This window comes from Melopsittacus undulatus, chromosome 2 (genome assembly GCF_012275295.1).
Source record: "Melopsittacus undulatus isolate bMelUnd1 chromosome 2, bMelUnd1.mat.Z, whole genome shotgun sequence".
In the NCBI taxonomy this organism is placed as follows: Eukaryota; Metazoa; Chordata; class Aves; order Psittaciformes; family Psittaculidae; genus Melopsittacus; species Melopsittacus undulatus.
Window position 1 is genome coordinate 94,954,782 of NC_047528.1, and position 72,089 is coordinate 95,026,870.

At 38.8% G+C, this 72,089-nt stretch overlaps 1 protein-coding gene across 2 annotated transcripts; it reads right to left on the minus strand.

The window, feature by feature from the left end:
- Positions 1 to 25,514: 25,514 nt before the first annotated feature.
- Positions 25,515 to 57,382, minus strand: MAP3K7CL (MAP3K7 C-terminal like). Of its 2 annotated transcripts, none has more exons than XM_034059933.1 (6): positions 57,014 to 57,382; positions 54,733 to 54,877; positions 54,107 to 54,215; positions 44,910 to 44,968; positions 34,758 to 34,873; positions 25,515 to 26,664 (listed from the first exon to the last, which is right to left on the minus strand). In XM_034059933.1, exons 3-6 carry the CDS (start codon positions 54,174 to 54,176, stop codon positions 26,484 to 26,486), a joined length of 426 nt encoding a protein of 141 aa, XP_033915824.1. In that variant the 5' UTR covers positions 54,177 to 54,215; positions 54,733 to 54,877; positions 57,014 to 57,382; the 3' UTR covers positions 25,515 to 26,483. The 2 variants fall into 2 exon arrangements, with proteins under 2 accessions (XP_033915824.1, XP_033915823.1); XM_034059932.1 differs by lacking the exons at positions 54,733 to 54,877; positions 57,014 to 57,382 and adding exons at positions 54,470 to 54,530; positions 54,654 to 54,664.
- Between the last annotated feature and the right edge of the window lie 14,707 nt (positions 57,383 to 72,089).

Sequence of the window (72,089 nt, forward strand, 5' to 3'; positions counted from 1 at the left end):
ATTCTGCTGAAAACAACTAGAGGGCAGCTTGTTCTCCCCAGTACCATCTTGAAGGCAATGCAAAGGAAAAGAATGATTGACAGACGGGAAAAAACCCTCTCCTCTTTCATACCATTAAAAGGGAAAAAAATCTCTGTTGCCCAGGTCAGAGGGGATAAGCCCCAGATACCTGTTGATTCAAGAACACCACTGATGGCAACCTCCTTCCAGAAGCTGCATATCCTGAGTAAAATATTAATGATGGCAAAAGATGCACTGCCAAGAATACTAATGGGAATTTCATTGTTATGAAATTTTAACAAAGTTTAACAATTTCATTTACATTTTAATTATGACTGCATTATGCCTCATAAAATAAAACGGAAAAGAAAATCAGTCTTATCTGTATTTAAGTATCATGTGACTAGTTTGGGCTGTTTTTAACAGTAGATATGCTAAACTTCATTTTACCCTTGCTCAGAATTTTTGGGGAAGGTGTGAGCAAAGATGTTACTGGTAATATTTAGTAATGATAGGTGTATATAAAAGATGAGGGAGTTCCCCTCATGTTTGGGTGTAATGACTGACCTTACATAATTCAGAAAGAGGTGAAACCATGGGGAGTAATGCCTATGTTTGAAAAGCATGGAGTGTCATTCTCAGAAGCATGTTTACATATTATTTTACTCCTACATTTATACTCTCTTCTTTACTCCTGCATTAATACTCTTTTTCTACAGAGTTACTACCATTACAATGGTAATGCTAGTGAAACTCTTGTTTTATTTACTTCCAGTGGCAAGCTGGTTAGAAGTCCCAGAGGTAGGAGGTTTGAGGGATATATAACTGATTTCACCTCCATGCAGTGAACCCAACAGTTTCACTTTCACAGAAAATTAGAAAGGAAATTTTCAGTAGCTTTCTTCAAAAGTCATTATACCAGATTAAACTGATAACAGACAGGAAATCTCTGCCCTTTTATTAGTATGTTTGCTAACTGAAAAGGCATTTCTGAATTGGATTTTTTTTTTTTAAGTAGGGGGTGGCTTCATTTCACAGGCAGGCTTCACTTTTCCCTGGATCATTTCTAAGTCTTTTAGGCTTAGTTTTGTAAGGTACATTTTGTTACTATTTTTTTGTCTCAATTTCTTTCATCAGATATATTCATTAGCATCCAGAATTAAAATGACAACCTGGAGCACTGTAAAAGCGGATGTGGAACCATAAGCCAAGTAGCAGTTCCAGATTACTTACTTGAAGGTTCCCAATTGCTCTGGGCTCTGAGAATTCATAGTATTTAAAAACTAAAAGCTGTCGTTTCCTCCATCAACAGCATTAAAGATAGATGTTAATGCCTTTTCTGGATGTGCACCAGGTAAGTCTTGTCTTTTTGTCAGACCTGTGGTAAACCTGGCACATCAACTGTAGCCGTCTTCCAGAGCCACACACCTTTTGTTTTAGTTTTACATGCTCCTGGATTCTTAGTGTTTATTGTGGGCTAATACAGCTAAGTCTTTTGTAACTGACAACCATAAAAACAAATAAAAGCAACATCAATCAAGTAAACCATCTACTGGGTTGGCTGTACTTGAGGTTAGTCTAGCATTGCATTCTCTGAAAGACCTGCAATAAATGGGTTTGTATACTCATATGATCATCCACACTTACAGCCAGGACAAACACATTGCACATATGCCATGCTGCAGCTGATGAAGCAAAGTGGCTATCAAATCATAAGAGGTGCTGAAAGGATATAAAGAACAGCAGCAGTGTAAAGGACAGGACTAGGCCAGGAATGAAAAAATAGCTGTTGAATTAAGAGCAAATCTGGATATTTGGTAACTAACTTAAATGTGCGTAAACTTGTGGTGTTTGCGTGTTGGTTTTACATACTGCTCTTGTGAGCATTTTCTGAAGGAGGTATGATGCCTTTGAGGTGAGAAGAATCTCCCGATAGGAGAGAGAGTTCCTCTCCACTCTACCCCTTTTCTTTGGAATTCTCTGGTCTATCTATGCATGTGTATTCCTGCTAAAGGAACAAGTTATATCCAGTACTTTATAAATCAAAATAACCCTTCAGACTGTTCTCTTTGTATGTAACACAACTGTTACTGATTTATTTATACAACTCCCATATTTTGATTAAATGAGAAATTATTGGTGGCTCTAATTTGGTAAATACAGTTCTATAAAATGAGTGTCTGAGATAGTTTTAATCTCACACAGGATTTAGCAAAATCACACATGGTAGAGGGAGGGTGTGGTTGTCTCTGCCATTCCTCTGAAGTGTCTTGAACAAAACTCTTGAGTCTTGCAGTTTTGACAGAGGCTAATACGTATTTTCCTTCAATGACTGTTTAACAGCTGTCTTTCACCTTCATCATTCATTTTGTAATGAAAAAAAGCAACTTGTTGGCAAATAAATTTAAGCATGGCTATTTGAAAATGATATGTAAATAGTGCCTTTTTGCTTGAGGTTTGAGTACTACCAGTTCTTAATGTATTCTGAATCCAAGTTTTTACAGTTACTCTTTGTATTTTCTGTGAGTTGTAGTTCTCATGCTCTTACACATGTTGTTAATTCCCAATCCCCTGGGGAATTTAGATGGGAAGAAAGCAGCTTTAAGACAACTGGTAAGAACTGATGGTTGCAGAAATACAGAATGTTCTCAGTGTTTAAGCATAAGCAGAAAACTTAAAAATACCTACCAACAGACTAAAAAGTTTGAAGGTTTTTCTATGGTTTTACACTTGAGATTTTTGTGGGGAATAGGAGGGAATAGAAGAGAAATCAAAACAAAAGGAGCTCTTACATTGGTTTGAAGATTGGCTACCAAATTTCAGACCACACCCACCGAGAAATGATCTTCATCTCTTGTACTCAATCCTAGGGATGATGCAATGCTGACTTCCCACACAATAGGGAATAAAGTTATGGCGTAATAGCTTGCTTCTCACTCATAGGCAAAGTGCAGAACTGAATAAGTACTTTCCTCATTGAAATTAGACACAACTGGAGAGTGGAAAAAATAAAAAAGAATTAGTCAATTTTTTTCCCTAAAAAGGAGAAGTAAAACCAGTAAAAAGGAGATCTGGAAGATAAGCTGAAAAACAAGGAAGTATGTCTTCCTGCAGATGAATAATGAATGTCTTAAAGATAAAACAAGATAAAAATTGAGATGATACATGCTGAGAGAATTATTGAGCATGATAAGAAATAGCAACAAAAAAAAATAGAAAAAGGAAAATGTCCATTTTTCTTTTTTTTTTCAGATACATTGACAACATTAATGGGATTTTAAGTCCTATTACATTAAATGCTGTTATTTCCCTATGAAGCTTGGCTATAGCTGTCTTCTTGCTAGCATTGTTTACTGCTTCTCATCCACTAGATGCACCAGCCTCAGCTAGCATTTGTTTGGGGCTTGATTTTACTGAGTTCTGGCTAGTCTTTGGATGGGCAATGGCCCAGAGAGGAGAAAGTGGTCTAATCTGTGGAGGTTAGTTGTGTTGACTACTGGGTACAGACTAAAATAGGGAACCTTTAGGCCATCTTTAATATTGTGTGTGATCTTTTCTGCCCTTGTCTTCTTGTATAGTGGGACTGGTTTCATACCATAGAAACTTGGCTAATAAATTCTCCAAAGGTAAATTTTAACGCATCCCAATGTTATATACGAGATTCATCTTGCTTCTCTTTATCCATCAAAAATTTAGTGTCTCGTCTAAGCTGTTTATCTAGGCTCCCAGATAGTCAATGAAAGTAGATAGGAATCTCCACAGGGTAATTCCTCCCTTCCTATGGTAGGTGTCTAAGGTACGATGAAACTCCTTTTGGAGATGCCTGTCCCACACATTTTTCTGTGATAGGAATGTGAATAAGTAGGTTAGACTAGATACGTAACTGTCAAGAGGACTACACATTTACTGAACCTGTGCCCCCATACTTTTGCAGGATGCTGGGATTGGAATACCCTAGAGCAAATGTGTTGTGGAATTGTTGAGAAAAATAGGTGCTATAGGCCCATCTTCTTTTCATTATGAAATGTCCAGTTTTCTGGATGAGCAGGACACTTACCTCAGAAGAAAATTTCTGTCTTTGATTACTTTAGCTACAGTATACCAGATTGACATACATAATGAATCCAACATTTCTGGTGTAAGCCAAATGAGCATACAGATCACTACAGTAAATCAGGTGTAACAGACATGCTGTTGGCCTAGATGCACCAGGTTTACATAGACAGATGGAATGCACTGCATATATGGAGTATGTCGATGCCTTCTTGGAAGCATCAGCCATAGTGTTGTAAGCAGTACATTGCATTCATGCATGTGCAGCAATTCCAGTATTTCCCCGGAGCTGCAGATTTTCCTTGTGTATATAGAACAGCTGTGTTGTACATCTGCAAAACGTGTGTAAAGATCCCAGCTGAGACTAGTCTGGTCTCTCTGGAATGATCAGTTTTGCTCGTGGCCTGCTTTTGGTGTACTTCTGTACACCATGAGCTGCATCAGGAGTCACCTGGTGGGACCTGCCACCCTGGCTTCAGGGGGCAGAGGCTGAAGACCCTGTTGTATGCACATCCATGTCCAGTATTACTTCTGTAGGCATCACACGGAAGGCTTGTCCATTTACACTCCTGTAAATGAAAACCTAACCGCTCCCTCCTGTGAACTTGCAAACACTAAAGCTGTTTTTTAATCTACACTTAGATAACATTTTCTGACTGTAAATTGAGCTATCAAGGAGCTACTATGGTATGTATCTAAGTGCCTGAAACCTCAGGGCTATGTCAATATTTACAAGCGAAAATCTGACTCTTATTTCAAAATGGCTTTTGAAGTCTTTACATACGTCCTTTTAGAATTTATTTCCATACTGTCTTTTGCTGTATGTGTGTAGCACAGTTCTAAGTCTTAGGAACATACATGTGTATTTTTAATGGTTTCTTGATTACAGAAGTCTTGTTCATTCTGAGAAAACATACTGCTAATCACAGGAAAAGATTTTTAAATTCCATGTTATTAGAAAAGAGGAAACATTGCATTTCATCTACAAGAAAATCCTATTCTAGTAAAAGGTCTTTTAAAAGACAATTGTGAAAGTATCTTAAATCTAAAGCTAATTTGTTCCAAATCTCATCAGAGCTTCCTAAACTGAAAATCAGCCTCTCAGTTAAAACTTCCCCCCCCCCTTATTATTTTGAAAAGCAGCAACCTTAAATCATATTATTTCAATGGGGGAAAAAAATAGAATCTTTTTCCTTTAAAAGAAAGAGGGGGTTTTTGGTTTGTTTGGGTTTTTTTTTTCAGTAAGAAGGGCTATAAACCATGTGTAAGCAGTGGCAAAAGGGTGGGAAACATTTAAAAGTGTCTAGCTGTGAAAAATAAGAGGTCTGCTTAGGCTGAGAAAGGTGTGTGAGAAGACTAAAGAATGAAAACTGCAGCAAGACAGGTAGAGGAGCCCCATCTGGGTACTTAGCTTGAAAGAGGAAAATGATTTATTCATGAAAATTGGATTTGCTTTCCTGGAAACCTCTCGTGAAGCTGTTAAGGGCTGAAATCTTGTCAGATGTCAATGGCTGATCTGGGGGGTCTCAGAAAAAAACAAGGAATGTTGAGGAGGCAAAGTGAAATTCCTGCAGCCGGACTGTCCAGACCAGGCATTATCACACAGTGACTCTTCTGAAGCCCGGGAAGGCACCTTGGTATATGTGGGAAAGCTAGTGTATGTCATCTGGGGCTCAATGAGTATTTGCAGTCTCAAGTAATGCTGTGGGATTGCAGCTGTGCAGGCTTTAGATGAATTAGCTCCCTGCAGCAGAAAAGCACTAAGCCTGAAAACAGCAGAAGCTGAGTTTTCAGCCAGATGCATATCTTCACGTAGATTCATGGAAGCATTGAGGTTTTGGGAAGCTGTAGGGAGACCTGGTGAAACACCTCATGCTTGGGAGACTGACAATGAAGCTAAATGCATGGCAGACCCGACCATTTCCGTGTGCCCTTACCCTGTGAAAGGGTCATGCTGGGGAAGAGAGTCATCTCTTCAGAAAATAGCCTGTGTGGTACTAGGGAAAGAAGAGTCCATTTGCTTAATTTATAATAGAGCCTATTGACAGTCTCCTGAACTAGCAAGTTAGAATGCCTCCCCCCCCCCACACCCCTGCACACCCTTAGTTTAGGAGAAGTAAGGGCTGATAGTGAGCTGGCAGTGCATTATTCCCATGTGTGGCTGGTTTGGGACTCTTCTCTTGGTTTCACTCTAAACTGCTCTGAGGAATCTGCTCGTTAGTTCTACATTATCAGGGCTATCTGGAGAACTGTCTTGTTGCTCTTAAAGTAAAATGCAAACCCTCCCCACCCTGGATGAAAACTCAGGGAACGTTCATTTTATGGAAGGAGATACCCTGAGTTTTCTTACATGACAAAAGTATTTGTGGGTGAGACCCTTTAAAGTAGTTAAGAAGTGGCTTCTCTCTCACACACATGCAGCTTCATAAATCTCTGTAACACTTGAAACATTGAAACTTTGGACTGGTTCCCTGAGAACTGTAGTCATACCCCTGAGAGGAGAAGGATGTTGAGTCATAGCAAAGAAAGGAAAGAAAAGCTGAATGTTTTTTCTATTACAGTCGTCCCAGAGGTCAGACGCAACCAAGACAGACAGATGAACAACAAAAACACTGGTTAAATGATTCAAAAGGCTAGGCTTTCTGGCATTAGACAAAAACATTTCAAGTGCTCTGAAAGAAAATGTGGAAATGAATTGTCATCCCAGTGTATCTCAGTATATTTGCCTTTTAAGTTTAATGCTTGAAGAAGGATTAATTTTAAAATGTTTTGGTAGAAAGCTTTTGAAGGTCTTACACTTCAACTGCCTGAAGGCTGTTGTAAGTATACCAAGACCAGAATGGTGAACAATGAAATTACATTTTCCTTTGGAGATTTCTAGCAGTGACATAAAGAAAAGTTATTTGGTTTAGGGACATTTTTGAAACATGGCATGACATAATTTTTAAAGTACCTGATTAAACTAATCTTACGCTTAACTAAGTTCTTTATGATCACCCAGCTTGCTCTTGCTACACAGGATGATTGCAAAAGTGTATTTGAAGACCTGGCTAAGACTGGAAAGCACACCAAAATCGAGGAAAAATGGCATACATTCAAACACTTGGCTAGGTTCTAATTTTACAACGTATTCTTACTGTAACCTACTACTTTGGTATTGATCACACAATGACTTGCCAGGAAGATGGTTTGACTGTTGAAGCTTTCTGAAAAAGATATTTGTTTTTTTGAGGTTGTACATTTTCCCATTTGTCATAAGAGAAAAATCAATTCAGTGCCTGCTTCTGTTTAGAGCTGCATGTTAAATGCCCCACAACAGAAGCTGTTCAGTTTCTGGGACTCATTATCAAGTTGGAGTGTCAATTGAGAAACCAGAGTGATTACTAGTTTGTTTGTCACTGCGGTGATCCAGTAAGAGGAGGGAGCCAATCTTCACCCATCTGCCGCGTCTATCTGGATTTCTTCCTGTTCTCAAGCTGCTGGCCAGTCAGCTCATCGTGCACTTGGGTGTGACTGCAAGCCATGGTGAGTCATGGTTTATGTGCACAACTCATACCGAAAGGAAAATGAGGCCAGTTTTAACCCTACTTTTGATTTCATCTCTAGCTTTGTTCTGTGAAGGTCACAAAAAGCCAAAATTACTACACATAGCAAAAGATAACCTGGTGCAAATAAGACACAGGAGGAGGTGTCACCATTTTTTAAAAAATGAAGAGTTAAATATACCTGCAGTTCTCTGTACTGGGTCTTATTGTGGTAGTGTCCTCTCAGTAACACAGCATTAGATGATGCACAAACTAGTGATCATCTCTTGTCAGAGGATAAAAGTGCTGAAAACAGCAAGTTGACAATTGGAAAGTTTACTTAAAAATCTGGAACTTGTTATAGAAAAGTTGGAAGTGATTACATAGTGTCATTTCCTGATAACTTGGTTCTTTGTAAATTTTTTGTCTTATGAGGTATTGCCTCAGACACAATAGTCAGACAGTTTCCAACTGTTCCTGCTTTTCCTCTCCCTTCTTCGCAGCTGATGATCCACACCTGTGGAGACTGCTTCTGCCAGCACTGGAGGAGACTCACAAGATTTTTTAGGAACCTTTCAGAGTTTGTTTTCTCACGGTGCAAGGTGGGAGCTTCTTGAAACCCGTTTCACAGATGTCTCAGGAGCACGCTGTTTCTTTTCCCCTTTCGCTTCACAGAATCTCAGCCTGGTTGATGTTGGAAGGCAGCTCTGAAGGGCATCTGGTCCAACCCCCTTGTTCAAGCAGGCCCACCTAGAGCTGGTTGCCCACAGCCATGTTGAGACGGCTCTTGAGTACCTTGAGGGATGGAGACTCCACCTCTCTGGGCAACCTGTGCCAGTGCTCAGTCACCCTCACAGAGAAAAGGTGTTTCCAGATATTCAGATGGACCCTTCTCTGTTTCACTTTGTGTTCATTGACTGTCACTGGATACTCCTGAAAAGAGCCTGTCTCCTTCAACTTTATACACTTCCTTCAGATATTTGTACCCTCAGCCATCCCTTGACAGGGATGAAGAAATAAAGGGGGCTGAAACAGGGCAATCTGCCTCATCAGGGACTAAGCTGACATATCTATTCAGCAAAAACCTCTGGTGCTGTTCTTGCTACAGTGAAATTATTGTCAAAACACATTTTGAGACTTGCTTTTTCTGAGTCAAAGGTGTAAATGTTGTACTTAATGACAGTGCAGGTCTTGGAACCCAGATGCTGTTACACCCAGAGCTTACCTGGCCTGGAAACTTTTCAAAACACTCTGCAGAAGACACCTGAAAAAGTCAGTTAAGACATATTTAAACACCTGGACCATGCAGCAGCCTACCACTACCTTATGCATTGTGACAAATGTAATATCCAAATTGGACAAAAGTATCTTAGACTTGAGCATAGGTGTGAAAAGCAGCCTGTGAGTAGTTGGTTATAGCTGCTGTTGAATGTTTTGTATCTGTCCTGAAATGAGACTTTTTCTCTTGTTTGCAGGCCTCACACAGGGGTCTTCAGTCCCCAGAAGTGACCAATTGGGTTACATGTTGGCTGCTTTACCTCTCAACAAACATTTGGAGGGTTGATGAAGAGAAGGGAAGGCAGAGGGAGTGAAGGGCTGCTGCTCTGCCAGAAGGGCGGGAGAGAATCAGATTCTTATGGGTACTTCTTTTCACACAGACTTATTTCCTGATAAGGAGAATCACAAGCATGACCTTGAATTCCCTGTGAGGTGTTTTACAACTGTTGTTTAGCTTAGGAGATTAATTTTCTCATATTATTTCATGTGTCACTATGATCTCTTTTTTTTTTTTCCTGTACAAAACATTCCACTTTTTATCTACCTAGCAAATTCTGGCTATATTGACTCAGAAACTATCCCAGTACATAGATGACTGTGGTGGGACTTTATGCAAGACTGTTGCCTGTGGTTGGGTGTAGTCCATAGGAGTTTAAGACCCTTACAGACTTTCTAAGGGATGTGACCGTTTCTAGGATCTCCAGAGCAATATCTTCTCTACCTGCTGTTGCCAAGCACACTGCTCCTATTGGGGCTTCAAGAGGGGGCACTCAGCAGAGTGGTCTCCTGTTGACTAACCTCTCAAAACACCCACGGTCTGTTTAGTGTTTGTGAGTAGCTCATGGGAGCAAGGTTCTCTGGGATGTGTTGTACCTGTATATATTACCTACTTCTCTTCACATCCCTCCACCTCAGAATGACTTGTAAAATTTGAGATTCTGGGGTTTGGGTGGAGTTTTGCAAGTCACGGTCAAACAGTTTACATATCTACGTGCAGCCATGGCTGAGCACAGGCACGTCTAGTCCTGATAAGATACAAGCCTTCAGCTCTGAGTGCTTGTTTGTATGCCTTTCACCACTTGAAAGCAAGTTGCTGCCTAAGAAAATGCACATTCTTTGTGTTTTCTAACAAATGCTGTAAATCAGAAATTGTGGTAATTATCTCACATGAAGTCTCTGTAATAAAGAATTAAATACCAATGTTCTAGTTAAATGCTTATGAATCACTTCCCAGTAAAAAATGACACCACCTGTCATGTTTCACATATGGAAAACTGGGAGAATGAGCTAAACTGAGGCAGCTAGTGACTGTGCTGTACAGTGGTTACTGCATGACACAAGGAGGTGTATTATACTGCACATTCCTTTCAGGCAGAGAAACAGCAGAAGCTGCACAGCTGACAGTGCTAAGAGCAGAAATCTTAGAATGACAGTTTAATTAACAAAGGTATGCAATTTTTTTGCATGCAGAGAGCAAAACATGAATTAGGTACTTTTCTCTATGAACTTACTAAATACATGCAGGTATTGCATGTAGATACACAGTCGTGACTGTTGCCTTATTAATAGATTGTAAGGTGTAGGAAAGGAGGAACAATCCAAGGGCATGTTTTAACAATGTTTCTAGAACAAAGCACTAGATGAAACAAGCATTCAGGAAGGCAGATGAGCTGACACTGCAGCTGGGAGCACAGGCTTTCGGATTGGCATTTATAGCCTATGTAAGTAATGTTTATACAAAATCACACAACTCTAGTGTTGTAAGCTAAATGCTTCAGAGAGAATAAAGTAAAATATTGTATATTCTGAGTCCCTTGTCTGCTAGGACATTTAGCAGAGTACATGTTAATAAGCAGAGTAGTCCCACTAAGATCTGAATGAGCAACTCTTTAAACATGTATTCAAAACATATCCTGTTCTGTTCCACTTTGGGATACATTGGAGACCTTTTTTTCTCCATCATTTTGATTTGTGTTATTTTACTACCACTTGGCAGTTTCATTGGTGGCACAATATGATTTGGAAGACTGAAATAATGTAGCAGAATGGGAAGGAAACTCCCAAACACCATTCTTAAAAAACAAGGAATAACAGGTAGCCTGTATAAAAACAGTTTTGAGAAAATGCTCTTGTATAATAATCAATTACTGTCTTTGAAAAATTACCTTTTATTCCCAACTGGTTCCTGCTGAGGCTTCTAAACCTCCATGTCAAAGTTCATTCAAATCAGCTAAAACTGTAAACTGATAAATAAACAAAACACAGTTTGAGGTTATACCAGTTCTGTCTCTCATGCAACTCTTGTCCCTTTGATTGAGAGAGGTCATGTGTCAGTAGAGTCATGTTTATTTGGATTACTGGCTGTTCTACCAACAAGAAAGTTGTAACTGCTTTCATGTTGTTTGCAGTTGTATTTGTAAAGGCATGATGACTAAGTTTCATATGTTTCTATTAATACAAAGATGGTTGTCATTGATATCAATACTTGCTGTTGCATAAAGCAAGAAATACCTTAGATACCTCTTAGAAAATAGTAGAAACTTCTCAAATGCACATTGCAATATAAATTTGGTTTTGAAAGTTCTCGGTTGTACAGTGCCAAGGAAGCCTTGTTTCTGTCAGGACATGAAGAATTTACTTGTTTTTTTTTGTTATGTGCCAATTGCAGTGGAAATGATGCAGCACAAAAAACTGCTGACTGAAGAGTCAGTTGTATTTTCTAGGTATTTTCTTGTTTTGAAAGAACACTGTCGATTATCTCAAGTCCTGCAGTTGTTTAAATTTAACATCTGCCAAGTTATTATGCTGCTAATGCTGGTAAGAATAGAGAAACCTGCCTTAGCAGCTACCTCCTAAGTCATATCTTATTATTTTCAATATTAAATATAAAATGGTATGTCTCATCTTACTTGTCATGATGTTCCTTAAATTACATTGTATCCTAACAATTATATAAAGAATAATATTGCATATTGTAGAGCAGCCATCTGCTCCTGCAGGTAGGGGTGATTTACTACAACAGGGGAAGGACCAGAGGGATGTGATGTGCACTGGTGCAAGGTGACACAATGCCATGGGTACTATAAATCAGTATACCCCAATAAACAATAATAAAAATTAATCAATCAAGGAAGACATTTTTGCCAGATGAGGCATGTGATGGGGCCCTCTGACAGGTAAAGCACGATCTTACAGGCCCTCAGCCCTAATCTGAAAGCAAGTGCCCCTGTGGAGACCTGAGCAGACTCACAGCCAGAAACTTTCCAGTGGTTTGCACAGCCCAGACTTGAGGGGATCTGCTGCACTCAGTGTCTGTTCTTGGAAGGCTTACTCTACTATCTGAGGTCTATGCACCCATCTGCACTTCTACCCCAAGTTTAGGTGGGACATCTAGATTATGTGTAAATTATTAGCAAACATGTTAGCAAAAACGTTAACAAAAACTTGTGCTGAAAATTTAAAGAACAACATTTTATTTGCAAGCACTGCTGTTCAGTTGTTCTTCTGGGGAGGTAGAAAATGTGAAATATTAACTAGGGCAGGGAGGCAGCTTCACAAATCACATAACTAGCGTGTTTTAAACATACTGCATGGGATACAGCAGTTAAAACAGCAGTTGTGAGCTGATGATAGAGTAGCACAACTGCAAACACTGGACTGTGGGAGGAGTTTGGAATATACCAATATCAATACATACCAATACCAATACAAATATACCATTATCTAAACCTGAGGTCCAGTTGTGGCCTGGGAGATCTGGTGCCTCATCCCTGCTTAAATGCTCTGCTTGAGTTTTGGGGTGCAGGAGTGCTGAGTGGCATTTCCAGTATCCCTGGTCTGTGATCACAGTGCATCTGCCATCTGATGGGCACAGGCAAAGCCCAGCCTCCCACAGAATGGAAGAAAATGCAGTAGTTTTCCTTTTGATGAGGACACCTAGCTAGAAACAGAAAGTACTCAGCCCCTAACCTCAGGGCTATGAATTGTATCAATAAATATAAGCATAACATTTGGGTGGGGAGCCCCAGTACCCAAAAGTTAGGGCCTTGTTTCTTGTTTGCTCTCCTCCCATTCACAAATGTTACAAAATATGCTGCACAAGGACCCATCTGCAATGTGAGAGGATAAGCATTCATCTTCTACATATGCACTTTGACCTGTTTCACCTGTTTTCTAGTGATGGGAACACTGTCTTCAAAGCTGACAAGGCTTTCCATTTCTTTTCTCTGAGCATTTTTGAACTATTTTGGTAGAAATTACTAGAAAGTCACAGATATCAAAAAAGCCATCACCAGTTTTCATTCATGCTTCTCATCTCCTGTTCATTAGCTCATCAGACATAAGCCTGTTTCTGTTGAACAGATGAAACAGCTACTCTCCTGAACACATCACAAGGATTTTATTTTAATCCATGTGCATTATTTTAAGCATGTAATTGATGGGTTATAAAAATAGGCAGCAGGCCATTAAACATGTGAAAATTAGCTTGACTTAAACTGAGCTTGTTCTGATGCTGTCAAGGTTTCACACAGCAAAATACAACATATTGCCAGACAGATTCAAGATGTGCTTGATTCATTGGCTAGATGGCCACCATAGTTGATCAAGTATTATGTGATACATATATTAAAAATTAAGCTTCATCCAAAGGGGAAAAAAAGTGGTATTTAGGTTGATAATATCCCAGAAAATCCTTACTGTGGAAGCATAAAATTTAACCACTGATGGAATGGAGTAGAATTACTTAACCAAAACCTCCTCCAGTAAACAAATTTGAATTGCTGAGAAAAGCTGTATTGTTGTCTGTTTGGTATAAACTCATTTGATATAAACTCACCCTGCTGATATAAACTGTTGAAGTACAAAATATGTTTGCATTAGCAGATAAAAGCAGGAAACAAACTTCTAGGAAAATGGGTTCCAGGCAGGAAAGGTACCTCTAGACTATCAGTACCAAAGCAGACATAATAGGGTCCTCTCCATACTTACAGGTGGTGAAGAGCACTAAGCTTATACTGGGAAGAAAAGTTGTTGCTGTTGCTTAAAAACAACCCCAAAAAAAAGTAAAATAAGGATCTCAAAGGAGCACTGAGGAAAAATAAATCAACTGGTCAGTACAAGGATGGAAAGTAGAATAATTATAAACCAAGTAGTTTATTGCCAGAGACTCTTGAAATCAGGGGAAAACCCATTCAGAAAGTTAATGGACTGTTAATAAATTAAGAGAGTTATTATGTTGCTACAAATAAATTCCAATGTTTTTAAATAAAGTTTTGATGTGTGTATTAAATTAATTTGTCTATAGAAGCAGCCATCTGACAACAGGCTGGAGCAGTTCCAGTGAAAATTGCAATGAAATGGTTCCATTCCCTAAAGGAAATGAGGAACAAAAGTTCTAGCAGAACAAGAAAGCTCAGTCCTGAACCTACTCATAAACAGGGTTAAAAAGCAAACATTTCTACCTTATGAGAATAGACTTTCAGTCCATACCAATGATGCATGGATAAACTGCACATAGATTTTCCAGAAATAATTAGGCAGAAGGAAGGATGAAATTGGAGCTGACTTCACAGAGTGCATAGCCCAGCTTTAAAGAAAATTAGTAACAAGATCCAGGAAGGAATCACCTGGAATAGCAACTGAAAAAAATAGCAATCCAGATCAGCTTGTCAGCTGTTCAGAGTGAATGCACAAAGTGGGCTGCAGATGGGGATATGGCAAAGGCTGACGGGGAGCCAAGGGTCTGACCTCCTTTCCTCTCCAGTGTGCTCCTGCTTGGAGTCCCCAGGAGCTCTTGCAGCAGCAGGGGTGAGTCAGCAGATCTGTTCTGGGATTTTAGATCCCACAGACTCTCTGGGGAGTAGGGTGGTAAGAAATCACTGCGTGCTTTTCTCCCCGTCCTCTGCACATGAAGGCAACAGACCAAAACAGTTTTCCAAGGAAGCCTCAAAAGACCCACATACACTGTCATAAGGCTTACGGTGCATATCTATCTTATTTCCAGATCTTTGTTACTCTGTTAAGATAGAATGAAAAGTCTATTCTTAAGCTGAGACATCATCAAAGCCCTCTGAAGGTCAGAGTGCAGATGAGCAAATGTTTATTTCCCCTATTTCTTAGCTCAAATCACCAATTTCTTCTTCTAACATATGAAAATGCACTGTCCTACCACTAACCAGCTGTTGGACTCCAGGATTTTCATTTATCAGGATTCAGAAAAGAAGCACTACAAAGATGAGACTTATTTGGTTTGGGTTACTTTAATGTTTTTCTTTCACAGACTACCTAAGTACCAAATGATCTTGTGCCATTTTGAAGAAGCTTCAGGCTATACCCTGAAAAAGACCAAGTTCTTGAATATCAATATCTATATCGAACAGACAGCTGTCCATTTGTATCTCATACATCTTCATTGCAGCACCACAGTAGTATTTGATAACTTCTAAAACTGTATTTGAACAGGGCTGTTTCCATTGTATTTTCATCTCATTTTCTTTTGTATCTCCTCTCACTGTCAGGTGCTCTAGAGCCTCTATGGAGTTGCGGGAGCATTTGCTCTGCAGCTTTGAAGTCTTCTTGGCTTCTTCTTTGTCATCTGATGGTGCCTCTGGAGCCCTGGTGACAAATGGCCACATTTTTTGTCCTCTGAAGATCTCTCTGCCTTTTGCCAGTCACACGGAGAGCAAGAGGCAGAATCAGCAGGGCAAGGTGTGGAGCAGTCACTTTTGCTCCACTTCACCTGCAAAAGCTGGAGGTGGCTCCACAAGGAGGGAAGTCACATGTATATGCTGCACTGTGCATGGCACACCGGTAGGCTTCATGCCAGACCCTTAAATTCAAGAGAGCAATGACTGTAGCTGAACAGACATACCATGGGAATTTCGAGTTCCTTTTCATGAGTGCTCAGTTTGTACTCATGCCATACCCACCTTTGTGTGGTTGGCAGAATAGTTTGCTAATGTGTATTTGGTTTCTGAGAGGGGTTTTTCAAGTGAAGACAGAACAACTTGTAGCTGATACTACTCAGAATCTGAATTTTAGGTGCTTTTTGTGTCCACATAGCATGACTCAAAGTACCAGGAGTCTCATTCTTAACAGCATTCCCAGAAGGCTAATACTTAAGTGCAGAGAGCCAAGTTTTAAGTGAATGAATGGCTCCTTTATACAGATGCAAGATTCAGTAAGGAAGAGGCCCATGGTGACTGGACTTCAAGGTCCATATACAGTCAAGGAAAAGTAAAAGACCTCTACAGGAGGCATGCACAGTCTGAATAAATGCTTACTCCATGCTACGGACTCTGTCCCCAGAATAGAATCAGCCCCAGATAACACACAGTCTAAATTGCTTACATCTTTTTTGAACTGGGGGACTGTCTGTGTTGTCCAAGTCCCTGTCAGACGTCTGAGGAGATCTTCATATAGTCCAAATTTTCAAAGGTAAAATCTGGCTTCCTGTGATGTGTCAGGTTTGATTTATTTCAAGACCGAGATATTCAGAAAGCCCTATCACCCAGTCCCTGAGAATGAAGCCCTGAAAGACATGCTGCTTCCCCAAACACTGCTTCGCTTTGAAAACTTGATTTAAGTTACACAGTGTGCAGTGTAAGCACACTGTGGACTACTCCTCTTCTTCTAACCTTATCCTGTAACTGGCATTGCCTTTTGCAACTAAGTCAGTATTTGGAAATTTCTTTCATAAATACTTATTTATTTAATAAATATTTATTTAACAAATGAGGCTGGAAGTTCTTATTTATTTATTTTGAAATACAAGTCCTCAACAAGGCTTCAGTAGGGCTGAGACTAGCTGAAGATGATGTGTTTCATAAATCCTCTGCTTGCTTCAGACAGATATTAAGTAACTCCTACTCTTGAAATAGGAAAGTGTGTAATCAGACAAAAAGCTCCAAACGCTTAAGTTCATACTGAAATAGTCATCTTGTTTGTTCAGCTGTACATATCATGATAGGTCTGAGCTCACTGACTATCTATCTTATAAAGACACTCTAATTTCCTTATCTTTTTTTAAGTCTGTTTTAATACTCCTGAATAGTTAAAAAGACAAAAAAAAAAGACAAAAGAAAGAAAAAAGGAAAAGAAAAATGGAAAGACAGAGAAAAAGAAAGACAAAGAAGGGAAAGCTTTGGCTTTGACTAGTAGTGATTAGTGATAATAAAGCAAATCAGAAAAGTAGCAGTGGATTCTAGCCAAATTTAAAGGCACAATATTCTTCCTTCCTGGGACCAGGTGTTTGATCATTTTGTATTTGAACATGAAATCTTCCTCCTCACAGTTTACAATGACCAAAGGAAGGGTATTGACTACATGGGAGAATCAAATTGCAAGATGACATCACAAGCAAAATTGTCTGCGGTCATGTATGCCTGTCTGAAGAATGCATTTGCAGGGGTGAGCAATCTGTGTGCTGAACTGTCTCCATGTACTGAAGCTCTTGGGTTACGGAGTAGGTTCAGCTAGGAAATACTTTAGCTCTAAGTCTCTTCTTACCACATACAAACTGAAAATTTCAAATGCCTATTACATGTCTAATTTTGAGCAGGCATTTATGTGGATGGTAGAGAACACAGTTTTAACCCAAGCACTCCTCTTCTGCCCAGCTCCTACATGAAAAGCAGAGGTAAGGTTATCCAAGAAAATGGTGCCACAACTACAACTCTGAGAAATATTCTATTTCTCTATCTCACCTTTGAAGCAGCTGAGATCTCCTCTTACTGGAAGAACAGGGAGGGGTATATGAAGGGAGAGGAAAGGAGGAATGGGACCTATCTGACAGTCACACTCATGGCATTTTTATTCTAGTCCAGTATTTCTGGTGAATTTTTCTGGAGAAAAGGAGTATTTCTAAAATTCTTTAACAGTATTATGCTGTTACTTTTCTAGTTAAGAGCCATTTCTAGATGTTTTACAGTGCTTTGTAAATATTTGACATTTCTTCTGTGTTTGCTTGCCTTTTTTTTAACTCATATAGCTCCTTATAATGACCCTACAGAGCCACTTCATGAGGGCTGGCATAGCTGCAGATGTGTGGGTGGGAATAAATGTGCTTACCATCAATGACAAAGGAGAATGTTTTCTTCATTACTTCTGAAGACTTGTGCCAGCATCTGGCTTATTTGGCAGCTGCAACTGCACCTAGATTCAGCCCAAGGCACTGGATCAAGATGCCCAAGTTCTGTATGTACCTCATGGCATGAAGGTCCTCCCTGCTATTAGATGCTGTGAGGCCCTGTTTAGCTCATTGACAGAGAGCTCAACGGAAGGGTCCTGATGTAGCACAGTGTTTAAACAATCCAAGCACATAATTAAATTCCAATGGACTTTTAACAGTCAACTTTCAAGCTGAGGTGCTTGTCTCTCTGGCCTTAATCCAGCAAAACACTTCAGTGCATGAATAAAACTTTACTACTGTGAACAGTCCCATTGGCAGATCAGTGGGAACTACTCATCGCTTAGAGTTAGGTATGTGTTCAAGAGATTTGTTTGATGTGGCCACAGTGCCCCACAGTAAGTGCTGTTTTGAACCAGGGCCTAAATCCAGTTTACCATGTGGTGCCTTTTTGGCGTTGCTGATTACCTATGAGAGAGCCTTGTTTGCTTAGATGTGGACACCCTAATTTCAGAAGCAAAGTTAAGCACTTTCAAATGCCACTTTCTCAAGACAAATATTCAGCGATGATTCCCTTTTGGACATTAATACAGTGGTAGATTTACATCAGAGCACTCTGGCAGCCAAACTGTGAATTAGAAGTCTCTTGAATAGAAATTACAGGATTAGGAGAGTAGAATAAACATCTGAAAGCCCTGCACATACAGTCATACTCAGGACATACACAGCTATCCAAAACTGCAAGTAAAAATGTTGTCTACTGCCTTTGGTAAAATCCTCCTGTTTCCTTTCATCCTCACCTCTAAGTGCAGTGCAACTAGAATTTCATCTCTTGCCAGGTTTTAGCCAAGTGACAAAACATAAACCTCTCAAAGGGGAATTCTGAAACAGCTAAAATAGAAAAGCAAACTTACCAGCATGCTTTTTCTTTTTTCTGCTCTTCCTCCTTCCAAAACATTCTAGGAACCCAAATTTTCCAAAAGCACGGTTGTTCAAATAAACTGTGGGGTGTGCAAGAGCCAATGTATTCATTGCTGGTTAAACAATCCTAATATTCCAGCACAACCACTTTGGGTTGTTGAAACTTGAACTATGGCTGGAACATTGCCCATCCATTAGGACACTCTTCTGAAGACTAACACTTCCCATGTTCAGATTACTTAACTTAAATGCAAAGAGAAAAATAGGAAGATAGCACTTGTGTTTTCTTTTAGAAAAGTATAATTCATGAATGCCAGGTTGTATGAGATTTAAGGCATATTAAAATTTGCCAGCAAAAAAACAGGTACATTATTCAGTTGTTCTGTACTGTGTTACTTAAATAATATTTGATTCTTAGGTTTTGTATCATTAAATAAGTGCTTTATACATAAAGTGCCTGTGATCAGTTAGTACTGTCTAGTACTCTGAAAAACTAAAGCCCCATAGGCCAGATTTCCAGACACATAAATTCATCTGACCTCAGCAGAAGCACTTTGGACAAATAAAGGTATTACTATATAATTTCTAAGTATTATGAACTATTTCAAATTCTTCAGGGTGCCAGAACTCGTTTAACTTGGGTGCTCATCTTAGCTGTTTTCCAATGTGTTGCTGAAAACTACAGCTCTTTGCAAACTGCATCTTTTGTACCGTGCATCTGTACTTTCTTTAAATTATTGGATATCCCTCTTTCGGTAGTTTCAGATGAAGTCAGATGGTGAGAAATTAGTATACTGCTCTATATCTAGATATATAAACAAGCTATATAGTTTAATAGCTATAAACACTCAAATAAACATAAACCACTTGGACAAACATAATTGTTTACTCAAACTTTTTCTGAGAAATCTGCATTTGCTTTGTAATGATAGTGATAGATGTCACATTGCCCACCAGAGGGAGCTCATACAGTCAAATGGAAGGGTATCTTTTATAGGAGTGAACTAATAACTATCCACAGGGCTGTAAACAGGTTTAGCTCATTTTTAGCTGTTAGTGCATAGCTGGAAGTAATTTATATTAGCTTGTAACTGTAATGTGTTTGGTTTGGTTTCCCTTGAAAGAACACTCATTTTTTTTAAATTATTTCAAAAATAAGTGTTCTCATCAGTACATGTAACTTCATAAGGAGGTAGTATTTCATATGTCAGTAGTGGGCTATTTTCTGATTAGACACAAAACCAGGGAGTGAGGTCCCCGAATGAGCTTAATATTTAGAACAGTATTTACAGGAGTATGCTTGAATGCACCTCTGTCTTCTATAAATATTAACACTTGCCTTGTATTTTTTTATGTGCAGACATCTAATCAGCAAACGTATATACTGACATACTTGCAGAACATGAATACAAAGAGGTCTGACTGCAAGACAGTTAAGATTTTTGGCAGGCATTGTTTTTAAATTATGCATTTACTTCTAACTACTTTAAAAATACAGAATATTTGGTTTATTTCAGCTATCCAAGCACAGCAGAGGAATCTGACAGGCAAGAATCAAAGGAACAAGCTGGGGAGAGTACTGCAATGAAATGGCTGTGGAGGAGGTCTGTAGATGCAGATGTTTTTTTCATTACAGAACATCACATTACCATCCTTTCATGTGAGTAGCTGGGGATCTAGTTAATAAAAGTACCAAAGTCTAATTGTGCAGTGAAAGCAGCAAAAGCCCATTAGTGGGGATGCATTTATTTCAGTAGTAGCATATCCAACCTTCAGTATAGTTTTTACTGTATATAGACTATTTATCAAGGCTGTAATTTGTTTATCTTTAATGCAAATACAGCACTTGGCATAGTATTGGGTTCAATGATCCTTATGGGTCCCTTCCAACTAGAGATATTCTGTTTCTATGATTAGCAAAATAGAGTCATATACTGATACTGGTTATTCCTCTTTCTATAGAAGAAGCATTTGCAATGCTGTGGGCACCTTTATCACAGTAAAGCTCTGTTTATACAAGACATTAGACAAAAAGATAAACTTAATGAAGTAAATATTCCAGTATAAAATATTTGTGTAGGCTAGGCTTGGAAAAGCCTTGGGAAACATCCAAACTAAAGCTGCTTAATGTTAAAGACAATATCCTATACATCCCACTGGTGAAAGCCATAAAATGCAAGAAAGCAAGGAGTTAAGGCACACAGCTCACTCACCAGTTCCTCTTCCCAGCTGTAACTACTTCCTTTCCATCACTTACATTTCTCATATCACTTTACTCATTCTGAGCACCCAAGGCACAGTCTGGCATCTGGCCGCACATTTGTTACATCAGCATGCAGATCCTCATTTCATTTCCCTAATTTTTGTATTAAGATTTAATACACAATTCAGACAACTACATCCACAGACCACTCGCTCTGATGTTTTCCTAACAAGTTCAAAGAAAGCAAGCATATCTGATAGCCAGCACCTGCAGGCTGGCAGAGTACCTTGCTGCCATATACAAGCAACGAATCACAATACATTGTGCGACTGTAACATTTGGAAACCATCTCAAGCACATGGTGATCATCAGACCACGTCATGAGATCACAAGTCAACCGGATCTGATCTCTAGACTGATGCTGGTAACTCAATAGGGGGTACAGATCCATGGCTTGTGGTTGGTGTTGATTAAAGGAACTGAGGTTTGGAAGGGGGAACTGATGATTGGTGTGTGGAAAAGCTGAGTGACTCGTACTGTAAATCTTGTGCTTTCTACAGTGTAAACCACCAAACTGCAGTCTAGAAAGCCTGGGTCTAGGTTAACAGTAATTTGTGGATGATGGTCATCTTTCATTCATACAGGTATGAGTAACACATTACATTCCTTGTCATGAAGAACTGAAGAACATATAAATGACTGGCACTGTCCCAAGCAAGGCAGATTTTTTTTTCATTCTTATTAAAAATAAAAAAAGCAAAAAACAACTTTTTTGAATTTAAAGTGACAGCTGAATAGTTTTGGTGCACATCTGAAGGACCATCTCAGTAATTCCCAATTTAACACTGCAAAACCAAGGAACGCAAAGGAGGAAAAGGTAAGATCGAGGCTGCCCATCCAAGTCTGCCTTACTTCATTTGCTCCCTCCTTACTGTGTACTGTACTACAGTAATGCATTCACAATGTCTGGTCTTGTCCCAGCAAAGCCCAGCTGGATGGACAAGAGGGGCCAGCTTTTTGGTACTTGTTCCATAATAGCCCTAGGCCTTTACTGCTGTACACCTTCCATGCCTGTCATGAAGAAAGTTAGTAGTTTCATTCTGGGCTTTCCAAGGTTGTTCAGCACCATATTATCCATGCATATACATGCCAGGACACTCTTACAGGAGGGAAAAGACCCTCAGCGCTGTGGGTGTGCATATATATCTGTGGACATATGTGCATAGGAGAGAAAGGTTACGCCAGACCTCTGGTTTTGTCAACTCTCCTTGCAATCCTGCTGGTCAGAGCCAGCACCTCTCCTGCTACATCCCTGCCTGGACCAAACTTCCTAAATTCCTTTCCCTGCAACCCTCTTCTTTGATTCTTGCACATCATGCACCCTCCACAAGAAGAGAGGCAAGACTCCTTCAGACAACAGCCTCCTTTAGACACTTCCATCTTGTGCATTGAACAAGGAAAAGAATTTTACGTAGGAAAAAACAGTGACCCCATGATTAAGACTGCAACTAGCTCATTTCTGCAAGGTGGTTTGTGACTGGAGTTGGAGCAGCACGTGCCAGAGCTCCCAAGCACATAGCCCAGAGGAAGGTGGAGAACACCTTCGTTGTACCCTTGCATATCTTTACCCGCTATGAACAATGTGTAATGATCACTAAGCACAGATGGCAATAAAACCCCTGGGGGGAGGTGGCACACTTTGAAAGATCATTAACTCACAAAACCAGACAGTGTAAAGTTAATCCTGGAAAGGGAAACATTGAAAAAAAGCTGCCAAACCCAAACCTGCTGGTCCTTATCTTCCAGGCTTTTCAAGTGTAAAATTGCGCTGGCCTCTGGCTGTTTCAAGAGTGCATGAGTCATATCCGTCCTAACTGGAATACTTAAATTGAGCTTGTTCAGCATTTGTTACGATGGAAGGAAGTTAGTAATAATAGGAAATGGAAAGCACAGGTCTTGTTTTTTCAAGCCCATGTACTTCACTGTTTTCTTAAGGGGTCTGAAGCAAACACATTTGTCATCATAGTGGTATGCTTACTTTTGCTAACCTGAATAACCTGGATAATAGCAAGAAATACACTTTATCTGTGTATCAGACTGTATCTATGTAGCTGTACGAATTTCGCAACTTCTTTTGTCATCTGAGCCTTTCACATGTCTTTCCTTCTGACCACTGGTGAATTGCCAGCAAGAGCCTCAGACTGCACTGCTGTTTACCTGAATACAGCCGCAGTTGTCACAGGCTGGAGTCATAAGTTAAAAATTGAACCTTTAATTGGCTGAATTCAAAAGCTGAAACTACCTTGTAAGTCCTTGGGTGAAATATGGTGTAAAACCATCTTTGAAATAGTTGTATAGATCTCTTTTTTAGAGTGCTATGCTTACAATGGACCTATCTGCAGACCAATTTAAGATCTCTCCTTAAGTACCAGAAGGATATAGATCATATTGTCTATTTGGAAATTACAGCATAAATTTGATAAATGTTTTCTTTAAAAACTTAATTTCAGCTATCAAGTCAGCAGAGCTACACAGTTTGAAGTCATATATAGAGGAGAAGTTCAGCACGTCAAAATTGAAAATTTATTGAATATGAAATGTTTATCATTATTATGCTCTTGATAGAAAAATCAAGAACCAAGAGGCGGATGACAGATACAGCAGTTACCTCTCAGAAGGCTATTTCAGCCATTTTTACTGTTTGCAGCACTTGAATCATTGTCTGGGTTATGTTGAGTTTTCTGCATTTTCATTTCACTTGCCTATAAATATTTTTTGAAAGTTCCATTTGTCTGTACTCCTGTCTTTGAATCCCATTTCCCCTGATATTTTTTCTTTAAAAGTTTGTTTTCATGAGACACTTTCTCTTCCTTGGTAGTTCTATATCAGTCTTACTCATTTGGACTGTGATGCAACTTCTATGACTCACTATTCTCAGGCACATGAGCATCTATGCTGGCAGGCAAATATATTGATACAAAGCAGTTATTTTTTCTTTCACCAGAACTAAAAGTAGAGGGATAATTTGACTGCAAATAGCCACAGTCCAGATTAAATAAAAATCTATTAGTTTGGGATATTTTAAGAGTTCCCTGTTCATCCAGTCTGGTAGCAGGACAACACCATGAATTTGGTGTCTGTACACCTGTAAAAATGTTTCCTGAAGACTTCCATACTCATCAGTACCTATCAGTTAGGAAGACCATATTCCCTGGCTACTCTCTAATTGCTCTGTGCCACAAACAAGGCCCAGCTTTCCTTCTCCACATGACTGTGAAGAAGCAAAACCCTCAGTTTTTTCTCTGTGATCTGTTATTATTTTCACATCTAAAGCATAATGGCTGCACTTAAATAGAAAATTTTAAGACGAACACAGTTATTTGTAATTAACATTCTGCTGTCTGATCCATTTCCATCCAAAGCCAGTCTGTTAATGAAACAATTTTATGTAATTTGCACAGTTTTCAATTAATTCACTGAAACCACCAGACTGGCTGACATTTTCAACGATAGATGGAAAAAACTCTGACTAAAATGACAAATTAGTTCTTAAAATTAGAATCTTTTTGTTCAAAACACGTAAATACAGACAAAACTAACACATCCTGGGTTCTGCAGTGACATGTGCTCAAAGCAAAGCTCTGAAGTCTGTACATGGTGTTTCCCATCAGTGCAAAACTCAGACAAGGCTTTTCCAGCATTCCCAGGCTTGACATCCCAAGTCCATTTTATTCATTATGTATTTTTTCTCTTCAGCTTTCACAAGATATAGTGAAAACTGGACCAATGGAAGAGGAATAAATACAGTGGTACACTGGCTGCGAAGCATCCCAGAAGAAAGCACATGCCTCAGACTGGAGATTTCCCTTCATGTCTCTGCAGTGGCCAGGGTAAGGTAGTAAGCAGTGCAGGGCACCTACACAGCCCCTGCACGGGTAGCTCAGGAGAAGAAGTGAAAACAAGGCCGCCTTCTCCTGCTGCCTCTTCATACTCCTACTGCAATGTCAGGTGCTGGTAGTAATGCAGAGCTTGTTCTCATGCCTATGCTGCATGGAAAACTGTAGGTAGTTAGCACAGAGAAAAAAAGGGCAGCTTAAATTTCTTATTGTCCACTTTGCTGCCAGAATTACTGGAGAACATTTTGGTGCCAAAAGACTTCCCCAGAAATTGTTCTGATTAACATAAAATGCCACTTTTATAATAGTTTACTGCTAATAATCGAAGGTAAAGTTCTGGCAGAAATCTTAAGTTCACAGTTTTCAATTACTAAGATACATTTCAGGATAAACAACACATCAAGTTCAATTCCAACCTCATGAAGATGTAACAAATTGCCACTGTCAAGCAGAGTTAAAAATACAGGGTGATTTAATAATATTCAGAACATAAAATGGCTTTTCTATATCCACTTTTAATGAAAAAAATACTGTATGAATAGAAACGGAAGTATAAGACAGAAATTTCAGTTATCTAGGAAAATACAGGGATAAATAGAGCAAATAAGATTAACATTTTACTTCCAGGTTATTAGTATATGATGGAACTCCTGTCCCTACTTACAGCTGTTTATGTTTCAAAACAGGCCATAAAATAAGAACAAAACATAATCACAGTACTTTTACAGACATACTCTCACTTGAAACTATGATGGTAGTGTTCTTATGTTAATTACTTGCATGCCCAAAAGTACAACAAAAAGACTCTCAAGCTACCTTTATGCTCACAGAAAGAATTTCTGACCTCATTAGTTTCCTTTTAATTTCATTACTTGCAAATTATTAGTGGCAGTACACGCATTTGATAAAAATAATTATGTTACTTCAATTTTTAATGTGTAATTTCTCAGATTTTATACAACAATGTAAAGTTGACATGGGATAATGAAGTATAGTTTTTACCAGTGGGGAGACCTGTTTTAATATAACTTCCAAACATTTCAGGCATGAGGAAAATAATTAAAAAAATCTTCACCAAACTAAAATTAACATACATGTATTCCATATATGAACATTGTCCCTGTTGTATGCCTTAGTATGGTCCAAATTTCCAACACAGAGACTATTTATATCATTTTCTAGTGTGTCCATATCTTCTTAAATTGGAAGAAATATGTTTAGAAAAGAAACTTGATCTACTAGAACATATAATGGGAATAGATTAACTTCAATTATGTTACTTGAAATAAAATATCCATTATATAATGGATGAAATATCCATTATATTAAGCTACTGGATGGCAAGCATTAAATCAAATATAGACTTCTACACGCTCTGTATCTGTAGTAGAGTATTATAACATATTAAACAGACCTTTATTTTAAAAACTCCAGCACAGGACCAATCCTGTATTAACTGCCTCACATAAACTAGTTGAGAGTTATGAGGACCCCTGTCTCTTTTGGTACTGTATTCTGAGCTTTTCCAGTTGCTCTACACACTGTGTCTGGGCCAGCTTCAGTGTTCGGTTCTCCTCTGTCAGTTCCGCATACTCCTTGGCCAGCTGAGCAGCATCCATGCTTTCTTTTTCCACTTGTTCCAGCCTGGCGATCAGCTCCTTTCTGAGGATTACAAAAAAAAACCCAAAGATTAAAAACAGCAGTACACAAGTATTTGGCATCATGTGTTAGGTTAAAGCTGGGCTATAGGTTGTTAACATGCTGTTTCTTGAGTTTCTGTGACAAAAAGACCTAGAAAATTAATTTGTTAAAAGCCTACCTTTCTATTGAAAAAATAAAGCTGCCAAAATCTCTGACAGCTTTGCTGTTCAGTGACCAAACCTGCAAGATGCTAAGATACCTTCAAGTACCTCTAACTTCAGTAAGAGCTGAACATGCATTTCATGGTGGGACAAACAAGTTCCTGGAAACCTCATGCTAGTATTTTGCCTGAAGAATAACAAGTAATTCTTTTCTCAATACCAAACAATTTGTTTGTTTTCTGGGGTTATTTTTTTGCTCTGTTAGTTAGATTTGTCAGTAAATTCTGTGAAGTACGCCTGGTTTCCTACTCTCTGCTGCAAGAAAAATTACTCTAGTAAATAGTAGGCACCTGAATCTGAACTACATCTATTGTTTCTATAATGTGTTTATGCTGAAGAAGAGTGTTACTGCTGCAAACCTGACCCCTCCTGGTCTTTCTAAGAGCAGACACAGGATTCAAACTGTTGCTTCTTTCTGCAGGGAGTCACACAGAGCCCTGTATTCCCAGAGCTGGGCAGGAGCTGCAGTCTCCTGTATAGTATCAACTGAAATTACCTCAGCACAAGCTAAGATAAAAGAGGTCTTAAAACAAAACACACTGAAGGCATGAGTAATTCACAGGGTATCTAATCGCTCTCCACTTAGTTACCCAGCAGGCTAGCCTGGCCTCTGCTTTCTTTCCCCTGAAAGTAAAATCATTTATTCACCCTTGCTACAGGAAATCTCTTCTAAAAGGTTCTCAGTTCTTTTGATCATTCTATCTCAGAGATTAGTTAATCTTTAACTGTTCATAGCCCTCTGACTTTATGTCTCAGTCATGTCAAAACAATACTTATAGATCATCAGTGGGAAGATGTAATGCCTTCAAAGTGGATAGCCTTTGCCACAGTCTTAAAAGGAGCCCTCTTGTCAGGCTAGACCAGTGATTTAACACAGGAAATTCCTACAGCTTAGCAATTCTGTCGCTACAGGTCAGAGTATTCACGAACAATAACATCTTGGTATTTGCTGATCACTTACATTACTTATAGCTGCAAAACTACCAGTTACAGCAGCAAAACTATAAGCACGCAGGTTTTGAAAAACGTTTCTATTCATCCTTCTTTTAGAATGGGTTTGATTTTCCTCAGTTTGATCTTCCTCTGCCTTTACTACAGCTTTAAGTGACTGCACAGTTTTCCCCTGGTTGAGCTGACTGTTTACAAAGTTACTGCAGTTCAAGGAGTCAAGTTAGCAGAAAGTCCTGGCACTCCCATTTCTCCCGTGTTTCCCATTAACAAAAAAAAAAAAAAAAAAAGAATTAGCAGCCATGAGAGCAATTTTAAATCATCCAAAAGCTGCAGTGTATAGAAACCCCCCTGTAGCTAAATACGTTGCCTTTGTTTTATACCACTGGTGTACTGCATAGGAGCTATGCTGCAGCCAAGCCTCTTCTGTTTCCTTTCACCAGGTTCTTAAGAGAAAACATCAAGAGCATATTTTTATTCAGCAGAATTCTATTAACATTTGGTACATTAGCTGTAAAAATTTTAGAAGCAGCATTTCATTCCTCTTCACTTGGGCCATGTAAGATCAACCAATTATTCAAATTGGCTAAGATGAACTTATCTTGCTAGGCAGCTCTTATAAATGGGACTATAGGCCACAAAGGACTAATTTGCATGTATGCTTTAGAGAGTGAGAAATGCATTTAGTGACAATAAGATTTTACAAGTATAGCATCTTTAATCACTTCAGTCTCTTAGGGCTTCCTCTAGAAGATTCCTGTCTCTTGGGAGCAAAAGAGAGCTTAGCAATATTTCTTTGGAATTACTCTACTGGTGCAATGCTGGACTGAAGGATTAAATTAAGCTCTTCCAAATTACAGACTGTTGACTCAGACGTGTCCAAACAAATTAATTCAGAATCATTCTTCATTTTCTTACACTTTAGGAGGTTCTTCAAGGGAGATGCAACAAAAACATTAAGAAGTAATCAGCACCTTAAAAGCAGGTATACCTTCTCCACAGGGACTTTTAGTAAAGAATTAAAAGAAAGGTACTAACTACTCCATTTGGAATTGAGCCAGGAGTGGCACAGACAGACAACATGCAAACTCAGACAGCTCTATTAATGAGTGTCAGTCCTGATTTGATAAAATGAGGCTATATGCAGGCACGGCTTTTGTGCTGCTCACTAGTAATACCCAAGCAGCACAGATAACATTTTTTTCCTCTGGGATTTAGCTTTTGTATTAAACAAAATATAAACGCATTAAAATCACAATATGTCAATTTCTGTAGTCCACAGTCTAGGACTTCCCTCGTACAAAACAGTTTCCTTGCACTGAGGTAGTAAAATTGCCCACTTCTGAGTCAGCAGAACCTACTTATTCCCTTCCCATCAGGATCAACACCTGTTTATGGGGTAGGGTGATGTTTCAGGCAAACACTGTCAGCCTGCCACAGAGATCTAAAATTAGAGTCGCAGGGAATTGCTAAATGTTATGAATGGTATAGTTTACAAAGCTCACAAAAGGATGAAGACAGTAACTAACATTTGCTTCTGATCTAATCCAGGATTTGAACTTAGCTTCCAGAGGTTAAAGAACACCATACTAAGCTCTTGCACCATATAGTCTTTGTTATGGATGCTTAATAAATAAATCTAGCACTGTGTAATCTATGTTTCCTAGTAATGGTTACCCTGAGTTTAAATATTAACAGCATTCATAAGGTATTTTCTAAAATGGTGCTGAGGTACTTGAAGCTTCAGGACAATCTGTAATGTACAGTTTAAGTACCCTTTCTCAGGGAGGGGTTTGGGTGGGAAGGGAAGACAACTGTGATTGGCATCATAAACCAATAAACCACGAGACACACTAGAGCAGAAGATAAACCCAACATTGTCTTTGGGAAATAATTTCTCTTGTCCTGGCCTTAATGACTGACCATGCAGAGAACACAGTTCCATTACAGAGATATTCACAATGAATAAACATCAAGAAAAGTAACAGACAAAGCAGATAAATCTATCTGAAGACAAGTGTATTTGGACATCAAGAAAAACTCTTTCCACAGTGCAAAGAGTCACACTTGTCTTTCCTCCATTGTGAACAACATATTCAGGATCATGCATCTTTGGTACTACACATTTCTTCTCAGCTAACAAGTGTCTGTGTGTTCTGGTGAGCATAAGATCATTTATTCTTCCCACATTTGACATGGATTACAAATCAGGAGGAATCGTGACACCCTGTAATGTAACTGCTGTCTAAGGAGACTGTTCTTGCGTCTTCAAGGCTACAAATTAATTTTTAAAACAAGGAGACAGCCTGTTTTAATGTAAATTAAAATATGTCTTAGATGCCAGCACAGAAAAGGTCCTTAAGTATTCATCACTGCAATAGGGCAAGTTGAGGTTTCTCTTTCTATATATAAAATTGTAATTTCCACTGCTTGGCATGATGATGAAAAATCAGGTCTCGAATGGGAAAATTATTAAGATTAAAAAATTGCCTTTATGGTTCATACCAATCTTTTTCTGCAGTACCTGGGAATCTGAAGACTACTCATCTCAATAGTGTTCCAAAAGACACTCCAGAAATAGTGTACCTGGAGAAACCATCAGAATCAGTCCTATGGTCATGAAAGCATGCTAAGGCATATGGAAGGATGCCACAAAATTAAGCAGACATCTCCACTGCATGTCTGCTGTAATGTATATAAAAGAAGGAAACAAATCATATCCATGGCAAAGAAAAGGAGTGATCCTAAACCAGGTGGTGATCGAATGATATTTTCTGGAGAGTTATATTAGAATTGTCTGAGGGAGGAAAAAGAGAAAACCAGCCAGTGCTAAGAATATGAGATATAGCTAGCAACCATGGCAACTCTAATATTTAACTACATAATCCAGGGTCATTATCTAGTAATAGCAATATAACAAGTGCTCAAAATAACCAGCCATCCCATCCCTTTCACCCAAACTTAGATACCCAAAAACATCTGTTATGGAAATACATGTGTGTTTCTGGAACATAAATTAAATTACATTCTATGACCTAAATGTGGTGTGCTCTCTGTTCCACACCCTTTTCTTTCTTTTTGATCATGTCTTCCATTCCAGAATGATTTTGTACATTGTGCTACATAATTGCTGGCATAAATGGGAAGAGTTCAAGTGAAGGCAGCAAAGGTATGATTATTTGTATTAGCAAAAAAATGTACCCAGTGTTGTTTTAAATTCTGTCAATTCTTGCTTCCTTTGTCTTTTTCCTGAGTAACTTCTTTCCCCTTCTTATTTGCTTTGTCCTTCGATTTTCCTTTTTTTTTTTTTAACCTGCAACCATCCTTTCTCTTTCACATTTCACATTTTCCAATGAAATAGTTGTCTTCTCTCCGACTCCCAGCCTAATACATTCTCTGGTCATCTATCTTGCATACAAGACAAGGGCAAATAAACTCTGGTTTTGGCTTGATGAAAAACAATGCTTGTCATTTCACACCACTGCCTTTCTATACTTCAGCTAATACTCGATCTTCACACTACAGTGAGAGACAAGGCAAGCTAAGCATAATTGAAAGCCTTTGAAAAGATGCAAAAGAGTAAATGTTTTTTACCATTATAAAACAATGTTATTCAACTTTCTATTTCTTAAAGATACGTCCTTTAGAAATATACCTGCATGTATTATTTCCTGCAAAAAGTCTTACACTGCACTTTGGAGGTTGAAACAAAAATGATTTTAAGTGGAATGAATAGTATTCAATTTTTTATTTTTTATTTTTTTTACTAAAAAGCTCCAGTTCCTGTATGGACATTTATGTCAGGTTGACTTAACATTATTTCTTCCCCCTAGCCAAAAATATTTGCTCAATCCATTTTCTCCTCCTGACAATTATTGTATTGTGTGCACAGTGTACTTTCAGTAGGCACCACAGGTGCAGTCACTGCCTGGTGGGACTTGCCATTTTAATTCCACAGGTGAGTTGGTTTGTGGAGAGGAAGTTCAGAGCACTGGCAGGAGTTCCATCATCCAACAGCACCTCTGTTTGGCTTTGGTAAAAATGTATGCTGAAGAACACTGCACAAAGTGTTTGTTCCCACTACAAGGGATGAACCACTGTCTTTGCCCATTTTATCAAAATAATATTTAAAAGAAATAGACAATAGATAGAAAGTGTGTTAGGCAATTATGAATCTTTACTGCCATACATTCAAATTCAAATGTAGACTATAAAGACATCTGCAACAACAGCAAATTTCAGAAAGCTGCAAACCCCATCTTTTAATCAGACTTTATAGAAAAAGCACAAAACCATCCTTTGATTATGAGAATGGAATATTCAACACATGACACACATGACATCCATTCTTCTCCAATTCATTCAGTACATGATACCCCGTAAACTTCCTTTAACTTTCAAACTGTAACTGTTTAGAACATTTTTAGATATAAATCAGTGATCACTAGACCAAAACCCTCTTTTACTTTTTGCTTATTCCTTCACCTCCGCACTTATACTCCCTTTCTATCTAGTTTTATGTAAATATCAAGGCAAATGTATTCAGATTGTATGTATCTACATACCTGTGTGTGCCCTAATAACTTTTAATCCACCTTCCCATTTTAGCTAAACTTCATGTGGCAAAGAGGTCCCAGTTAGTTTCTGGAAGGTTTTATGCTACAGAAAGAAAAAGCATCCCAAAGGGGAAATGCAGTGTCCGGAGACCTTCATGATACCTCCTTCAAAATACTACAAAATGAAGAAGCTGCCTGGAAGGAGGAGTCATAAATAATTTACATCTGGAGGAAAAAAGCTTCCCAATGCCTGAAGGACCACTTCTTCGGATTAAGAGATTTGGAAGGTGGTGAAAGGTGCTGCACTGGTATTAGTCTTGTTTAGGCATTTCACAGCTACACAGCATATGAGTATCTAGGCCGCAGGTACGTAATTAGAAGGTACATAAAAATCACAATAATATAATTCTATTCGCTGCCTTATTCAGCCAACCTTGTTTAACATATGTTTACCGGGGCATGAAATACTCTATGAGGAGAACAGGTTCTGCAAAGGAAGCAGTAGTGGAAGCTTCCTCACATTATTCTACTGTTGGTATCCATTGGTGGAATAAAGGAAAATGCCAGCCTGAAGCCCCTAAATTCATCCATGATAACTACTGCTGAAAGGCTGACTTCTGGGCTCAGAGGTTGATTAGGGTAGTTTTGAGCTCAGGTAAACAGTTTTGTGCATGTATCTGCCATTCCCAAGGACCAAAATATTTCTAATTCAGCAAGTAACACAGACTCCATAGATAAACAAAAATACATTCACATAGTATTTTTTTTCATTCTTTTAGATGCAAAAATATATATGTGAGTCTAGTTTTCAAAGGCTTCAAGCTTCATAAATGTGATAAGTGGTTCAGGGATGTGTCAGTAATAATAATGCATTTATGTTTAGTAGACTCTAAAAACCAAATGATCTAAGGTCACCTTTTGAGTTTATACATCAAAAGTTAAGCACTTTAATGCCAGTTAGTATTTTATATTCTGTTTGGATTTTCAGAGAAGACAAACATACATGGTTTCCACTGGATTAACATGGTTGCTAAATACACATGTACGTAGCTAACATTAGACAATCAAATTTGACAAATCATTGTAAAACTATTTTAATTCATTATCTTCTCTACATTTTTTTAAAAACACCAATTACTTTTGATAGGCCAAGTTTAATTAATGATAAATCAAATGCAAACACTGGGACTATGTTTTTTTCTAACTTTTGTGCCAGTTTGTCAGCAACTGAGCATCTTGAAGGTCCTACAGTGAAAGGGGATTTGTAGAGGGAAACCTCAACTAGTTCCAACACTTTAGGCAACTAACTATGTTGTGCCTGTAGCCGTCAACCCTGATAAAGACAAGTTTCAGTTTCTTACCCTGCATAGTTTGGATCAAGGTCATCTTTGGCTATCTTACTTGTATGAGTACAGGATTTCATCAGTTTCCCTCCCATCAGCTTGCTTCTGCAGCTCAATACTCCCACAGATGCAAATTTGGCTGTACTGCATGATCAGCTGGTGCAAAGATTGCTATGAAACAGATAGAGTGGTCCAAAAGCCCACTCTGTAACAGAACTCTTTTGACCCCTGTTGCTATATTACAAATGTTTCTGTTCAAGCAGCATTTGAAAGAATGATGACGTGGTCTTCATTTTCACAAGAAGTCTGAGATCTACACTGAGGTACCTCTCCCTGAGGAAGGCAAAACTGCTAGAGTCGCCTTCTGTGTGAATGTGAAAATAAAAAAGAATTTGAAAGAGAAAGTTTACTTAGCAGTAACTGTTATTACTTGGGGTTTGTTGTCTATTAAAAACTTCCACTACTCACCCTCTTTCCTCTCTCTATACTAATTTTTCAGGTTTCCTGCTGAAAGGAACTGAAAATCACGGAGTGCACTTTGCCATTTAACAGTCAGGCAAAGATGACAGGGGTGTAAGTATAGGTCATAGACCAGAAAAAGTCTCCTGACTCTGCACTTCGGATATGAACACCTAAAATTTTAATGTACACAGAGACAATGCACCTATTAGAAGACAGAAAAATATTCACTGATATTGTCAAATACTCTAAACTGTTCATTAAAATGTGTAAAGCTAAATTGAAGGGAATTTCCCTAAAACTAAAAAGAGGGCTCACACCAGCTGAACTAGATTGGTATGTGACTTGTAGGCTGTCAATGGAGGTTTCAAGGGACATCTGTATAACTGAGGGCCCAGAACTATTGACAGCTCTGTGTCCCTAGTGGCCTCAGTTGATTCTATGGAACAATGGCCTAACTGTTGTGCTGTATGGTGACTCTCAGGCAGAGGTGTAAGGTCAGAAAATACCACATGAAACCCCCATGTTTAAAACAGGACTTTACAAAGAGAATATACAACAGTAAATACTTTTTGAAAATTACTCACTTTCTTTCTTCCAGCAGAGCAATTTCTTTCTTGACCTCATGGTACTCTTCTGCTATTTTGCAGTGCTGTTTGTACACCTGCATAGATTCTTTAGAGTCATGACAAGGAGGCAGTGGCTTTAAGAACAGAAGAAGAAGAAGAAAATAGTGTTTTTGCATGAAATTTCTGGAAAAAAACATACACTTTGAAAGATCCGATTATTATCTTAATTCCTGTGAGAATATTTAAAGAAATTTCCCCTCACCCACCAGCTTCAGGATACAAATATTCCTAGTGATTGCCTTTTATGGAGGGAAAAAACACTTCCCCACATAAAAATATGCATAAACCCTCAAGCCTTGTAAGGATTTTCAGGTCTTCCCTTGTGAACTCTGCGAAGTATCCCAAAAGATTGTTCAAAGAAAGATTTCTCCCTTAGTTTTTCAGCTACAGTGATATAAGATTGTAAAGTTGATGCATCGATCAGACCCATGAAAAAAATATGTATGTTTTCACTGCAGAAACTGCAGCACTGAGTAGAAGGGTAATTTGAGTGCAAACAAGCTCTTATTCTCCAATTCTGCAAGACGGCAAGAAAACACCTGGAAAGCTATTGACTAAACACTCTTTTTTTTTTATAGATGTAATGGTTATTCCAGTTTATTACTAAATGGGACAGGACCATGAACTGGGACACTGGGGCTGATTCTGCTGGACTCAAGAAGAGTTACACTGCTGACTCCAGTGCAGCCAAGATTTCATGATGGGTTCTATCCCAGTAATGCCTCAAGCTGCAAGTAGTTTGCTCAAGAACATACTGACTTTCTTTGCATCTTTAATTCCTGTAGAAGGAAGGGGATATATATAGTTAGCAGAAATGTCATGATAGCTATAACAGTTATATTTGCAAAGTGTTCTAAATTTCCATGAGAAGTGCAGGTGAGATTGAGTGCAAAAGGATGCATCAACTAAAAAAAAAAAAAAACAACCAAAAATACCCCCAAAACCAAACAGATAAAAAAAGATACAGCAAAGGCAAAAGCTTTGCACCTCCTAACCTAAATACCAATGTAATTAAAGCAAGATTTTAATTTGGTTTTTTTCAATGCACACTGGAGGTAATAAATATAGCAAATAAACCCACTCTGTCCTGGGACTTCTCACATGATTTTCATCCAAGATCTTAAAAATACGGTTTGGTTAAGTGTCAGTGCTTTTTGATCCTTTGAAAGGTACCTAATTCAGGCTTCAGGCTTGACTGTCACATTTGGGCTATAACACTTTCAGGAAGTGTAGTATTTTTAAGTTATTAGCCATGAATCAATTGACTGTAAATGAACTCCAAATAGCATGCTTGAGCCACCTGTCTGAAGCAAAAGGAAGCACTTAAAATAGTTCCTTTACTGTCCAGTTAAATAACATCCAATTGCCTTTCGCAATATAAGTAGATTATTTTTTATTTCTTCTTGTCCTTCTTTGACTCTTCTCTGTAGCGTAATATTCCTTCAATTACATTGTTAGGGAAAGCTCAAGTCTTCAGACTTTTCATATTTATGATCTTGTAAACATTTGTTTACCGGAAATTTAAATTTTACTAAAGATATTCAGAGACAAAGATTAAAACTATTTTTATCCAGGAGGCAAGGTAAGTTGGCTTCAGATGTACCCTAATGCACAGTTGTAACTAATGCATGGACCTCACAAGTACTTGCAGATAGCATGTGGTTCCTCACCAAAACTTTAACACAAACACTCACTTTCGTGTTTGAAATGTGAAATTGCTGTGGCAGAACAGTTTCACAGCATACTGTTTCATTCGCTCTGAGCTTGGAGAATTTGGGAACCAGGGAAAGGGTAGCCCATTACTTGATGCATCTGGTCCCTTAGGAAAGGGCTTTTAATTGCATTTCAATGTGGATGAGCAATAGCACCATTCACATAGCCACCCAAATAATAAGCATAAATTTAACAAGACAGAATATAGAAGTCTCAGTGCTCTAATCCAGGAATGCAAGGGTGAGCCAAAGTAGCATCTCTGGTATCTACCACAGATCAGCAAACAACGAGTGTGTCACAATAAAACAATTTTGAACAGTAACCCTGGGGAAAGTCCCCAAATGGTGACACTTCAAAAGGAAAAAAAAAAAAAAAAGGCTTGCTTTTGCTTCCAACTTAGTTTCCGCAAATCTAGCTCATTTAAACCAGTTTAAAAATTCAAGCAGCATTCAATTTCTATATTCCAGCTTCCCACTCAAATGATATATATAGAGAGCTAAAAATTATCTAGTCATGCTGAGACTTAGTATCTAATTCCCACTTAGACCAGTTGCTGACTTTCAAACCCCTTCCTATCATTATTCCCTCTTCAGTGTCATTTTTTCATACATTTATATTTTATCACTCAAACTGACAACAAAAGATACAATCAGTTTACTAATATTCTGTTCATAAAATTCTCTCTATCAAGATTTTATTTTAATTTGGGTGTATTTTTACTTCAGAATGCAAATTTGATTATGTTTCTGTATGACTGGGCAATTTGGTTTGCTATTTTTTAATTCTGAAATTTCTAAGAAAAACTTTGAAGATAGTACCTACAGTTTGAGTAATTTCTAGCCAGCAGAACATGAAACAGGCTTATACATTCATTATTTAGCAAACATCTCCACTGCAATTGCAAGAAAAAAAGGAGAGATAGAAGTCTGGTTGCTTCTTTGCTGCTCAGCAGAAAATTCAAGCTAACACAAAAGCATAGATAAATTATTTTACCCATGTCTAATAACCTACTTTTTTGACATAAACAAAAGTGCAAATAATTAATGATTCATCTGTTCCCACTAAGAGAAACATTTTCAGAAGACAGCAGGGCAAACTCCTGAAGAACAAATTCAGAAACAGAGGCAAAACTTCCTTGTTTTTCTTTATTTTTCACTTGTTGGAGGGGTAACTCCAACTGGTCAGCAGACATTTAGAGAATTAGCATATTTCCACAGAAAATAAAACAGTAACAGAATCGTAACAATTACTGGACTAACCTATATCATCTAAATGGGAATGGGAGAAACCTGCAAAAAAGCAAGTCCAGTCCCCTGTTATCAGAAGCATATCTTGCCATTCACACACTTGCCCAGTTCTGTCTTAGAAAAACTGAAGTCCCCTGCCCAGTTGTAAGACTGGCCCAGAGCCTCACCAAGGACTAGAAGCATTTTTGTCATGTCCGGTTTGGGTTTCCTGAAATAGGTTTGTATAGTACCAGCACTATATTTCATTCAAATGGTGCCAGCACTATATTTCATTCATTTTTTTTATTGTGCCAACACTGTATTTCATTCAAATGGTGGTTCTTTGTCCTACCTGTTTTACCCCTGAGATGTACTCACAGAGAGTTCTCATAGACTTTCCAAGACCTGTGTCTTGGCAAACCTGCATTCCTCTAAGCATCCTAGATGAAATTTCTATTTTCCTTAGCTTATCCAAACAGTCTTTCTCTGCTCCTCATTCATAGAATCATAAAATTATAGAATCAACTAGGTTGGCAAAGGTCTTTAAGGGTTCAAGTCCAACCATGACTGACAAGTCCACCACTAAACCAGTATCACTAATGGCTTCATCTACATGGTTTTTAAACACTTCCAGGGACAATGATTCCACCACTTCCCTGGGCAGCCTGTGCCAATGCCTGATCACTCTTTCTGTGAAGAAAATTTTCCTAATGTCCAATCTAAACCTCCCTGGCACACCTTGAAGCTGTTTCCTATTGTCCTGTCATTTGTTACTTGGGAAAAAAGACTGAAACTTGCTTCACTACAACTTCCTTTCAGGTAGATGTACAGAGCAATAAGGTCCCTCTAAGCCTTCTCTTCTTCAGACTAAACAATCCCAGTTACCTTAGCTGTTCCTCGTCACACTTGTGCTCCAGAACCTTCACCAACTCAGTTGACCTTCTCTGGACTCACCTCAGCAACTTCCGTTCTACCTGGAATGACTTTTTCGAATGCCTGTGGCCAGGCCATGAAAAGTGTTGCAGATGCTACCCTGATGCCATTCCTGTGGCAGAGAACTGGAATTCCCAGCAGAAAGCATTTTTCATCTATGAAGTCTGTAATTTTTTTTTTTTTTTGAGCTCACTAGTTTATACAGGTGACTAATTACAAAAATCATTAATAAAGTTCAATCTGCAGTATATATTTTTTTCACTCAGGAGCTAACAGCCTTGCTTTCGTTTCTCCTTAGGACGGCCCAAGCTTGTTACTTCATGAAGTATCTTGCCCATCCATAAATTAATATATATAAAAGCATATCTGCTTCATAAGCAAAAAACACCCTTGCCAAAGAAAGTTATATTTAATGGTAACAGTTGCTACTTCTAATCCTGCTTATTTCAAGCGTCACTGTCATCCACCCTCATTTTCCTGTGCCGGCAAAATATGCACACACAGCATCTCTGATTTTGTTCACCAAGTTGGTAAAAAAGCTACAGCTTTCAGTCACACTGGTTTTCTATCCTACTATTCTCAATTTTCAACAAGGTCGGATTTTTCCTTGTATTTTGTTGAATGACTCACTATGACATTGACAAACATTCTACAGAATCCAGCAAGTAGAAACTAAGAGATCCTGTTATAGGCTATTCATAACTGCACATACCTATGTACATCTTTACAAGACATGTGCATGGTTTATTTAGATTTTTGTTTGGAATCAAGGTATGAAAGATGTGGGAAGATGATATGCAAAGGCAGTTCATAAGGAAACAGAAAGAGCCTGAGCAGTTCTGCCTGTTTCTTAAGAAAGGCTGAAGGAGCTGTTCTAATTAAATTTTTGTTGGGGGATACAAAATGAGAGTTTTCACCATTTTTTTTTTGCTTCACCATTCCCATGACAAAGTGTGTTTTCCCTTGCCATATGAATATCAGCATTACATGTCCACAGAAGCTGTATAGTTGATAGTGTCACCCAAGTGTTTGAAAACTCTGATATGGTTTATTTTTTTTAATTCACCTTCACCTGTTTTCATTTACATTTTGGTTGTACTGTGGGGAAAGAAAAAAAAACCAAACAAAACTTTCTCCTGAAAAGGTTAAAGTTTAAAGAAAAGTTGCATCATGAAGTTTTTACAGCTGAGCATGTGGACTCATTTCAAAGACTGTCCTCAGCACTGGTCTCACTTTTTGTAAGCTTGGTGATTTTCAGTTAGACTAGTCTGGAAAACCAGAAAGTTCAGTGCCAATATTTTGTATGTTCATTATGGCCTCATATGTTCATTACATGGCCTCATATACTCTTCCATAATGAAAAAAACGCATTATTCCAAGCCAAAGTTATAGCTGTATATTGCAGCTACTTTTTGTTGTGCAACAGCAATTCTTCAACTAGTTTTAGGTATCTAGTCTAGGATATATCTAGTCTAGTCTAGTTTTACTATGAAAGTAAGCAGTTATCTTTCCTCTGAACAATGAAAGTCAACTGGATGTGAGAAACTAAGAGTTTTGCTCTACTTTTTTGAGAGATTTTCCATTCTCTTCTAACCTTAGTGTGATGCTTTTACTTTGTAAACATTCATGTCTTACATAATCTAATTTAAGATCACAGTTATCACAGCAGCATTACAGGAGACTTATCAAGTTCATAGGAAATCAAATCTAATTATAGAGCACCACAGTACTCCGGGAATTCTCTTGTAATTTAATACATACTTAAAAAATACAGTATACTCTTTAAAAACAGAATATACTTTCAAACTTTCTAAAATAATTTGCATGCATCTAGCAAGAATCCTGGCATTCAGTAGAAGCAACAGTTCCATTATTAAAATTTCAGAGTAAACAAGGGTTCTGCTAAATGGTTGTATCACACGCAATAAATTGACCCTTTCGTAGTCTTTTCCTTGCTTCTTTTGTGTAGATATTTCCCACTAAAGCATTAAAAACTACTCCTTGACTTAACAAACTGACATTATAAATGGTTGGAGCCTTTTCTCTGTTGCAGCAATTTTACAGCCTCCTAACCCCATTGACCTCAATGGATTCGTAATACAAAATATGACATAAAGGCCTCTCTCAATCTCATGATTCCATGAGAAGAGATGATAAAGAATTACAGACCACCCTGTACATCCATATGTGACTTGTGTTCTTCCCTCTTCAGGATCAAACTCACAGCTGGAATAAAGACTTCAGTGGAGATGAACTGAGCAAGTCATAGAAAATGCTGAAACAGGATGGCACACAGGGCATAGTAATGCGGGTGTTTTAACACTAGGTACCTTCCTCTATATTCAGTGACATAAACAACAAGGCCTTAGATGCCGATGTCAGTGTCTAAATATAGCAGATAACCCGTAGTAGAGTGTCTGTCACAGGGGCCACCACCGACTATGCAGCTAATCAAGGAAGCGCCTTCCAATGCCCAGTCCGACTTTTGCACAAGGCAAAGGTTAAGGTTTCCCAATAACAAACTGACAAATGTAGCAAGCCTACCCTCCCTGCACTACCTACCACACTGCTCAAACAAGGATGGGGAGAAATGACACTGAAGCCCAAATATACAAGTGGTTTACTCTCATTCAAAGTATTTCTTGTCACTGGGAAGAGAATGATTTCCAATACTGCAAACAAAAAGGAATTGAAAGCAAGAAGTTTGTTAATATGAGCGTTGCTTCACTGGTAGCATATAATGAACAACTCAATGAAGTTTTTTAATAATAAAGCTGCAAAAGAGACCAGGCTTTTCCCTCATATAGCTTAAACTGTCTGGTTGACCACACATTAATTTTTGTTTTAAGTAAAAAATAAAATAGAAAACAAAAAAAAAACCTCCCCAAAACAAACAAACAAACCCCCCCAACAAAGAAACCAAAAACAAATTTTTGGAGTTAGAGAATTGATATTACTTTCTTACAAATTGCTTATTGGAATTTCTTCCTCTCAGAGTAGTAGAAAAATGTAACATTCAAAAAGGTAGTTGGAGAAGACAACATTTTGGTCTGAACCTAGCTAGTAGATCAGGACACTACACTGATCATTTTTATTCTTCAGCAAGAAGCTGTAACTTTCAACCAGCATTGTCCTCTAGTAAGAGCCCTTATAAAGAATTAGCTATTTGTAGTTAGCCTCCTAGAAATACCTTTTCTCTGGCCAGTCCTACCTTTGCCTCTATAAAGTTGGCACTGGTGCTTGGACAGCAGGGTTTACTACCCTGTCAGGGGGAGGCTTCACTGAACTTTGCCCTGCCATCGGATACCAGTGCCCAGGGAGTAGGCATGGTAGGATCGTGGTAAGAAAAGTGGGAACACTAGGTAATTCTGCTCAAACAGCCAAGCTGTCTGCCAGGGCCTAACATAGGAGGACAAGGGCTTGAAGCCTAAAACAGAGGTGCAAATTGCTTGGTACTCAGGCTGTGGTCTGCTGCCTGCATGCATAAAATTCTAAGGCTCTGATTTTCCAAGTCACTCAGTGAACGCACATAGCTTTCAAGCTGCTTTCAAAACCCAACGTGAAGGTAGGCCTTTTAGTTTGCTTTTTTTTGTTTTAAATCAGGTTTCAAAAATTTCCTTTGTACGTTTGAAACCTGGAATTTATATTTTTTTCTTTTTATGTCTATTATTATATAGCTACCTACCCTGCACTTACAGTTTGTTGCTTTAAATAAAATATGAATACTTTTGACTACATTTATGGTACAGTGATGAAAATCTTGTGACTCTAGATGTCATATTTCTATTATGAAAATATGTACCATCATTCTTATGAATTCAAGCATTTCAGGCTGCTATGCCACAATTGATTAAAGGACTCATTTAAATGGCACTTCATGTATGGTACTTTATACTAGGTAACTTTTGGACAGAGAAAGACATGGGTAGAATGACGAGGGAAGCCCATGTCGTAGTTTGTTTCTGTAATACAAGAGGTACCTGTTTCAGAGCTGGTGCGGTTACGTTAACATAAATTGCAACTATATGCTATACTGGGCTGACACACACTTAGCAGTTTTGATTAAAAATAAATAAATTAAATAATAAATTTAATAAATAAATTTTAAAATTAAGAAAATGTGACTAGGCAAATCATAATTTTGTTTACAGTTATTGCCTGTTTGAAATTTTAAAACAGTATAAATATAATGTAATTACATTAAATTGTTACAAATTTAAGCTGTGATCCAGATTGACAAAACTTAAGAAAATTCAAGTTTTCATTACTAAAGCTAAATGCATTGTTAGCTCTGCACCAGCTCAGAACCCTGGGTTGACTTAACTGTTTCTGGTTGAACATAAAAGCATCTAAACTTAAATATGCACATAAGCTTGAAAAGCTAAAAGATGCAGCACTACCACTAATTTTATACTTTCAAGTGGTTGAGTCAGCCAGATAGTTGTCTTAAGTTATCCTTTCAACTATGTCAATCTTACCAAAAAAAGTTTCTGAAGGATAATATAAAGAACATTATCTGAATCAAAGCCTTTGACTGTTTGAATGTGGTATCATATTGATATCATGAGAATAAAGGAAAGTTCTCTTGAAAAAAAGGTCAGGTACTTAACAGATGAGAGTGTACTTTGTGGAGCTGCCCTAGTGCATACTTCAAAAACTGTGACAGAATGGCTATTATTTATCTAGCAGACCTGAATGCTTCCAGAGGAGCAATTTCAGTCTATCATGAAATTGCACATTTAGAGTACATTTAGAGTATATGTTGCAGAAATGGGTTGTAAAAGTCCTAATGAAAAAAATCATCACTTGGCCTATAAAGTAGCTACATCTAACACTAGTAATCTTGGTTTTATATACCAATAGCAGTAATGAAATCATACTTTGCTCGTTTAGAGCACTTTTCACCCACTGACCTCAATGCTCTTTAACAAAAAAGCTAAAAAGCATTAACTTCATTTCAGAGATGAGGAGAGGCATGAAGCAACTCTTCTAGGATCACACAGTGTGTCACTGACAAAGTTGGAAACAGAATGCAGGTTCTTTCAATTCAGTGCTTCTGCCACAAAACAATATCTCTTTTCTCAAATTTAATTCTTCTGAGGGAAAAATGCATTGCTGAATTGAAAGATCAGTGGAATTAAAAGGCCAACATACTACCCTGCTCCTTCCAGGACAGATCTTAGGTTGCTATTTATTCCTTTAATCTTTCCTAGCTACACCTAAGGAACTAGCCCTTATTCTCAGTATTAGAGGGACAGAGCAGGAATACTGTGTCAGCCTCCATTTCTTCCTCAGTCATCCTTTTGATGAGGGCAGCAGGAGAGAAGTCAGTCCTTTAAATCAGCAGCCCTTCAGTGTTGTCTCATGAGTTGATGAGGACAGGAAGGATGACATTATTGGACAACACGGTCTGCTAATGCCTTTCTCAATTTACACTCAGGAAACAACTGTGTTCATATTGAAATATTAGAGGAAGTCTAAATGCTCCTGGGAAACAGATGATCTGAAGTAGTTTACAAAAGCCAACAAGCACTCCAGAACCGTCACAGAGGAAAGGGAAATAATCCCTGGATACAGAACTGGCTCTGTGCCTAGTGAACCATGGAGTTGCCATCAACTGCCATCTGATTGTCCTGTATAACTGAGCTCCATTGTCCTAAAGTGACAAATCAGACTGTTCACAAAGAGATTCACCACTTTTATACCATGCTGTCTGCAGACACTTGCTAGGGCAAGTTAGAGTTGTTGGCTGTGCCGTATGAACTAAAGTAACTTTGAGAAAAGTTAACAATCCTGATGACTGGCTTTAGTCACCAAGATTAGAGATAAGATGGCAGTACAAAATGCACCTTTGCACTCTCTTGGAGTGCTTCAGAGAAAGCTAATCATACCAGGCATGAGAATATAATACCTGGCTCATTCCTTCTCCCATCAAAACCACAAGAACTCTCATCATTGAATTACAGCAGTACCTGCTGTGTTTTGCACAGGAATTGTACAAAAAAATTATAAGGCAGGTGAGATTGTTAAAATAGTCATCTCCCTACAGCTGGATTAAAAATGTGATACAAATTTTTCTGCAGGTCTTGAAAAGACAAGTATTTTTTTTCCTGTGGAAAGAGCCAGTCTTACTAAATATTAACAGGTTAGAGAAGCACCACTTTCACTCTACTGTAGCAACCAGAGGTTTTTTATCACAACAAATACAGTGAAGTAGAACTGTAGTGAAAAGGTTTACCTGCAGCTGCTGATCTAGTTCTGGAAATGTCAGAGGGAAGTTTTCAGAGGAAGCATCATCTAAAATGTAAACATGGTGTTAAAAGTCAATGTCTTCTGAAAAGGGCATTTCAAATGATCTGTTTAATGCTGTTCTACATTGCATGTATTCACAATAATACTGTGATCCTGCAAATGCCTCATTATCTGCTTATCTTTCTACACTTGAGATACCTCAATAGGCTCCTTGAAAGTACTAATGAGTTGGCAATAAGTAAATGTTTAGGTGATGGAAAGACAAAAGCCTACTTTGTATTGCCATCATTAAAAACTAAACAAAGCCAATTAACACAGTAGAACATGTGATAACTTAATAAGAAAAATTAAACACAGTCTTTCTTCCTGAGCTTTCTATTACACTGCAAAGTAAAGAATCTTCTAGAGACAGCATCCTTATTACCAAAATGTTCATTACCTGAATGAAGGGAAAGGTATTTTCCCCATCACAGTACAATGACTTACCAGGGCTAACCCAACAATAACAGAAAACTTTTCTCTTACCACACAAAGGCAACCTCAAGAACACACAAACCAGCCTGGCAATCCTGGAACTAGAAGACTGTTACCTATACAGATGTGGTCAGAATGGGGAAGGCACCACAGACTTCTCCATACTGCAAAGGAATGTCGTTAACCTGTAGATAACAATCCTTATGAACTAGACTTAGTTGATTCATGACAACAGGCCAATCTGTGTTTTTATTTATTTCTTTATTTTTAGTACAGGCTTCCAGCAAAGGTGGGACAGACTGTGCCAGTTACGTCAGTGTTGTGAAGTGGACACCTGCCCACTAGTAGCTGGACTGAGATCAGAAATATGAATCATACTCGGTGGCGTCACAGCTAGCCACTGCAATATTTCTTTCTCAGTGACTTTCACACTATCAGTTTTGCACTGGATTGTGATGACTGTTTATGCATCTTACTACAGGTTACGGGAGGTCAAGAGAAGGTTACTATTAGCAAGCTTACTACAGTTATTTGTAATGTGTCAGAATTAAATAAGGATGGCTCTCATAGGAGAAAATTGCTAACATAGGTCAGATCCTGCAACCTGCTCTGTGCTGGCAGACTTACACACACCAACAAACCCCCAACAAGATTAAGATTACCATCTATCAAAGCAGGATTCTGCATATTCTTAGAGAATACAGATTAGGATTTAAATTATCTATCAAATACTTGTTTTCTGTTTTTCCTACCCTCAGTGGTCATACAACAAAGCAGGTTAGGGACAAAAAGTAAAATAATGCACCTTACCCTGTGAAGAAAAAACTGGGGAGATACCCAGAGAAGAAATAAAAAACCCTACAGTGATACAGAGGGAAAAAGCAAAAGCTCTTGAATTTCCCCAGGAAACAAAGTGGAATTCTATATTTTCATGGGACAGGGGTTTTGCTAGTATTATCAAGCAGTTATACCCACATCCACAGACTTCATTTTTTATGCCATGTCGCAAACATGTACATTCTGGAAAATACTTTAATTGTTTTAATTGTATAGAATTGTAACACACTGATATGTAAGTGTTTACCTTTAATTTGCTGTTGCTTTCTTCACAACATTTAAAAATAGACTAATATTCTAAAAGAAGAAAGATGAATCATATGGCAAGACTAAAAGGAAGGATGGAATAGGGCTCAGTCTGACTAGGGGTACAGCTGCTCTACAAATATTTGGCTGAATAGCTGTTAAATATTCTGACAGAGATATTGGACCAGAGTTGTGTCCACAGCAGCTAAGCTGCTATTTGTTTTGACAATTCCAGAAGTACAATCTTTGGTACAGTAGCTTTAAGGAGGGACCTCAAAAATTTGTAACATAAGAAAAACAAAGCAAAAACAACTTCAACAATTGTAATGAAATATCAGCCAAAAATTACTTTTTTCACTGCACTGGATATTAACAAGAAATCAAAATTAATACAGTGCCAGAATACTAGAAAATATATTGGATTATCTTCAGAAGAGAACTAGTAAGAGAAATGTTTGGAAATGCTTTTAAAAGGATGGGATGGGAACAGAAATTACTATAGGGGAAATCCTTTCAATAAACAGATGTTCCCTTCTTATTTTTTTGAATTCAAGTGACTGAGTCAATGGTACTAAAAATAGAATATATTGGTATCCTAACCATTATGACATACCATAGTACATTTTATAATGGGCCTGCCCTAGCATCCATTGAACAGCTGCTAGAGTTTTTTTTAGTTATGCAAGTTTAAGACTTGTTTAAATCATCATCTGATGTGCAGAACATCATTGAGAAAAGCTGAGGACTTCGGTGGTTTGAAATTTTTCTGAGTTCCTAATTCTCCTAGGATACTCTGAAATTTTCAGCTGAAATATTTAGTTTACAAAAACTAAAAAAAAAAATAAATCTCACAACTAACTGCAATCTTGCTTTCCACAAAAAGAAAAGCTTTCAGTGAAAATAAATTACTGCATCAGGTCAGGCTGGATTTCACTGTAGTCAAAGTAACAACCACAACAATAACACCAAAAATCACATGGTAAAACATAAACACGTTTATATATCACACAAGGGGAAAGCAAAATACAGCTGTCATTCACCTCCTAAAACTTTATTGAGGATAGTTTCAGAAATTCAAGAGGAAGATACAAAGTCTTCCATTTTCCTCTAAAAGTCACTATTACACTTACAAGCTTGAACGCTGGGTGTTATGCAGGAGATTGGACAAAACCACATTGGCTTCCAGCCTTAAAAAACTATGACTCTGAAAATCAGAAACATTGAAAATATCTCCAGTATCGAAGAAGGCATTCTAAAGATCAAAACACTCTCATAATTATCTCTCCATCTCTCTATATTTGTTCTTTTCTATTCTACATCTCCTTAGACAACAGAATTTAGAAATAGCTCTTTTTCTCCTTCCTCAATTTATTAGAAGTATTTAATGAGTTGATTGTTATAAGGAATCACTGACATAATCAAAGACTCCCTTTATAATAAAGTTAGTGGCTTTTCTGTTCCACAATACCCTGAAAATATCTAGGCTGATTCTTCACCTGATAAAAAAGGCATCAAGCTCCTGCAGTCACTATTCTACTGCTCCCTTCCCTATCACTCATAAAGAAAAACGGTTCAAGATGATTGTTGAAAACATTTTGTTTAAAAATAAAATAAAATAAAAAATTCAGAGACTACAATTTGCTCCAACTGAAAATGAATCAAGGTTCTGGTTACAAGAAAAAAAGAAAGGAGGAAGAACATACACGTGAATGTTATGGCCATCCAAGCAAAGTTAAGAGCACTAACCTATGATGTGAAATGGATCAGGGACATCATTACAACCACCTAAGTCAAAGTTATCTGCTGCATAGTTTCGAACTGAGTTACAAATTGCTGATTTCCCATAGATCCTGAAACTAATTTTGAAATGTAAAAGTATACTAAAGGTAAAGTACCTTTACCCCAATTACAAGATGAACTCTGCATATACAGTTTTCTAACCAAAGGCTTGGTTCATGTGTATGAGATACAATTTGGGTTTTATGTTTGTTTCATCAGGTTCATTCATCTATTTTGCTTGTTCCTGAAGTCTGTCATTATAACAGAGAGTATCTGAGGGAGGGTCTCTGGGGAAATTACTTCCTCCTTTTGTTTTCCATCAGGTCGGCTGAGACAAAGTACCCTTCTATGTCAGAGCCAGCTCTCTGACCATTCCTACATCAAAACTAACACCACAACAAAATAACAAGCTCCCTAAGCATGCTGCCCAGTCAACTCTCCTTCATGCTTAAATGGTGTGACGGGCACATTTGTGTAAGGGTATCAATGTTAAGTTGCTCAATTTTCACTGTCATAGAATCATAAAATTATTTAGGTTGAAAAAGACCTTTAAGATCATCAAGTCCAACCATTAACCCAGCACTGCCAAGTCCACCACTAAACCATGTCTCTAAGCTCCCCATCTACAAGTCTTTTAAACAGCTCCGGGAATGGTGACTCAATCACTTCCCTGGGCAGCCTGTTCCAATGCTTGGCAACCTTTTTGGTGAACACATTTTTCCTAATATCCAATCTAAACCTGCCCTGGCACAGCTTGAGGTCATTTGCTCTTGACCTGTCACTTGTTACTTGGAGAAGGGACTGACACCACCCTTGCTACAACCTCCTTTTAGGTAGCTGTAGAGAGCGATAAGGTCTTCCCTGAGCCTCCTCCCTGAAAATGTATATTACCTGCCTTTGCAACCCATACTAGCCCATTTATTTCCTACCATAACATCTTAACAAGACTCTTCTGCCCATCCAAGTGACTCCTTTTTGTCTCTTTTCGTTGCTTCCTCACTGTCTGGGGACGGAGCTGTGTGGGTCACTGGGTGTGCTCTTTGAGGAGCAACCTACTGCCCAGGTAAGCTCTTGTCTCTCTGTTGACAGTATCTCTTAATACAAAAGAGAGGTGGGTTTCTAATGTGTAGCACAGAGATTCACACAAGCCATCTGATTTAGAGGATTGTACTGTATTAATACTGATTGTCTTAATTGAAAAGGCTTACTACTTCTCAGTGATGTCCTGATGCATTCAGTCCCCTAGTATATGCTAATGTACATTTGAGAATGAAGCACACTTTCTGGAAAGCTTTGCTTATTTAATCATGTTCTGGCCTCTGGAGATTCCAATAGCCCAGACTTCTACCACACAGACAAATGAGCAAAATCCCTCACACTTTGCTGACTGACACAATGTCTAGTACAATTAAGTGTAACACCCCAGTCTCTTCCTATATGGCTGCTCTATTTACCTGAGCTCTGGGATACAGGCAATAGTTAATGAATACTTTAAGAACAACATCTGATTACTTGCAGTATACACCTGTGAATTACATTTTCTCAAGGACCTTCACAAAGACAGAAATAGAACCTAAAAATTTAAATGTGTTGAAAGCATATTAAGGTTGCTAAATCAAGCACTCAAAATTTAGGAAATGCCAATGACAGCTCTGCTTCCTTGAGTAACTGAGTTATGATCCAGTCTTTAATTATACAATCAGGTACTATTTTTTTCTCCTACATGCGTGGGTAAGTGTATTCAGATCTCTTCCTCCTAAATTAAAGAATTAAATTAGTAACATAAGTAGGCTGTTATCCTGTAAGTGGATCAGCTATTACACAGGGAAAGTGCCCAAACTCAACTGCAAATACTGCAAATCACAGTGGAACAACATTAGCAAACTGTGTCCTGGGGTCCATTCTTGGCTTTAGGAGGACAGTGAGATCCAGAAGCTCCAGTCTGGTTACTGACAGACAAGCATAGACTCATCGAATTCGTCCTGGAAGGCTGTGTGGCTAAGTGACTGAGACTTGGCACTGCTGAGTGAAGCTCCCAGGCTTCTATTCACAGCGCTCCCTAACATGACCTTACACAACCTCACAGTTACCTCACTCATAAAATAGTGGGGAATGGTCACTGCCTGACCCAGGAATAGACTATGAAGGCTTGCTCAGTAATAAGAGTTGTGGACATTCCCAAAATAGAAATGGCCCATAACAGAAGAGATAAGAGCAAACCCTCCTACTACATATACCTTCACCTAAGCCTAAAGCATCCTCTGATGAATGGACAGCCACTACCCTTTTGAGGGTATCTCACTTAAGTTCCTGTCTAATTCCCCAGAAGATCAAGCTCCTTACTTGTAGGTTGGGTGTAGTTTTAGGAAACTAGCTTTTTATATTTTAGCCACATATTTTAGCAATCCCCACTGGTTTTCAGCCAGTATCTTATCTACTGGAAAGCCTCTGTTGCCATTAAAACCAAAATGAGGATGGAAGAGAGATTTGAAGGTTGCTATTAAAGAAGCAACTACTGCAAAAGAGTCTTGCATGATCAGCTGTAAAAGCAAAAAATTCTTCATGGTCTCTAGGATAACAAAGGCATAAAGAGGAGTAAAATAAGTCATTTGCTATGCTTGCAAAAATATTACATTGTTCTGCAGTTTCATTAGAAGATGTATGCTTTGCCTTTGTTATCAGTGATTTTTCTGGAGAGTGCTATCAGAGGTAGATTAATTTCAAACAAAAGATTACTAATAATATCAAACCAAGCAACTTATCACCACATGTCACTAGCACAACTTTTCATCTAGACTCAAGCTTTTATTCTAGGAGAGAAAGTGAAGAGATGTTTACCTATAAACCTTCCTTTAGAACTATTACACAAAACAAATACACTTCTCCAAAATTAATAAAGTTCCTGTTATAATAATTGCATCTTAATATGTTCAGTAAATAAGTCAGTGATATAAATTAGGACACATTAAATTTGTTTAATTAAATTGATTTTGATAAATGGCAATGAATTGTCTATTTGGGAACACATTCAAATTTCAGAACACCAAGTTCAGTTTAACTTGCATTAGTTTTCCACTGATATAAGGTAGGCCGAAATAATAGTATTGAAATTCATTAAATTAGAATGGTACCTTAAGTCAAACAGGTGCAATACATCGTGCAGACACCCTGAGAAACCTATGTTTGATGCCAGTTTAGTGAACCTGAGTAAAAGAGCCAAATATAGATATCTATATATACATGAACAAGAGATACACAATAAAACTGTCTTATATAGCACCCTCTCATGGGCTGCTCCTGAGACTTTTAAGGAACTAGTTAGCCTACTTCCACATTAAAAATACTGCTCAGAGTTGGCCAGGATTTCAGTCACCAGGTGTTGATTGGCAAATAATATAACACAATTAAATTATTTCTTGTACACTCAGGATAAGCCAGCTCCAGTCTTGTAGGTCAGTTAAGACAAACTAATCTCTTCTCATGAGTCGAGAGCAGTTTCTCCTTTTGCTGCTCCTCACACCCAGTGCTTGGTTACAATCCTAGCCAGTGAGATAATCAGCACCCAGAAGAAACATTCCATTTCCCCTTTTTATATCCAGTTATGCTGCCAGTTCCTCCTCATAAGCAGTTGTACAGCCCCCGGAAGGAGAATGCAAGCCTTTCTTGGTGAATCTGTTACTGTGCCTTTCAAGTGAGGTAGAATTTAAGGAAAAGCTTAAGTCAGATAGATTGCCTCACCATTTAGCCCTGGTGAAGAACATTTTGTATATACCCAAGCAGTACACAAGCCTTAACTGATGATTTACCATCATGCTTGCAGCAGGTAACTCCTGTTTGAACTGAAAACAAATATCCTTGTCAAGGACAAAAAAAAAAAAAAAAGATTAAGTATAAAAAAATAAGGAGAAAAAACCAAGAAGAACAAAAAAAAAATAAAAGCCAAAAATGGAATACTTAAAGGTCTATCTGTAAAATGTTTTTGTAGCTCAACTTGAAAAATAAAGTGTTAAATACTCATTTATACTCTCTTGATTCAACAATGGTTTGCTGGAAATTTTCAAAGCTGGTAAAAGTTTTTTTCCTTTGCCTTCTTTAGATATATCAAATGTAATAACCAAGCTCAGGCTTACTATTAAGAGCAAGAGCAGTATTTTTCTGACATGGTAAAACAGAATGCTGGTTTAGACCTCTTGATAGAACCCAACAGGATGTGATGCAGAGGAGCTGGCCCTCATTTTACTGGTTGCTGTTTAGTTTCATCAGTACTCACAGAGATTCTGGATTGCATACTGTAGGAACACTTGTATATATACAATAAAGGACTCAAAATTATGGAAAAGTTTAACCAAACTGTAGCAGAAAAAGATGACCTTTCTGTAATTGGGTTTATTTCTCTAAATGTTTAAAGAAAGGTTGTAGTTATTAGCAGGATAGAAAAGTAAAAAATAAAATATGATGCAATGTTAAGGAAGCTAGGCTTCCTGCCTTTCATGTTGTCTTCTTCCAAGCTATTCACAACCTTGTCATTTCCTACTGCCGTCTCTTGTCACAAACCACCCTGCCCTCTTTGATTTTCCCATGGTCTCAGCTTTCCCTGACTTGTTTTCAGTATCTCACATAAGCATTCTTTTTCCATAATTTGTAAGAGCACTTCCCTTTCTTTTACATCTCTCTTCAAGACCTGTTTTTGCCACAATTCCTGTGAGAAATTTGCCATGTTACTATGCCTTGAAAGATAAGAATGATTCCTTATTACTTTCTATAATAAAATGTAATTACAAAATTATTTTAATCTACAAAAATGGGCACATAGCCGCATGTACTCCTGAGGTGAAACTGATGTGCAGTAATATATGAAGATACTTGGTTTCAGATTGTCTTGCTTAGGGAATAAGATTCTGTCTCAGGCTTCTAGCTGCAAATTAATATTACACAACAACTATCTAGGAAAGATAATGCATATTCTAAAATACTTTAAAAATGAGAGAACTGTATTCAAACTGAGACTATTCACACAAAGCCCAGGAAGAAGCCTCACACATTATCCTGCAAAGCATACCCTCCCATAAAGCACTCATCAGCAGTAAGTTTCAGTTGGGGTTATCAAAGGTCCTTATATTTCATGCCATAAACACATTCCAACCCTGGGTCCACACACCCACCTTTTTTTGGGGATGTTTCACAGCTTCCAATTTATTTCATTCTAACTTTTACTGTTTGGCAACAGCTTCTCTACACTTCAGTAATATTTAAGGTGAAAACTAATAATATCCATCTATTCCAGAGATTAAAGGATCCATGTATGTACAGGGTATGTTTGGGGAAATTAATAATCAATCAGCACTAGCTGACAGGATAAGCATCAATGAAATTTCTCATGCCTTCTCAGGGCACATGTCATGTGGGGCATCTGTTTCCTGAAACCTTTCACCAAGCTGGGCACATGCAGCAATTTCCAACCTCCCTGCTGAAGGGAAAGTCTCTTCCTGCTCTTAGCATTATCATCAGTACAACATGTCATTTTTCTTTTCTTGTTTTAAAATTCCTTAAAATCAGACATACTCCATATGCAGGTAAGTTCGATAGTTAAGTACAATCCAAATTATATTACTCAAACTACTGAAAGAAAACTAAGATCTAAACCGTCAGGCTCATGGGTCTAGTATAATGAAATTGTTAACGGAAACATTAAAAGTTATCAGACAGGAAAACTAATCACATGCTATCACTTAGGAAAAAAAACACCCATAACACTGGACTTCATTTGATAATGTAAACACTGGTAAGAACATGTAAAATTTTAAAGCAATCATTTCACTGTGGTTTACTCCATAAATTAAACTGTACCTGGGGATTCATTCAGGCTGAAGGCAATTCGTACTGGTTTATCAGCAGGTACCCTGGCGGTGGTGATCATGTGGGCACTTGAGTCAATGCTTTTACTTGTTTGTTCCAGCTGTAATAATACAAACAATATACTTATTACAGAGCATGTTACACCATTCAACAAATGAGGTTTAATGCTTTTCATGCATTCATAGCTATCTTTCTCATTCCAGGTAAGCAATGTTTAGAATCAAAGTCAAGGGAGCGCCATTTCACTTTTCCATTTAAGAAGGATTTAAGTGAAATTCAGTGCTGAGACTGCCTTTCTTTTGCTATTTACAGATTAGAAAGAATGATGGCAAAGGAAGCTTCCCCTCTCCTCACCTGCTTGCTCCCCGCCATTGCCCCTTCAGCAAGCCTTGACTCGTGGCAATGCTGCCTGGTTCTGAAGGTGAAGAAGGAAGAAGGGGTGGGGAGTTGAGAGTAACATGACCCCAAGCCTGCCATGTGATTGGAAACGTGCACACCACTCCACATGGTGTCAATGAGAAGACACCCATCCTCCTACCTTCCACCCATACTCCCCCAGTCAGACTGTGCCTGATAGTCACACACTTAATGGTCAGAAAGTTACTGGGTCTCCAAACCTTGGTGGTGATTCTTCAGTGGAACTCTGTGCAGGTGTAGGGGTCTGTCTGCATGGGTTTGACTCCTGGATCGGGACCTTACTCAGTCCTCGGTCTTTCTTCTGAGACCACCAATCCCAAAAAGTAGTTTTACTGAGATGAAACCCTGTCCATTAAGAAAACTGCTAGTTCATTTCAAGCAGGGCACTAAAGAATTGTTGAGCAACAAAAGAATTAGCCACTACTGATCTGTAATGGTATAATTAAAGCATCTCTGAACACTCAAACGTTGTACTCAGAGCTGTACTGTGTATATTTAACCTTTTGACTGGTTTTGGTTAAATTTTATTAAATAGCTAAATGCAAACTTAATCTCCCTGTACATCTAGCACAAAGCTGCTAAAATTCACAGATATTAATCTTCTGATTAGCTCCATGTGTGGAGAACATGAAGTCAGTGGGACATCATACATGAAAAAGATCTGCCCATAGAGAAATTATTTTAGGACTGAAGACTATGCTATCCAGAGTGCATTGCATCCATACCAACTATGTGGACAGTTATGAGATACACTTTCAAATTAAGATAAAAACTCCTCAGTCAATTCCTCAGAAACCAAATTCTTCAGGAAAATACAATTAATTTACTAAAAGTTGTACCACATGTCAGCAGACAACTCAGCATTTAGCTAGTGAAAGCAAAAACCAGTTTCCTAAGCCAATAGTCTTTCAGTTTTTCAGTAAAGTAGCTATTGTATTGCACAGAAATCCGAACAACTCATTCTAATTTACAGTTATTTGGCAGTCTCAGAAAGTCAATAGAACAGAACAATATTTCAGGGTTATAATCTTCCTTGGTGATGCACAAGTGAATCAAACACTTCCCTGGCATCACTGCCTTGCAATCAGTGGGGGAGTATCAAATTTGCATTTGGCACATTAATTTCAGCATTTCTTTGGTATTTTTTCTCTGTCTTAATATTTAGCTAGCAGAGTGATACAGTTACCCTGTAGCAATGCTACATGATAAATTGTTATTTGAAGTACATAATCCTTTCTTAAAATAACAGCAAATAATCTAAAATGATTACTTCAAATAAATCTTACTTGGAGCTGAGAGTGTCTCCTTCTACTAATACATGAAGGATATCAGGTATCATTCTTTATTCCCCTTATCTAATAATCAAGACAGAAAAATTGAACTGGTATCTATTGGGCAGAGACAAAGAAAAGTCAACTAAACTGCAACAGTGTATGCTTTTGGACTCAGGAAAAGATCCTTGGGTCAACTGAAATATTCCCTTTTGAAATGCATTGCATTAGACTAATAATTTTTACCTTCTGAGCATTATTGATCTCTTTTTTTCCCCCCCAGACTCTCACTTTATAAGAAACATCTGAGACACCTCATTGTTCTTCAAAAACAACAGAACTACTAATCAAAAATTCTTTATTATATTTCCCTTACATACCTCCAAATACAAAGAAAAAGCAAGAAAGAAAATAAGAGATTTAAAGTGATAAGCACATCCTTGAAACAAGGCTGTTCATCATTCTGTGTTGTTGGTACACAGTCCCCTGACATCTGCTTACTATCTCAAGTGGTATTCCACATAAGAGTATACTTAACATTTCGTATCATAGCCTGAGAAACAAAAATGATGCATTCTGCTTAGGTTTTAAATTTGCCATAAAATTATTGCTAGAAGCAAACCTGTTTTTTTTTTTTTTATCTGTCACATACTCTGTGGTCTGTGATGTGTTTAAATTACCTCTTTTAACCATCTAATATCTGAGGGCAAAAATCAATATCCCTTAGATAAGAAAGGGTGAATTCTATCATAACACAAAAAAGTGTTTTCATTTTATTCCAATCCAGAAAAAGAAATCTCATCTTTATATGCAGCACTTATCCTCCTATCATTTTTTTTATATTCCATATATCCCTTCACTCCTTTTTGTGCAGTCCTCAAGCTCTTCATCACAAAAAGAAGTCACAGAGAACAGAGAGGGATGGAAGCAGCCTGTGTGCAGACAAAGTGATACAGGAAACACACAGACCAACTGCCCCCAATTCCCCACCTGCTTTCTCCATGTATGAAGAACAATATCTCTGTAGACAGAGATGAGGGTGAGTGGGCAACCTGGAATTTAGTGAGATTTAATGAGCTGCTCTCTTCTTCACAACAATTGCCTATAGAACTGGCTGCTGCTTCTCCATTAAAAACCTGCGGCAGAACTCAAGATTAAGCACTGTTACAGCTCTATCAATTTAGTTCAGTTTTCACACCTGTTGCCTTACCTCACTTAGCGGAGTGTCTGCACTTGTATAATCCAGGGCCAGCCACTGCCTTGGCTTGTCGTTGCCTTTATGGAGTAAAGCTTCAATAAAAGAAAAGGCTGCACCTGCTGCATAGCAACAAACTGACAAGGTCTGAGAAGCTGAGACAGCTGTCAGGGCAACATGCTGCTACCTGCACTTCCCATAGGCTTTGCTGTCCCAAAAGATCACCCTTTTCCGCTTTTCTCCACAATTCCACTTTTCCTTCCTCTCCTTGCCAGTGACGAGGGATTATGATGCTGTCACGCTTCAGTGAGGAAAAAATCCTTCTGTCACAGGCATTATTAAGCAGCAAACTGTGGCGAGCCCAAGATTTTTAATTCATTAGTCCTGGCAAACCTAAAATACAAACAGACTTGCTTCATAGGACAGGAATGTTTTCAGCATGACCCAATCAGTGTCTGTGTCTATTCCAGCAAACTGGCAAAGATAGCATGACTCCAGTCAGCAAAAATGTCTGCAGCTCCAATCAGCTTGGGCTGACACTGCCAACTTGGACAGGCTACAAGCGAACTATCAAATGATAGCAGCAACTATCAAAACTAACAACAAGGGATGGGCTTGGCGTGTTAGGCTGGGTTCATGTTGGCTTTGGTCAAGCCAGGCTTGTTTCATAGCAATGATAGCCCTGCACTTCTGAGGAGGCAACGGGCAAATTTCAGAATGCGTACACTGTGAAAGCAGATGTATTTATAGATGTGCTGGTGATGGCAGTGATAGCTGAAGCTGACTAAATCAGAGATTTGACTGAACTCAGAGGATTTCCTAGTGTGATTTCAGATAGCTTTTGTGATTTTTTTTAAGCCACAGGCAAGCAATTAGTAGATAAATCTTAAAGTATCACAAGAGAGGTTAATTTCTTCAGCTTAAACTTTTATGTTCTGTTGCTGTGTCACACACATGTACTGCCTACATGACTTCTTTGATTGACTGTTAGCATAGTCACTTGAACAAATGGAGAAAACTGGAGAGTTACAGAATAATTACATAGGATATCTTTATTGTTGTGTGCTTGAAAAGGGGTTCTCTTCCTTTTATATTTCAAAATGTGTTTTTAAGGTATATTTTATGTTTTTAAATTCCAGTTAAAGGTTTATCTAACCCAGATCTCCTGTATAGGCACACTGCTAGATTCTCTTGGCTCAGCAAAGATACAGAGGTTGCAGGACAAACAGAGACATGAAGGTCTGAAGTCAAGTTTTCATCTTTCTTCACCCTTTCACCTTTTGGCCCTAGCCCAGGATTGATCTAATCAGTGCAAATCTCAGGAAACCAGCAGTTGCCCTTGTGTCCTCAAAAGACCTTTTCATACTTTGAAATGACTAAACTGCAAAGATATTCTACCCACAGTGAATTTTCTCCAGCAGTGACCTGGGCAGCTACACCATTAGTTAAGTATCTGGTGAGGCCGGCTTTCTAAGTGCAGTGTGATTTCAGAGCAGACTATGGGCTCTCACCCAAAGAGTTAGTGAAAAGCAGGATTGCAATTCTGACTACACTGACCATTTTCTCTTCTCTTGTTGTGTTTCTGAAAAGACTGAGGGTTCCTCCCTGTATGTCTCCTTTGGAACGAGAGGGAAGAGAGATTGTCTCTGATCACAACCATTATGGCAAATAATGTTCTACAGCTCAATAGCATCACCAGTACTGCTCGATAACATCAGCAGTTGATACTGATCTCCAGGTCCAGATCCAATTACTGCAAAAGTATTTGTTTGAAGATACAGAAAATCCTGACTCCAGTAAAGTCACTACAAATATTCTGCTTCAGTTTCCATGGAGCCAGGGTGGCCCTGAGATCATAAGACCCTCTTCTGCTTTGTATGGACAGATGGTATTTAGGTGGCATGAGTGCCTTCATTACATGCCATTACAGCAAAGCCTAAAAAAGTCTCTCTACATAAAAAACTTAAGACATGCAAGATCTTCAATAGCCATGACAGCAAGGGGCTTGGACAGAAATGATGTCTGAATAGCCCAGGGGTGTGTTTTCCAGATGGCTCTGACACTCCACATTTCCAGACTGACACTTCAGTTGCATTCAGTTCATGTGCATTTGCAAATTGAATTCAAACCATTTTATATTTTGTATCCATTGCATGCATATTTTTAACATGTCAGTGTTTCTAGTTTAATCTATATTATTATACACATTTTACAAAAGAAAATGGAATCACCTTTGCTTAATATGCACACTCCTAAGGGGTGTGCTGTGAATCATGCTAAAATATCAAAACTGCACAAACCTAAAGGCCCCTGATTTGCATTTAAATATCAGTTCTGTGCTTTACACAATGATTAGTCACCTGAAACTACTACTTTATGGAAGGTACCGTATTTTTAGGATGTGAGAATATTACAGCATTCTGTATATAGAACATTAAATTTGAAACATCAGGTTGAATGATTTACTGAAAACATTTTATCATCTATTTATTATTTGGTCTGTGGTGCTAAAGCTCCCAACAATATGGGTTTAAACAGCACATTTTAAAACGTTCTGTAAATTACAGCAATAAACTAGGGAGGACCTTAGTTTTAAATAGTGGGAAAACTGGCATCCAGGATGCTTCACTTTGGAGACTTGCTCAAATTAACAGTCAAAAGGCATTTTAAATTTTGGGTAGAGGTAAATCACACTGCTCTTATTCACTAGGTGACTAAGATCTGTGTATTGAAGAAAATTACTCTCCCATTTACTGCAACACAAAAAATACTTCTTTATAACAGGCTGCACATGCACCTTACAGTCATCTCTGTAATTACAGAATGCAGGTTTTTTGTGCAGGAGTACAGCCTGCCTTGTTCCCTTTTCCAGCATACTCTTAGTCATCAAATGCCTAGTACTCAAGCAAAATTCTTTCAATCCTGTACCACATTACGAAACTGGTGGTATGCTAGAAGAGCATATCATGTTTTATTCATCAAAAACACCTTAAAGGAACATGCACTAAATTAGTAACAGTGTGACTTACTGACATTCAGTAGTAGAAACACACAAATTTGTAACAATTTTTAGGATGAAGTATCAGTTATTCTACAGATGTAAAAAAAGCCGATATCTGCTGTCTAATAAAACACCTGTTGCCCTCCCTTTTTTAGCTGTGCTACTTTCAATTTATCTCAGTTTCCTAGTATAAGGAGTATTTTAGTAGCATATGACTTCATTCATGCTAAAATGGTGTTTCACAGATTGCCAGCCACTATTTAAAAATGCAGTTTAAATATTCTATCATATTGAACATGTTCCAAGAAGAAATTAAAAAATATAATGTTTTGCATAAAATGAGACACAGAGCAAAAGCTTAATTTTATAGATTCCTCTGAGTACAAACAGAATCCCATTTTTGATGATTTCTGATGAACTTATCTGCACCAAATTTTGTTAAAAATCACACTGTGGGAGGGATTTTGACCCCTTTATTGACATCAGGGCTGATCAGGGTGAAGTTGTTCCATGCTGTAGAGAATTGATTTTGAAACCATAAGCATTGGTGAGTCACATCCTTTAATTCCACATTACCTGTGGAATTTCCAGTACCACTTGGACTACATAGCTCAGAATTTGCCAGATAATAAAAGCTAGACAGCATATTCCATTTGTCTGCTATGGCAATTGAATAAGTGCTTCACACCAGCCATAAAAATAGAATGTCTTTGTTGACGTGGTCTCTTCTTGCAGTCCATAAGGATAACCATCTCAAGTCTGCATGGAATTGGATAAAGAAGTGTTTTTTACTAAAGCAGCAGTTATCCTAGGTGAGATCCGAACATCCGATATGAAGTAATAAAATCACAATTTTCACAGCCAGAAATCCAGAAACAAAGAAGAATACTTCTTTCTTATCTTCTGGATAATGGAAAGGTACAGATCAAATATAAATTATTTAGTCTTGTTGCATCTCACTCACAATCTGACCTCCCAAGTCCTGACAACCAGAGCAGCCAACAGAGCACTTCATTATTCTTCTTAGATACTTCCTCCAGTCTCCTTGCCTATGCAGTATTTTAAAACAGGTAAAATAATGTATTTTCCCCAAAGCTCTATAATCATAAATGGCCAAACCCTATCAGATTAAATACAGTCATTAAACCCAGCATGAAACATACATTGAGTACTGACTTAAAAAATAGGATGAGAAACTTTATAATTAATGGCAAATTGACATGCAATAACTGAATTCACTTATATAGGATCATACAAATCTAATGAAGGAGGCCATTGCAGAGAAATTAAAAAATCAGCTCAATCATGATAATGTGGATTTACAGAAGTTGACTCAGCAATTTTTACACCTGGCTTAAGACCATCTGGAAATAACCACATCTTCAATCACTTGAAAACCCCACAGGTGAAAAACTCCACCACTCCAGAGGAAACTCTAGACAGAAATTGTGGGAAGCTAATTCTGCTGAGAGAAAGAAAACTGAAGCCTTTGAGATATGATGCTGCCAACGATCCTTGCATGTCTCTTGCAAAGATGAAAGCTGAAGTTAGAAACATTACTGGAAAAGCCTCACTATTGTCAGAAATCAACAGGTGCAAACTTAGAGGCTTCACTCACATCAGCACAGAGATGGAAATAACCTTTAGAAACTAATTACAGGAAGAATGATGATTGGTCACCTCAACAGGGAATACTGAAGGTCAATATGGATAGACAGTGTACAGCAATTCACTGGGAGATCAGTAGCCCAACGTTCAAAGCTAGCACTGGCTAACTAAAAACACCATCCCTTTCTTGCAAGTACTTAAACACAAATGCTTCAATTTTGCTTACCAGTTGTGCCATTGAAACACATCCAACTGTCCTAGAGTAGAAAGATAATTTTCTCATAAAAAGCAAAGTAATCACTTTATTTCAACAAGACTTGCCATTCCCTAAGAGAATGCTTAGCTTACCTTAAGAATGTACCTAAAAAAGATACTGTAATATATTACAGCCTTACTTGATGATGGCTGAGAACATCATGCTCTCATGGATACATGCACAAGACTTTCAACTGAACACACACTTTCATGAAGCTTTGACTCTCTAAGGAAGAAATCAACATCCAGAAGAATGTGGCAAAATCCTCAAAAGCAACTGGTATTCTGCTCATACTTGAAACCTCACTGCTGATTCAGCACCAAAACTTCCTTAGTTAATACTGCGAGCTGCAAAGAGAAGACATAGAATCATATAATAGTTAGGGTTGGAAAGGACCTTAAGATCATATATTTTCACCCCCCCTGCCATGGGCAGGGACACCTCACACTAAACCATATCACCCAAGGCTTCATCCAACCTGGCCTTGAACACTGCCAGGGATGGAGCATTCACAACCTCCCTGGGCAACCCATTCCAGTGCCTCACCACCCTCACAGTAAAGAACTTCCTCCTTATATCCAATCTAAACCTCTGCTGTTTAAGTTTTAGCCCATTACCCCTTGTCCTATCACTACAGTCCCTAATGAAGACTCCCTCAACAGCACCCCTGTAGGCCCCCTTCAGATACTGGAAGGCTGATATGAGGTCTCCACGCAGCCTTCTCTTCTCCAGGCTGAACAGCCCCAACTTTCTCAGCCTGTCTTCATACGGGAGATGCTCCAGTCCCCTGATCATCCTCGTGACCCTCCTCTGGACTTGTTCCAACAGCTCCATGTCCTTTTTATGTTGAGGGCACCAAAACTGCACACAATACTCCAAGTGAGGTGTCACAAGGGCAGAGTAGAAGGGCAGGATCACCTTCTTCAACCTGCTGGTCACGCTTCTTTTGATGCAGCCTAGAATATGGTTGGCTTTCTGGGCTGTAAGTGCACACTGCTGGCTCATGTTAAGATCATCTAGTTCCAACCCCCCTGCCATGGGAAGGGACTGTACACACTACACCATGTCACCGAAGACTCCGTCCAACCTGGTTTTGACCTCTACCAGGGCTGCTGGGTTTTTAATATTGGTGGGCATCCCATTCTGGTGCCTCACTACTCTCACAGTAAAGAACTTCTTCCTTACATCTAACCAAAATTTCTCCTGTTTAAGTTAAAACCTATCAACCCTTGTCCTGTTGCTGCAGTCTTTGGGGAAGATTTACTCTCCAGCATCCTTGTATCCCCTTCAGATACTGGAAGGCTGCTATGAGGTCTCCACGCAGCTTCTCTTCTCCAGGCTGAACAGCCGTTACTTTCTCAGCATATCTTCATATGGGAAGTGCTCCAGCCCCTGATCATCCTTGTGGCTTCCTCTGGACTTGCTCCAACAGCTCCATGTTCTTCTTATATTATGCTTAACTGAGGGGTTTAAAACTGTTTTGCACAACTGAGTCACTTACTTATGTTTCATGAGTGTTTCAGGGAAATCCTGCTTGGTCCAGATGGTTTAAACCACATTGGGATCAAAACACTTGGAGCTTTCAAGAACATGGAATTAGGCAGCAGCCAGTGAAGTGTTGCATTGAAGTAGTAATACAAGAGGTAAAGCCCCACACTAGATACGTGAATGCTAATAAACACAAGCAAATATTTAGCCTTGGGTGATATGGTTTAGTGTGAGGTATCCCTGCCCATGGCAGGGGGGTTGGAACTAGATGATCTTGAGGTCCTTTCCAATCCTAACTATTCTATGATTCTATGATCTAAACAGCCTGTACAAGAAACGTTACCCTGTGGAACAAACTGTCCTGGGTTCAGCAGTAGCAGGCATTTTTCTCCTTCTTAGTAGCTGGTGCAGTGCTGTGGTTTTGACTTTCAGCCTGAGAACAGTGCTGCTAACACCCATGTTTTTAGCTCTTGCTAAGTGACACTTACTCCGACCACGGACCTTCTGAGTCTCATGCTCTGCCAAGGAGGAGGGGAAGCCAGGAGGAAGCAGAGATAGGACACCTGACCCAAACTAGCCAAAGGGGTATTCCATACCGCAGGACATCATTACCAGTATATAAACTGGGGGCAGTTACCCAGAAGGGCTAGGTCACTGCTCAGGTCAGGCTGGGAATAGGTCATCAGGTGCTGAGCAATTGTATTCTCTTACTTTGTTATTTCCCTTATCATTATTAGTGGTAGCAGCAGTGGGTTTGTGTTATACCTGAGTTACTGGACTGATCTTATCTCAGCCCATGGGAGTTACATTTTTTCCATTCTCCTCCTCATCCTTCTGGGAGTAGGGAGAAGGAAGAAGTGGGAAGTGAGCAAGTGGCTGCATGGTTCTGAGTTACCGGCTGGGCTTAAACTACAACACAAACACAGAAGAGATTCCTAAAATTCTTCTTTCCAAGAAGACCTCACCATAAGCAGTGTAGCAGCAAATGCCACTCGGTGTATTGATAAGGAGTGATGAGGAAATGCTGTATGCTCTCCACATTTCTGCAGAGTTCATGCAGAGGGAACCCAAAACTATTTCTGTCACCTTTGGGATCACCACAGTCAAATGCCTGTGTGCTATAAAAGCCTTTCTTGATATGTCTGAACAAACAAATTTATTCACAGGGACATGCCGCAGCGTTGTCCAGTGTGTGGCCATCATGGGCAGGAACATCCCCCTGGGCCAGCACCCCAGAGGCCTTTCTCCAAGGGATGCTGGCAGAAGGGGCAGCAGCAGCAGCAGGGCTGCGCTGGGCAGGGATGCAGGGGCCCCATCACCCCTGTGTCATAGTGACAGCACCCGGCAACGCAGCATCACAATGCTCTGGGGCAGTATGAGTCCAGTGCCCTGCCCTGTCCCACTGCCAGAGTGCCCGGTGCTGTCACCAGGACAGAGCTGGCAGCCTGAGGGCATCCGAGAGGAAGCCCTTGAGGCACTGGGGGAATTCCTGGGAGGGGGGAGGGGGTTGATGGGGGGAACACTTGAAGCTGCAGGAAGCTGCAGGAGGTTCTCTGCTGCAGTTCCAGCTCCTGGAGGGGCCACTCTCTAAGCTCATTGGATGGGTGGATGGATGGAGCTCCTGCTTCAGTCGTTGGGGAGCTCGCTGTCCTCATCTGCTGGGCACAGAGGAATTGCTTACCCGAGGGGTGGAGGGAGCAAGCACTTGGAGCTGCACGAAGCTGCAGGAGGTTCTGTGCTGCAGTTCCAGCTTCTGGAGGGGCTACGCTCAAAGCATCATCGAGGGATCTTGCTTTAGTTGTCAGGGAGCTTGCCATCCTCACCTCCTGGGAGAGAGTGGCAGTAGCCAGAAGAAAAAGGGTGCACAGGTGGCTCAGTGCCCTCCCCCAGTGCTCTTGAGCTCCCACTGCCAAGCACAGGAAGGATTCGTGCTCCGAGGATTCATCAGGCCAATGGCATTTTGCTTTTGATGGAAGCCCCTGAGATGGCTTCAGGTGGAAGCAGAAAAAGCAGTGCCAGTGTCCCCTTGTCCCCTCAGAGGCGTAACCAGCATGTGGACCAGGAGCAGGTCTTGCTCACATGCTCAGGGAGCAGCCGATCGCCAGCACTGGGGTCAGGAAGGAATTTTTCCCCGGGGCAGATTGGCACCGGTCCCCGGGGGTTTTTTGCCTTCCTCTGAGCACTGAGCATGACCACTTGTCAGTACTCCTCGGTCTACGCTGGCTGCGTTATCACCTGGTGCTCGTGCTCCACGAAGGTGGCCCCTGGTGTCCTGCAGCTGGGGGGGGAAGGCTTTTTTCCCCCAGGCTGGACTAGCATGTGTCCCTGGGGTTTTTTGCCTTCCTCTGCAGCCGAGCACAGCTCCTTCATGGGGCTCCTTTGGGTCACTGTGTCCCAAAGGCAGCGGCTCGTGCTCCACGCAGGTGGCCCTCGTGCCCCACATCCGGGGGGAGGCAGCCTTCTGCACTCCCACGGTGGCCCCAGTGTGGCCCCGGGACTTGCTGCTGTCCTCTGGAGTACTGAGCACCACCCCTCGTCAGGTCTTCCCCGGCTCTTTCGGGCTGGGTTCCTCTTGCACTGCTCTTCTCACCACCATGGCACTGCTCCTGCCCTGCCTTGCCTTTGTCAGGCTGCAAGGGAGGGTTTTTCCAGCTAAACTGAAGGGTCTAAACTAAACTAGACTTAAATCAACTAAACTAAGCTAAACTAAACCAAGACAACTAAAATAACTTTATTTCTAAATAAAACGCTCTTTCCACCTGTGACTGTTCTGATTTCTGTCTTTGAAACAATTAATGCTAGAGTGTTTATTAGCAAAAAAAAAATCATTAGTAAATGCAGCCTATAATAGTCCAGGAAGCTCTATATATTTATATTCTCTCCCTCCCTGAAGAGAAAATCTATGATTGATATTATAACTAGCAAGAGCACAGCAGACAGTTCTGCACTGCAGTAGATGTATTAGGCACATGACTATCACACAATGACAGGATGTATGTACATGAATTTATCTTATTTTGTAGAATGGACTATATTAAAAAGGAAATCGTTATGGTTACAAAGTCAAAAAATGATGTTATGACCGGCCTCCCTACTTACAGCTGGTTTGGGTCCCTTGTTCATCTCTGATACAGTCTTTAATAATGGGTGCTCAAGCCACTTTCCCCCATGAGCCCAAATTCAACCAAATTGCTTATTCTAATGAAAGATACTGTATTTTTATAAACCCAAACATATTATCTTTTTATAAGGGCCCATAAAGAAAAAAAAAAAAAGGACTTTGCTTTGGCAGACAAATCGTACAAGACAATTCTGAAGGCTGTCTTACCCAGGGACAGCTCCTGCCCAGGAAACGAGACTACAGATTTTCTATTGGTTCACTGATGAAATGAAGCAGGATAAGGAAAATAAGCTGCTTATTTTTCAGAGGGGTACAAGAGCACTTGAACTTCATTCTTCCTAAATGACTACCCATCATCCTGAGGCTGACTGCAATGAAGGACCAAGCATTACCATTTTGACATTAATGCTACAATCTTCCTCTTATCACAGGACTTTAATAAGGAAGAAGCAGATATTCTTGTGATCTAATGTTCAGGACTAAGCCAGTGATATAAATACTCCAGAATATTCCCATATCAAGTCACCCACACTATACTGTTTAGTGCAATACTGACAGGAAAGACTTGACATTATCTAATTAGCATTAGTCAAGATGACATACTGCTTCTAGAAATGACACAATATTGATATTTCTCACAAGAAAGAAATGCAAATAGGCTCTGCCATCAGTTTCACACTTAAAAAAATTCAACAAAAACCACCACCAACAAAAACAACCCCAAAATGTTAACCATTTTTTGTATGATTTTGAGTACTCCAGAGAGGAGAATTCTAATGGTTTTATCACTTTAACTGAAATATGTCCGCTACAGGAGTTTTTACAGATTGGCAGCAATGACTCTCAGTAATATTGGTTAACTTTGAAAACCTGTAATTCCAAACAACAGAGAATAGGCACTAATCTGTTAGTCACTTACTTAACTACTTCGCATTATGAAAAGAAGCCGCAGTTTAGCGAGACCTGCTCTTCAATGCTGCCCCTTAGAGGACACATTCGTGAAATTCACCCATCTCGTGTCAAAGAGCCTTTGAAGACAACACAAAAAGAGCTGGATAAGGACAGTAATTGAGCCATTCTAAAACCATTAACTATTCCTCATACCACGTTCCTGCAAGCCTATAAAGACATGACGATTTTGATTTTATGATTTTCTTCATGTGGTCATCACAATAAGAACAAAATGAAATTTCCAAATTAAATCTGTACCAAATATTATTAAATTTCTTTTTTCCCCCTTTTATTTATTTTTTTTAGCTCTCTTTATTAGTCTTATCAGAACAGAGCATTTTCTTCTGTAGTTCTCCTGAAAGTGCCAGCAGTAACAGAAATTAAAAAATAAATTACTGGTTAGATTGTATCATAGAGGAATGGAGGCATGAAGGCACAATGAAGTACTCCAATAGGTGTGAGAGTTCAACATTCAGGGTCTTTGAAGGCCTGAAAAGCAAGTACCAAGCTGCTGTGAGAGAAAAGGGAGTTACACTTGTGTTTTCAAAATCATTACTAGAATCACACACTGCTGAATGACTGCTTTGGGTTTTTTGTCTTGCCCAAAGATATCTTTCTGAACCCCACTCCGCTGTATTTTTCTGAGTTTATGCACAAAGCAAGTCTAATTATCAAATAGCAAACTAAGTTCAAGTAAACAAAACCATACCAGTATGATTTGGAATTTGTACACTCTGCTTTCCATCACTCCTTTCTGCTTAAGGTGGTGTCTTCTTGGCCATCCTATCCAAAGCCTTTGTAAGTAATGAAATAAGACAGTTTCTCTCAGAGTTTCTGCAGGTGTTGGGAACATAGATGACTCTCTCCTAAAACTGCAACTTGCTGATGTTGAAAGTAAAAGTGTGGAGGTATGGCTTGCCATTCAAAGCAGTGGTTTGATGTCTTTTGCAGACTCTTCCCAGCTGGCTGATGACAAGGACATCTGTTAGTGGATCAAAATAATGGATGTGATGCTGTAGTAAATGTTTTGGATCATTTGCATACAAGGCAATGATTAACAGACAATCTGCTGTGAATCTCACAGTTGCCTTACTGATGTCCATATTTTACTCAAGAGAACCTGGACCATGAAGATGCGTAACTGCATAACAAACACTTAGACATTCACTTCACTGTATTTTTTTATTAAAAAAAAAAAAACCAAACAACAAAAAACACAAAAAAAACCCAGCTTAAATGCATCAGAGGTAAAATCTATTCTTTGCTGAGCAATGAATACCCAGCCTGCAGAGTTAGTAAGACAAACAATTCTGATAATGAAAAACAGGTGGGACAATTGCCCCTCAAAAGCAAAAAAGGCAGAGATTTATTTACTGTTCAATTACTGTTTCAAGACTCTTAACCCCAATTCTGAACTCCCTGGCTGAGACACAACAAGGAAAACTACTGATACTGCTGAGTCAGTGATGTGGTGTTGGAACTTTGGTATCAGTCTGGTATCATCCTTTTGCTTAGTTCCCTCATTGTCATTTCACCCATTTGTTGTGTAGTATGCAAAGCATCTGGAGATCAAATACTTAGCAAATACATGTAAATCAGAGTGAACAAAGTAATGCAGTAGTCCAGGAGCTTTATATATCTTCATAGCACAGTACAAAAAATAGTTCCTTCTGATTGGATGCACATGAGGGTGGATTTCTTATTAAATAAACCTCCAGGACATTAACTTTTTTTTCTGTTGTACATATTACAACAACGGTATATTAATAATTAGCTATTTTGTTGATTATTAGAAAATGTTCTCTTCTTATTCTTTATATGTAAACTGTGTTGCAGTGCTTAAATGATACCTTGGCAACTGTCCATAATTACTCATATATATATATATGTTACTTTATTTTTCTCTATTATGGAACTTAAATAGCAAGGGTATAGACTTTAACTTATTGGGGCTTTCAGGCAGTAGGTGATATATCTACTGCTCAGACATGAGATCACATTTTGAGGATTTAGCATGTAATACTGGGAACAGATCCTGTGTGATACTCCCAACTGTTGGCATGAATCCATTCCGTGGCCTTTAGCCCTTACTACACTATGGCTTGATTCCCTTATTTATACAACATGGTATAGTATCTCCTGCTCTGAAGAAGTGCACAGCACTGGTTAATTAACATATCTTCAAACACTTCAGGAATCATGTAGGAAAGATTACGCATTACTGTGTGAGCTATGATTCATAGTTACAGCTGAGAAGGTTATATAGTGCAGAAATGAGGGTTGCAAAGGTGTCTTTGGAATTCTTTTGATTCACAACCAGGCACAGATACAGGCTAATTTCTGAGCTTCTGATAGATAAATGGGGCTGACAGAGCAGCCAGGAGATAATGGGGAGTTTCCCATGTCATACTGGTGGCTCACACTCTATGCTGGCAGGAAGAAGGAGAGTGCTCGGCAGACCCTGGGCCCGATTCAGAGACAGGTGGGCCAGGAGACTCCCACTGACATGAGCTGGAGAGAATTAATGGATTTCTCAACAAGTATATTCAAATGACACAAGATTAAGAACCTTAAAATTAATCCCCAAATAAGAATGGGGATGATAAGAGAAACAAGATTTGTAGTTACTTGGACAAGATCTTCAATACTATATGGGTAGAGAAAGAAAGTATTAAAAACTGAAAAAACCTCTGTCTTTGTCCTGAAGCTCTAGTACTATTTTAGACCATCCTTAGAACAGACTGGGCATCCAAGTCAAGGCATGACACAGTGAAGAAAGAAGACCACAGGTCTCAGTGGCCCAGATGCCAAGCAATTTAAGCTGTGGTCTTGATCTCAGAATTCTACCTTTTATCTACAGGGTTTTTTTTCTGCGTATCTGCAGAAATAGAAGAACTGCAAATGAGGTGTGGTAGTAGCTTGTTTCCAGGAGTTTGCAGACAGTTGGTATTCATCTTAACTCTTTGTGACTTCACTTGGGTGCTATTTCTGCAGAAATCTATTCAATGCTGAGCCAACCACCTTCTTCTAAGCCTAAAATTCCTATTTCCATCACATCCCAGTTTGATGTTCTCCAAGCTCCCACATCCATATAGCTACTGATAAATTCTTCCTACCCCAACAATAACACCTGAACTCTCAATAGCAGTTGGATCCTGTGCATTCCACTGGAAAAAAAAAAAAAATCTTATGACCCCTTTGAAAAATTAAGATAAATGTTTCTCTAGCCCTCACCTGATTTGACCTCCTCATGCGAAATAGAACTCACTTGATTACGGATTTGACCTCCTCATGCAAAACAGAACTCATCATCTAGAAGACATCAGTTTTGCCCAACTATGCTTTCTTTTTTTATGACATCAAAACAAAGACTTCAACACTTTTGCTTTCTCTCATGAAGCAGAGGCTCTTGAATTTTATTTTTGTGTGTACTGTACCAGTGTCACAACATGATTCTATACCTTGATTGTACTTGCAATACAAAATCAATACAAACAGCATCAGCTCCTTTCTGAGACTATTATCCTTTCCAATCTTGTTTGTTTAGCAGAACCTCTGAATTGTTGCCACTTGTGCAGGTAGAATCAAACATACTGGATACTTAACTCAGCTGGGGACTGTCATCACTATTTAGTTAACATTTTCAGGCAATTTACTGATCCCATGCAAAGGCAATACTGCTTTAAAATCCCCAGAAGTGCTTTCCAGTGACTCAAACTGTCTTAGCTACAGCAGAAATCACATACAACTGAGGTAAGAATACACTAATGGCAAAGTAATCTTGCTTTCCTGTCTAGCTTGCAATCTTCTCTACTAGCAAGTGAGATAAGCCCAGGATGAGGGTCAAATTTAACCCAGGAGCTGTGGACCAATGACCTAAGAAATACTTAGTTGATTAGAGGTGCTCCAGTTGATTAGCATGCTCCTTCTCATCATAAGTGAGATAAACACAATCTGGGAAAAGCTGATGTAACTGCTGCTGCTGTTACAGGAGAATTATGTTAACCCTGAATGTTCAGCCCTACAGACTGTCTCAGGTATAAGCACAATTCTCTGCAAACTAGGTATGGCCCTCAGGCTTCCCTCAAGATGCCACTCACATTTTTTCATTGGCCAGATGTCAATGTTATTGGACAAACACAGTCAGATGTTACACCCACAACTTCAGCAGACATTTTTCTATCCTTGTTTTCCAATTGCTCATGTTCCCACTGCTGGAAAACCAAACAGGAATCAAGATTCTGCCCTTTTTATGAACTTCCCAAGATCTTGTTAAAATTTTGCCATTGTAGAAGTTGACAAATATGTGCCTACAGATAAGCTGGGGATTTCCACGTGTACAGTAATAGATTTTGGCTGGTGAAAGGGCAGCCAACTGCCAATAGCCATCCCTCTGACCTTTGGATGGTCTTTTAGCATGGCAATATCTGTGCAAAATATAAATGGTGTAGACGAGTAGCTAAAAAAAGATCAAGGCCAAGTCAAAGTCGGGATTAGACAGCAAGTCCCAAATAACTTCTGATTATAACAGAAAGAGATGTTTTAGTAATAGTTTAATACAGATAAATATATTTGTATATAATATATATTCATAATCACAGATATACATATATATTTTAGCTTTATTGGTATTCTCGGTTTAAAAGATGTAGTTAACATAAGCTTC

Excerpts from the sequence above, each read along its gene's own strand:
- MAP3K7CL (XM_034059932.1), bottom strand. Across the intron at positions 54,216-54,469 it reads CAATGGCGGGGAGCAAGCAG|CTGGAACAAACAAGTAAAAG; the intron begins GTGAGGAGAGGG and ends GTATTATTACAG. Across the intron at positions 26,665-34,757 it reads GCTCTGCTGGAAGAAAGAAA|AAAGGAGCTGATCGCCAGGC; the intron begins GTGAGTAATTTT and ends TGTAATCCTCAG.